The sequence below is a fragment of the Alosa sapidissima genome, chromosome 24 (genome assembly GCF_018492685.1).
Source record: "Alosa sapidissima isolate fAloSap1 chromosome 24, fAloSap1.pri, whole genome shotgun sequence".
Taxonomy (NCBI): domain Eukaryota; kingdom Metazoa; phylum Chordata; class Actinopteri; order Clupeiformes; family Clupeidae; genus Alosa; species Alosa sapidissima.
Window position 1 is genome coordinate 11,118,369 of NC_055980.1, and position 71,042 is coordinate 11,189,410.

At 41.6% G+C, this 71,042-nt stretch overlaps 5 protein-coding genes across 7 annotated transcripts; 2 read left to right on the top strand and 3 right to left on the bottom strand.

Moving 5' to 3' along the window:
* Positions 1-661: 661 nt before the first annotated feature.
* LOC121700715 (pleckstrin homology domain-containing family S member 1-like) lies at positions 662-8,112 on the bottom strand. Its single transcript, XM_042083918.1, has 16 exons — positions 8,026-8,112; positions 7,600-7,651; positions 7,014-7,102; positions 6,661-6,785; positions 6,273-6,407; positions 5,181-5,253; positions 4,793-4,861; positions 4,458-4,664; positions 4,133-4,204; positions 3,847-3,993; positions 3,672-3,727; positions 3,534-3,578; positions 2,622-2,690; positions 2,422-2,520; positions 2,199-2,310; positions 662-1,292 (listed from the first exon to the last, which is right to left on the bottom strand). The coding sequence occupies exons 2-16, from the start codon at positions 7,613-7,615 to the stop codon at positions 1,224-1,226; spliced, it is 1,383 nt and encodes a 460-aa protein (XP_041939852.1). The 5' UTR covers positions 7,616-7,651; positions 8,026-8,112; the 3' UTR covers positions 662-1,223.
* On the top strand, positions 8,050-17,686 carry si:ch211-28p3.4 (zinc-binding protein A33). 3 transcript variants are annotated; one of them, XM_042083819.1, is made up of 7 exons: positions 8,050-8,168; positions 12,998-13,435; positions 13,552-13,647; positions 14,030-14,257; positions 14,837-14,859; positions 15,386-15,528; positions 16,161-17,686. In XM_042083819.1, exons 2-7 carry the CDS (start codon positions 13,418-13,420, stop codon positions 16,736-16,738), a joined length of 1,086 nt encoding a protein of 361 aa, XP_041939753.1. In that variant the 5' UTR covers positions 8,050-8,168; positions 12,998-13,417; the 3' UTR covers positions 16,739-17,686. The 3 variants fall into 3 exon arrangements, with proteins under 3 accessions (XP_041939753.1, XP_041939754.1, XP_041939756.1); XM_042083820.1 differs by lacking the exon at positions 8,050-8,168 and adding an exon at positions 11,540-11,566 and having other exon boundaries at positions 13,063-13,435; XM_042083822.1 differs by lacking the exon at positions 8,050-8,168 and having other exon boundaries at positions 12,312-13,435; positions 13,556-13,647.
* Positions 17,687-19,495: 1,809 nt separating this feature from the next.
* Positions 19,496-30,601, bottom strand: casp7 (caspase 7, apoptosis-related cysteine peptidase). Its single transcript, XM_042083823.1, has 7 exons — positions 30,453-30,601; positions 29,608-29,760; positions 24,421-24,572; positions 23,791-23,919; positions 22,536-22,711; positions 21,464-21,602; positions 19,496-20,522 (listed from the first exon to the last, which is right to left on the bottom strand). Exons 2-7 carry the CDS (start codon positions 29,721-29,723, stop codon positions 20,296-20,298), a joined length of 939 nt encoding a protein of 312 aa, XP_041939757.1. The 5' UTR covers positions 29,724-29,760; positions 30,453-30,601; the 3' UTR covers positions 19,496-20,295.
* A 764-nt stretch (positions 30,602-31,365) lies between these two features.
* Positions 31,366-56,578, top strand: LOC121700679 (nebulin-related anchoring protein). The gene is made up of 43 exons (XM_042083812.1): positions 31,366-31,688; positions 32,071-32,165; positions 32,406-32,493; positions 34,176-34,280; positions 34,408-34,512; positions 34,824-34,928; positions 35,235-35,342; positions 35,458-35,562; positions 35,833-35,940; positions 36,787-36,894; positions 37,854-37,961; positions 38,725-38,838; positions 39,522-39,626; positions 39,797-39,904; positions 40,283-40,396; positions 40,533-40,631; positions 40,783-40,887; positions 41,271-41,378; positions 41,770-41,877; positions 42,113-42,310; positions 42,552-42,656; positions 42,802-42,900; positions 43,141-43,245; positions 43,499-43,606; positions 43,901-44,212; positions 44,617-44,721; positions 46,274-46,372; positions 46,900-47,004; positions 47,178-47,285; positions 47,376-47,489; positions 47,707-47,904; positions 50,401-50,505; positions 50,842-50,940; positions 51,109-51,213; positions 51,351-51,458; positions 51,798-52,109; positions 52,863-52,967; positions 53,350-53,448; positions 53,659-53,763; positions 53,883-53,990; positions 54,355-54,666; positions 55,043-55,195; positions 55,493-56,578. Exons 1-43 carry the CDS (start codon positions 31,617-31,619, stop codon positions 55,814-55,816), a joined length of 5,559 nt encoding a protein of 1,852 aa, XP_041939746.1. The 5' UTR covers positions 31,366-31,616; the 3' UTR covers positions 55,817-56,578.
* Positions 56,579-61,278: 4,700 nt separating this feature from the next.
* LOC121700684 (tryptophan 2,3-dioxygenase A-like) lies at positions 61,279-66,584 on the bottom strand. Its single transcript, XM_042083818.1, has 12 exons — positions 66,504-66,584; positions 66,312-66,399; positions 66,031-66,121; positions 65,772-65,842; positions 65,358-65,485; positions 64,985-65,171; positions 64,565-64,672; positions 64,066-64,177; positions 63,836-63,893; positions 63,597-63,676; positions 63,283-63,373; positions 61,279-61,673 (listed from the first exon to the last, which is right to left on the bottom strand). Exons 1-12 carry the CDS (start codon positions 66,536-66,538, stop codon positions 61,571-61,573), a joined length of 1,152 nt encoding a protein of 383 aa, XP_041939752.1. The 5' UTR covers positions 66,539-66,584; the 3' UTR covers positions 61,279-61,570.
* Positions 66,585-71,042: the final 4,458 nt, after the last annotated feature.

The following is a 71,042-nucleotide window of genomic DNA, read 5'->3' on the forward strand; positions in this document are numbered from 1 at the left end:
ACACGTTCAAAAAAAAAAACATGGATAAGCTGAAAGAAACTTTAATTGTGTTTTACAGTTTTGCAAAAATAATAAATGCATAGCTAGTGAAATCATTCACTATCCTAGTCGCTAAGATAGAAATTATTAGGACACATACTTGCTGTGGAGACGACACACTTTAGGCTATTCAGAAATTATTTGCAAGATCATTGCAGCCTGATTATTAGCCTATATTTAAAGCCTAACATCTCTGGTGTAGTTTTGACGATCAGAAAAGTAATTTTCCTTAGCTATACTGAAATAGGCTAACAATGTCAAGTGCGCTTCTATGGGGTTAGAATCTCGGGGCAGGTACTTCAGTGCGGCCCCGAAGAACTCGAGATGTAAATGAGGTGGAAGACGACAAGCAATTAGTGTCAAGATCGTGCAGCAAAAGCAAACAACAAACAAACTTCCAGAGGCTGGCGAGTTCGACCAGGGTCCTTCAATTCTAATGAAACAAACCGAGTGAGGGCAGGTTCCTGGATGAGTTCCCGCCTCCTAGGTTTTACCCTGAATGCCCATAATGGAACCTTGATTTTTATTTGTGCTATTTCTATTTATTTTATATATGTACAATACAATACAATACAATACAATACAATACAATATTTCTTTCTGTGGAATGCTTTTTTTTTATTTTTCCTCCTTGTTTCCATTGTGAAACAGATAAAATGCCTACAGATGATTTTTTACACCTCTTTACACTCATCTTTACCATGGTGCCAATAACTGTGGAGACCCCTGTATACTCTACATAGTATGTGTACACTGTATTCAGTGTGTGTACACGGTTGCAGGTCAGACTTACTGCACAGTCTACTATACTATACAGAAATACTGTATTGACAAGGCAGACCATCGGCCTACTTTAGAAACCCACACACTTCTTCATGGATGGCAGACCAATCCTTGGTCACAACCATATGTTGCTTCAACACACTGGGCGATGAGAGGTAAGAATGTCATCTTAGTCGGCTACATAAAATGATTCTTGGTCTCTTTTTTGCCATAGTCTTTTTTTTGAGCACACAAAACCCACTTGCTTCCTTCTTCTCCACAGGAGACCTGTGCTGCCATCATGAGGAGACACGGGTTTGTGTTCACAGCTCCAAGTCATTAAGAGACAGGCTGACACATGGGGGGAAACTTGTCTTTGAGAGACACAGAACAACACACTCAGAAAGGGGCCACACAATGATTCACATGGAGGAAAGTTCTGCTTTCATGGCCTGGAACTCACTGGACAGCCTCCGAATGGTGAGCGTCACCTGTAGGGGGAAATGGGGGAGTTGTGCTTCATTTTCTTAATTTTGCAACTTACTATTTATACTTCTGTAATGCAACTAAGCATTTATAATACTTTCCCAATTATTATTAACCAAAGGACAGTGTTTTAGGCTAATTAAAAAAAACGTGATTTATTATACAATAATGCCTACTTTATTGTGTAAGTGTACTTTGTTAAAAATAGAAATTATAAAGATTTATAATTTTTTGTATAGTCATTCCATATCAGAACCCCGAGAGTATAATCCAGATACAAGCATGAAACTTCAATGTGTTACCTTTCATTTGAGACCAAGATTATGCTTCTACACAAAGGGGTTCATATGCAGTAAGCATTTGATTGTCAGTATGCATTTTGGATAAGTCCTATGGGGAGTTTCCATAGGGCATTTTACAAAACGCATGAGCATACCTTGGCAAATAATGGTCTAAAGTAAGTAGTTTTCATTCTATATTGATCTACTTTTGCACATAGCTTCACAAGACCTGATGCTAGGGCTCAGTTGTGTTTCTAAGTCATCTCAAGTGACCTAAAGGGCTGTAATGTGGTCAGTTCAGAGGTACTTGTTATCCGGCAGAAATATAAAACAGTATTCTAGCCTCTGCACCTCTGTGCCAGTACTTCCCACAGCTATTCTGATTGTTCCCGAAGAAACTACAAGGTCTCAGCTTTATAAAGAGACTTTGAAGAATTTGATGGTAGGCCAAACTAGGTGGGAACAGTGGCCTCTGAAGTAGGCACAGTGCAATTTCGAGGGGGAAAAGTCTAAAAATGCCCATCCCATATGAAGTTAATAGTGGGGAAATTATGGTATGAATTCTCTCTCTCACTCTCACACATACAGTTAGAGAAAATAAGCTGTTGTTGTTATGTAACATCATTTTACCTCGTTCACCCTAAGTTTCGTCAGATAGAACTCCACTTCCTCCTCACTGTCAATGTGCAGATTATTGATGGCCAGGATTTCGTCTCCCTTGAGCAACAAGCTGTCTCTCTTACTGCAAATCAGAGATTGGAACATTTGTTGGAGGAAGCCATAACAGAGTACAGGTACATAAATAGACTCTAAGACATAAGTAGATAATTGCCATTCAGAATTGGTCAAATACCCTGGTGTCTCTACATCCAGTGTCGGGTCCAGGTGCTTTTTCAGATCCTCTCGACTCACACAAACCTCCAGCTCAATGAGTGTGGAGAGTCTGTGGCCACTGTACAATAGTAAGAGATTAGATTCAGTACAGTTGTGTTCTTGCTAATGAAATCTGGTAGTTATTATCACCATAGTCTAGAATGGAGCTGTTGCGCTTGCCTGGCCCTTTCTTCATCAGCCATTGCATCCTTAACGGAGGGACTGCTCTTCGTTCTTGCATCACCAATGCTGCAGTCACAACAATCACTGTCTTCAGAGTCCACACTGATCAAAAGAATGGAGATTTTTAAGCTTTGATTTTTTTGTTTTTTATCCAAGGTGTAAACTAACAAGACCTGTTTTGGTAAATAAATCCCTTGTTTTTGTTTAAACTCAAATTTAAAATGTTTGGTCTCATCTCCATACATGATGACATGCACAGCAAGTAACTCATTGACATCTCAACAGTATAAAGGGCTTTCTGCCAAAAAAGATTCTATTGTACTTCATTCTCTGACATTCTTGTATGTAAACAATACTGACGCAGATTCTACAGTACAGTCAGTGACTTGGCAAAGCCACAGAATGTGAGTAAAAGGAATATCTACAACTGTAATTTGATCTGTAGGACAGAACCAGTTAGACTAGCACAATAATATCACCTTTGTTCTTGTCTATGAAACAATGAGGCCTTGACTGTAACTCTGTTGTTTTGTATTTGAAGTATGCCCACATTGTTATTTTGAGTAAGTAGGGCAACTATGGCTTTCTGAGGTAAATTGCCTGGTGGAGGGAGATGGACCAGATTATTTCTCCCTGTAAACACAAAAATTCTCTCTCTTTTCTCAACGCCATAAGTACTTTGTATTATTTGGATGATTAAATAGTACCCCAGTCCTCTGTATACCGACTAAAACACTATTCAATATGAGGTGAATTGTGGGTAGTGTATAGAAATGCACTGGTTTATACACTCAAAGTCATGTCAGTTGTTCCACCATACGTTTCACCAATGATAATCAACAGCCAAGGGGGCAATTCATTTCAGTAGGAGCTCATATAGAGAGAATATAAACAATTCAAAGCACTCACTCCTCTGAAGGCTCCTTGTCCTCTGCCATCATTTCTGTATTGAGCCTGTTTTGATGATTAAGATTCAGTCTTATTACAAATGCATATACATTAAGAACACAGTAGATCAGAGCTTTGTAATGATGAAGAGTTACTTACAATGTAGCCATATCCTCATACACACCACAGTCAGCACCCTCTTCATTCTCATCAATCTAAACATATCAACATGTTTTCAGGTTAATCTCTCTCCCTCTGTCTCTCACTAACTCTGTGTTTGTCCGTGTGTGTGTGTGTGTGTGTGCGCGCATGTGCATGTGTGTAGAATGCCTACCTTTGGTACCTGTGGTGGTGCCAAAGGCCAATCCTCTGGAACAGCAAAAAGATGCAAAGATGCTGGATTTGTGTCTCTTGGCAGACTTGGTAGCAGACTTGGTGGTGACAATGGCATTGACATTGGCCTGGCTTTTCCATCAGAGGCCTACATTGAAGCACAACAGAGTTATAGTAGTTTTAATAACACACACAAACATAGATATAAACACATGCGCGCATGCACACACACACACACACAAAACCCCTTCTGGATTGCATGTTGGATACTGAAGCTTGACACACACCAGATCAGTTTTTTTATTAGTCCAAGATGCTGGAGGCTCAGACTGGGTTTTCTTGGGTACCACATCCACATCCTGTGAAAGAGGCATTTGGTTAGCTTAACATTAATTAATACTGGTAAATTAATACTGGTAAGAATTGGAAAAAGCTAGACAGCATCCTCTACTGAATAATATTATTATATGAATGTATTTTATTTATGAGTAGAATAATAGTAATCTCTCTGTCTCTGTCTTGCTCTCTGTTCTCTCACATGTGTGTGTGTGTGTGTGTGTGTGTGTGGGCATGTGTATGCATGTGCAATGTGCATATGTGTAGAATGACTACCTGAAGTGCTTTTTTTGTTGCTTTGATAGGCAGACTTGTTGGAACAGCATAAATGGGCTCCTCAGTTGCAGATGTTCCTGTGTCCTCAAACAGGGAGGCTTGAGCGGTGGGTGGATACGGAGGCAGGAGACAGACTGGGTTTGTGATGACTGGCTGACTTAGTGGCGGCCATTCCATTGACTTTGACTTTGCTTCTCTATCAGAGGCCTACATTAAAGCACAACACAGTTAGAGTATTCCACACACACACACACACACACACACACACACACTGTATTAAGAAAAAAACATTAAAACTCTGTATTGCACGTTGGGTACGGAAGTTTGACACACACCTGATGGGTGTGATCAATCTGAGGAGCTGGAGGGGCAGACCGGGTTCTGGGTTTTCCCACATCCATATCCTGTGAAAGAGGCATTTGGTAAACATGAATTAATACTTAAGCAATTGAAAAAACCAAACAGCTTCCTCTACTGTGTAATATTATTCCATGAATATTGTTGATTTCTGAACAGAATGAACAGAGCTGTGCAATGTTAATCATCTTACAGTATTAAATGTGTGTTTACACGCCACAGTTATATTGTGTGAAAAGGTCTGCAGATATTTTCATAATAAAAACATTCTGTCCCTTTGTTCCTCCTCTATAGATAAATACTATAAATATGATCCATATTCCAAGAAGTTGTAGTCTTTGAGATAGAATTTCCTATTTGCCTTACCTGATCATACCGCATATCTTCATGACCTTTGAGAATGTTGTAAAGGGCATCGAACCAGCCATTGGTTTCCCAGCTGAAATATAAGGAAAACATAAATGGATTGCACCAATATTTCCACACGAAAACATCTGTGTATTTGGCCAAGGGTTAGTGTGTGTGTATGTGTGTGTGTGTGTGTTTGTGAGCATGTGTCTGCGTGCATGTTTCTGTGTGTGTGTGTGTGTGTGTGCGCGCGCACATCTATGTCTAAGTTAATATGCTGTCTGAAAGATTAATGTCGCAACGGACTGGTATCATAATTTAATTTTCAGTGGTAACACCACCCCCAAAAATAGCTGGTGCTGGTGTGAGGCCCTGTCTTCCACATCAGCGCTGTGTGGCTCCCTGTGAATGTGCCACCTGTCTCCTTTACAATGGACCCTTTCAACAATAAAAACAAAAACAATGCTTGAACATTCTATTTGGGCCCCAATCTACTTCCTCTGCATTAAGATAACATATGGAATGTTAAAACGGAAGCCTTGTGGGGCCAACTATGATGCTGATAATGGAACTCTCTTGAAAGGGTCTATAGACAGACAGAGGGAGGGATGGGCCAACCCAGCTGCAGCTCTCATAAACCCCCGAGAGAGACAGGACCCGCTGGAGCAGCCCTGACCTGACCTGACCTCAAAATGACACTGACCCAACATGCAACACTCGCCTTGAAATACATAACATTGGTCTTGGTAAACAAAAAAAATGAACAGAAAAACAGCAACAAACAAACAAGGTATTAAAGATAATCCAGTGTAGTAAACACTTAGATGCCTTCAGTGCCAAAGTGAGTGTTTTGTACAGCTTTATAGTTAGATTATTAGAATTTGTGGAATTATTTGTGAGGTTACTTGCACCTGGACAATCAATTGCACATTATGATAGTAATAATAATAAAAAATTCTAGTTTAACAAATGTAGCTTGCTTCTCAACATCAGCTTCATGATGAGTAAATGTATTATGTCGGAGAGATAACAAGATGAAGCTATGATGTAAACATTTGATGGGGAATGAATGTAATTCATCATGAAACAATTATTTGTGGGCTGTCTGACCTGTTTTCTCCGACGAGGAAGTAGTCTCGGTTGGTGGCACGCAGTAGGAGTACACAAGAGGCCGGGCACCTGAAGCTTTTGTGAATCCATCCCCACATACTGTGGCTTTCAGGGCAGAAGAGCAGCAAAGAGATTCTGAAGTGACACAGAGAGGAGCATACAGTAGTTTAATTTCAGTGACACAGCTCCAGTAGATTCCAATTGAAAAAATAGAGGCGTCATTTTGTTGGCTGAAGTAGCCATTCACTGGTTTGCACTGGTTACAGAAACGGACAGAAAAAGCAAATGGCAAAAAAGGTGACCATCAACAATAACTTATTCCTATATTTCCAGCACTATGGTAAATGAATGGCTTTGAGCCTATTTTGGCCTGTGTGTGTGGGCTTACTCTGACATGTCTATCTCTCCCAGGACTTTCTCCGTCTCCTCACTTCTGAAGTACTTGAGGGTGTAAACACCCTCACTCATCTTTAAGAGCCGGAAAAAACGACGCTTCCATGATTTCTGTGATTTCTGTGAAGACATGACTGGATTGGGACGTTGATGATCACAGGACAGTATCCTTTATATCAATCTGTTTATATATTATATTTCACAAAGCACATTATACAGTTCATCTCAACTCAAATGCCCATCCTTATCGGTCACCCAATGCTGATTTAGCTAAATAAGTATAACAGAATAATGATGCATCAGTATTGAGATTAGATCTGTGTATGTGTGTCCAGTCTGTGTACACACCATTGAAATCAGAGGACCAGGCGGAGGGGACTTGTACAGGTAGCCACTCCTCACTTCCTCTTCCTTTGTGTAAAATGTGGCGGTTGGCACTGAAGTAGAAGTAGAAAACAGTCATGCAGAATGCTGACTTAAAACACAAATCCTAAAAGTTACGCTGACTGATCAGTAAAAAATTAATTCATGGAAAAAGTAAGAGAAAAGCAATGCTGAAAAACTATTAAAAGTCCTGGTGGCACTATGTCTACACATTGATGACTTCAGTGACTCAGTGAACAGTGATGACTTCATCAGAAATGAGAGAGAGAGAGACAGAGAGAGAGAGAGGGAGAGAGAGAATTACAATACCACTTGGACAATTACCAGGCCCCATTATCACTATTATTAGTACTGGCAATAAGTAATACATATTATTTTGATCATATTTTCTTTTACTATTAATAATAATAATTTACCTCCACGAAATGTCAAAGTGGTTCTATACTTTCAAAAGCAAATTGAAAATAATATGCTACTGCCCTGGTTGAAATTAAACTTCATTTCTGGATATGCCTTATTGATGCACTTGTTAAATCCCCAGGCCACATACCTCTTAATTTAGACATTTTCAAGATAGTGTTGGATGTTGCTGCTGTTGATGCCTGTGGTGCCAAAATAAGTGTAGTGAAGACAAGCTTAAGAACATATGTAAGTCTTCTGCCAAATGTCATACATGGCTCTAAATATTTGTCTGCATCATATTGGCTTAATGCTGATTGCATTAAGTCAGTGCCCTCGGTGGAAACACGCATGAGTAGGCTACACAAGCCATGAAAAGATCAAATAAAGATGGTCCAAAAGCAAGGTCCAAAAACTATTTTAAAGATTAAAAGCATTTTAAGAGAAAGAAATAACTCCAAATTGGAAACAGTAGCAGTATCAAGTGCAACATTTAGATTTCCATATATTTTTGTGTCCTTCTATCTGTTAGACCCAATATCCCTGAAAATGGGATCAAATTAGATGGTCTCTTTACCTGAATAAAGATTTCTTCTCTTCTCCCTGAGTGAAAATGAGATGGTATCTTTACCTGAGTGGTTTTCTTCTACACTCGTTACCTGAGTGCAAGGGAGTTTTATTGCTGCTCTGAAGGAGAGCCCCAGGAGGGAGTGTTTACAGGTGAGTGCTTCCTTTTGGTCAGAGTCCAGGTACTTTTTGGATTCTTGATCTCTGATAACTGTTCTACTGCAATATATAAATATTAAAGCCTAAGTATGTCCATTATTAGTGTGTTTCATTGTCTGCAAACATGCATTTAGAAATTGCAGTCTTAATGAGAACTAAACAAAATAAGACAAACAAGCATCTTGAGAAAGTGTCATGTTAAATAATAATAATGTCTTACATCAGGAAAAAATCTCCACGGCTAATTTTAAACCAAACTTACAACCGTGTTTTAGACAATAGCCAAAGTCACTCCCACATAGAGGGGATTTCTGATGATGAATTAAAGGTTTTACCGCCCTTCACCCCCCAGTTCAATAATTGGGGGCCAAGCAGCGAAGCTGCGAGGACCTCATTGTGTTTCTACGTTTTTGGGGGCCAAGCAGCGAAGCTGCGAGGACCTCATTGTGTTTCTACGTTTTCCTATTATTATTATATGCAATGGAAGTCAATGGCAGCCCATAGAACCGTCTGGTAAAAAGTTGGGAAATTTGGCACACTAATTGGGGACGATCCCATGATTCATGTCACCAAGTTTCATGTCGGCAACTCGAACCCTCTAGCGCCACCAACAGGCCAAAGTTGGAAGTGTGTTCACTCACGTAACTTTTGACCCGTAGGTCCGATTTTCAAAAGTCAGGTATCGTTGGAATCCTTGGACCAAGCCGAGTTCAACGCACCCTATGACGTCGTTTTCCGCCATGATGGATTTTCCGCCATTTTGGATTTCATCAAAAACACTTAAAATGTATCAGGGGTCACATACTTTCTCTGGTTCCCACCAAATTTTACACAGATCATCTTCAGACCAAGCCTCACAAAAGTTATCACTTTTCGTCTTCGGAAGTATTACCGTTCGCCCGTAACAGCCAATCAAAATTTGCGGCGAAGCTGCCAAACAGGAAGTGAGCTCATATCTCAGCAACCCTTGCTGTCATCAAATCCAAACTTGGTATATGGACTCATGACCCCATCAGGAGGACGCTCTAGAAATTTGGTGACCTTTGACCTCTAGGGGGCGCTGTAAATCGGTAACATGCCTTTTGGACTGTAGCTGCTGTTGTGCCTAGAATTACAATGTACTAGTGGTGTCTGGTAATACTGTGGAAGATCCTTATGTCGACAGATGGCAATTCATGACATCAACATAATTGATTTGGCCGCCATATTGGATTTAATCAAAACCACTATCAAATTTCCCTAGGTCACAAATTTCATCGGATCCTCACCAAAATTGGCACAGACCATCTTCAGACCATGCCTTATCAATGCTTTGATTTCCATAACAATTGACGGAAGCGTTTGCCCGTAGCAGCCAATCGAAATTGGTGGCGAAGCCGCCAAACAGGAAGTGAGCTCATATATCAGCATCCGTAGCATCTATCAAAACCAATTGGTGAGCAAACTAAGTACATTGACTCCTGACCTAATTGGGAGAACACACAACCAATCTGGTAACTTTTGACCGCTAGGGGGCGCTGTAATTAGCAAAACCTTTTTTTGCCCGTAGCTGCTGAAGTGTATTATTCTGCCATGGAAGTCTATGGCAGCCCATAGAACCGTCTGGTAAAAAGTTGTGAAGTTTGGCACACTGATTAGAGACAGTCCTGTGATAAATTTCATCAAGTTTTAAGTCGGCACCTCATACACTCTAGCACCACCAACAGGTCAAAGTTGGATGTGCGTTCACGCACCTTTTACCTGTCGCTCTGAGTTTTCAAAAACCAGGTGTTGTTGGTGTCCTTGGACTAAGCTGAGTTCAATGCACCCTATGATGTCAATTTCCGCCATGATGGATTTTCCGCTATATTGAATTTTATCAAAAACACTTAATAGTTTTCATAGGTCACAAATTTTGTCCGATTGACTCCAAACTTGATGCACATCATCTTCAGAGCATGTCTCACAAATGCATTGCTTTTTGTCTTTCGAACTAAAACCATTTGGCCATAATAGCCAATCGAAATTTGAGGCGAAGCCGCCAAACAGGAAGTGAGCTCATATCTCAGCAACCCATTCATCTATCATAACCAAACTTGGTCTATGGTCTCAGGACCCAATCAGGGGGACGCTCAAGAAATCTGGTGACCTTTGACCTCTAGGGGGCGCTGTAATTAAGAAACATGTCTTTTGGCCTGTAGCAGCAGTTGTGCTTAGAATTAAAATGTACTAGTGGTGTCTGGTAATACTGTTGGAGGTCCTTAGGCTGACCCAAGCCAACTTGTGATGTCATCGTAATTGATTCGGCCGCCATATTGGATTTAATCAAAAACACGTACAAGTTTTCACAGGTCACAAATTTCAGTGGATCCTCACCAAAATTGGCATAGACCATCTTCAGACAATGCCTTATCATTGCTTTGCTTTCTGGAACAATTAACAGAAGCATTCGGCTGTAATCGCCAATCGAAATTTGCGGCAAAGCCGCCAAACAGGAAGTGAGCTCATATCTCAGCAACCCTGCCATGTATCATAACCAAACTTACTACATAGATTCATGCCCCCATTAGGAGGACGCTCAAAAAATGTGTTGACCTTTGACCTGTAGTGGGTGCTGCGATTAGCAATATTGCATTTTGATCTGTAGTTGCTGATGTGCTGATGTGATCTTTTATTTTTGGATGTGAAACTGATGACATCATGTTCCATCCAGTTCATTCTAATGCGTGCGTGGAAGGGCGGGGCGGGACGGGGTGGGACGGGCAGGGGTGATTAGGTTTTTTCGGGGGGGGGGGGGGGGGCCTACTTCCAAAACTCCAAAGGTGCTTGCTGTCAGATTTGGTTCCGAGGGCACAAGTTCAGTGTATCAACAACACTCAATAAAAGTTTATGTGATGTGTTAATCAATTAAATTCCCAACAATTTCACAACAGCTAGTTCTGGAGTAGGCCATTCAACTAGCCCGCTTGCTTACGACAAGACTCAGGCTGCGCAGTCAAGGAGTTGGGAGGGCAGTCGGCACCCGCTTCCTTATTTGGTTTTTGGGTTGCCAGGTTTTAGCCTATGACAAAACGGTTGAAATTGAAACGAAGTGATCGTGTATGTGTAGGGTGTATTTTTAAAAAAAATCATAGTCCAGTATTTCTTTCGAAATTGAAATGAAGTTGTATGGACTGGACTATGTTTAAAAAAAAAAATAAAAAAAACGGCGACGAAATTGTGAATTTCCAGAGCGTGTTACTCCACACTCAGCAATCGACTCCTACGGACTTTCCCCTAAAGATGGCAGCAAAGATGGCAACATTTCCGGAAAGGTACTGGCTTGATGAAATTCATTCTGGACTCTCTATCCGACCACATAAAGACCTCGGGATACTTCGGTTTGGCTTTAAGGACCCTCTACTCACTACCACGTAAGTGTAATGTTGTTTGGAACTGTAGAAGAGGTGTAAAAATAGCGTTTTGTAGCGGCGAAATGACATGCCCACGTCACTTCCAGGCTAATGAGTTTTGACTAAAAAACGGTAACATCGAACTTTCTCAAAACACATCCGAATGACATGATTTGGATGTCAACTCAACTTATGTACTCCCAATCATCCGTAAATTGATCTAAAGTGCATTTTACTCCGGATAATTCCTTTAAGAAGAACGTTTTCTGTTGTATATGTTTTGTTAGGCAACATGTATTAACACATTCATTTGTGACAGAAGAAACGGTTCCCCATTACCTGTGAAACATGCCCATCTGCATTCATGTAATGACAACAGTCAGTAGCCCACTAAAACTAATTCTCGTACTGTTTGGTCTCTTTTTTGCCTACAGATCAAGTAAAATCGTACAGTTTGCTCTCTAAGCCCAACGTGTAATCATTTTGTTGTGCAGTAAAATGTCTCATACAGCATCAAACAACTAAGCATTTTTAGCCGACTGGTCACCTGATAAAGTTTTACGCTGTAGCCCAAGTCAATGACAGTGTGATTTAGAGGGGGACAGACACAGCGACAAACCCCTGCCCTAATTTCCAAGCACGCGGACAACGTTCCTCCATCAGTCCAAACCGATGGCACAGTCACTCTTCCATACCACCTAACCATCACACCTACCATACCTACCTACTCCACCCCCCCCTCCCCAACCCCCACTTATGCTGTCTCAAAACCCTGCAGTGTGGTTTGTGGTGTAGTAATAGTGTTTTAGGTTTACATAATTGTCATAGATAGATAGATAGATAGATAGATAGATACTTTATTGATCCCCAAGGAGAAATTCAAGATCCTATGCTTACATAAGCAGGCAAAAAGAATGTGCAGCTCTGATGTGCAAAAGAAGGAAGAAAACAAGACATGTGTGCGTTTCTGTTCCTACATTTGTGTATAGTCTTAGCATTGCTGTAACTGGCTATATACAGCAGCACATGCCTAAATATATAATAGCCACGTTTCACTCACAACATCCGTCACTGACCCATCTTTTTTTTTAGCTTTGTCACATCACCATATGTGTGAGTAGGTATGCATTTTCACAGCTTTGGAGTAAATAAACACAAAGGGCCGTCGCATTTACGTGACAAAGTGATTTGTCATGTGTGTACACCGCCTGCCTTACACACACACTCACACAGGCAAGCATGTTAAACCCATAAACTCATTTTTAGACCACTTGTTCACTGACATAGCAATGCAGCCACCTGTGCCACCCTGGCACCCTCGCTGTGCCCCCCATTGTCCATAGGTTGATATAAATAGGGATAGTCCTGGCTGCAGCTCCTGTACAGAGTCTCTGAGCCTCTGGGCGACTGTAGCTTTCGCTGCGCTAGTCACGCTCCTTCTTCATCCCGAAGGAGTTGCGCTTGTGGTTGACATCCTACCGACGACGCCAACGATCCCTTTGCCCCCTGCCACCCAGATTTACAGACCTTCATGGAGGTATGGACGTGCCTTCCAGGGCAATGTGGGGGAAAGAATGGCTGTGTGACTACCAATCACTCACCCACCACCAACACCCTCCCCTGCCGTGTGGCCTTGGCATTGGAGTATAAATTCAGAAGGCTGGGTGGTTGTGTCTGAGAGACTGTGGCCTTCTCTGACACAAAGTGAGACGACAGGGAGTGATCCTGACACAAAGTGAGACGACAGGGAGTGATCTGACACAAAGTGAGACGACAGGGAGTGATCCTGACACAAAGTGAGACGACAGGGAGTGATCCTGACGAACTAAGACGGGAAATCTTACAAGCACAGTAGGAGTGGAGGAGTCCAGAATGAAGACGCAAACTCAAGTAAACACTTGTCCTATCTTTAGATGATATGACTGGCAACAATCTTTGGCATGTTGGTTTTGGTATTTTCTTTTTTTCTCTTGAGAACGTTGTGATCTCTTTGTCTTTCTATCAAGGAAGCACTCGCAAAGCAGCAGGAGTACCTGAAACGGCAGAGAGATGCTATCGCATACAGAATGAAAAAATTGTCAGCCAAACAGACAGATATAAATGTGAGTTCTACCAGCAGGATATCCACAAGTTTCCAGGAAGATTATGGATCTAATGGATGTGAAAGGGGCAAGACAAACCTTTCACCACCCAAAATATAACTCATAGTACACTTGACTTGCTTTTGCAGATGCTCAATTTCTCCCAAAAGCCGATTTTAGTCATTTTAGTCAGTTCCACTTAGATTCTAGCTACAATATTGAGCATGTTTATTCTATATGCTTTAGAAAGTAGAAACACAATGAAATAAAACTTGTCTTGTAACACACCAATAATCTATTGCTACTTCAACTTTGGCCTTGTGGAAACGGCTTCTGTGAGAGCATGTGTGATGTGTGAGACTGGGATTAGGGTCATTGAATTTGACTGTGGCCTCTCTAACAGAAAAAGACAGACAAACTGAAGGAGAAGATCAAGAAGAAATATGAGGACATGAAGCGTGTGTTAGACGAGGACCTGCGCATTACGCTGACTCAGTTGGAGATGGAGGCCGAGGCCACAGAGAGGGTGATCGAGGACCACATGGAGCATTGCTACGCACTGACACAGGACATTGACCGCGAACTGTCAGAACTTAGTGTCCGGCTGGAGAAGCAGCTAAGCTACGACAAGGTGAGTGACCCACCGCTGAATGACCTAACCCTATACCAGGGGGTAAATCTAGGCCCACATGTGAATCCATTTATGAAGGTGACCTAAGGAGCCTGCACACCGCCCACACAATGCCCAACATTCCAAACAACATTCCAAACATCCCAACATTCCAAAGTTGCCAGTTGTTGGTTGCAGTCTTTAGAATGCTCAGAAAACCAACTTCCGGTTCCACACTAGGGTTAGGGTTAGGGTTAGATTCACACTGCCCAGACAGCAGTTGAGTGATTGATGCCCCAGCGTAGCCAATACTGAACTTTTATTGGCTCGTCTGTGTTCTGGGGCGGGGCTTAGCGATAGGTCAATTGTGAAGAATGACATGTAGATATGTCAAACTTGCCTATATGTTTGAGAATGGATGGGTGGAGTGACCATTCTTTCTCCTCATTGCATACGGTCAGAGGTGGAGTGACCATTCTTTCTTCTCATTGCATATGGTCAGAGGTGGGATCACTGAGGGCAGCCACAGGGAGTGAGGCCAGTGTGAAGCACAGTATGAGGTCATGACTAAGATTTTGCTTTTTTATCTCTTTTTCTCAGGACACGGGGGAGACAGAGGGAAGGTATGCGCATGTTATGCACTCACACCACTGTGATGTCGTAGTATAGTTTTCCATTTTCCACTAAACATTTTTAGGTGTTTTCAACTTGTTCCAAGTGGATTGCTAAAATAGAATTAACATCTTATACTGATCAAAAATGTGCAATATTTTATTTTTGCATGCAATTAGAATTAGGTGTTTACTTATTGTCTGTTGCAAAATGTAACATGTCATGAGATACCCGATAACTGGGTGCTGGCATCTTTTATGAGGTCAGAGATCACGCCATTCTATTTTTGTCATTTATGATCGGCAATGAACCAACAAGGGTGGATACTATTTTCTATTCTGTAATACAATATTATTGTGGGAGAGGATTATTTGTATATATGCATTTTTGCACAAATGTTTGTACTGTGCAGGCTTTGTATGTTTGTTCCCTTCTGTGAATGCATGTGTGCATGCTTGTGTGTGTCTGGTTTTGTGCTGGCATACCATGCATCCTCGGTGCAGTCATACTCTTGCCTCTGTGTATGTGTGCCATCAGGATTGCGGCCATGCTAAAGCAGACGGACCCCGAGCTTATTCAGATGGACGAGTTCAAGAATGAGCAGCTCATCAGCCTGACCATCAACCTGCTGTTATTCATTCGCTCACAAGTGCCTGTCACAAAGAAACTCTTCCAAAGTTGTGAGTTTCTGGGTGTGGCTTTCCGCAACACCTTACCACGTCCCACAACATTACTGTAATAAAGACTTATCCGGACCACATTTTCCCTCTGCATGTTTGTGTTCTTGGAAGCTTAGGTACTTTCAGAGTGCTCTTACCGGTAATTGGCAATAATGAAGAACAGCAGTGGATTCTGTCATCATTTGAGGATTAGTTTTAAGCAGAAAACTCCCATAAGAAAACTATATTTGAATATGAGACAAGAGGGAGGCCCCTTAAGAGAAACCGGTGTGATCTCTTGTGAGACAAAGAGAAGACATTGTCTAGACAAGAAAATTTCCTTTGGGTGCAGTATATAATATTGATACAAATTCTCCCTTAGGCTATTCATCTGGCAGATGACAGAAGATACAGGCTCAGTTGAGACTTTTGGCCACAGTCCAATAAGGTCCAATAAAGGGCAAATTCAGAGCAATGCTTTAAGAAGGGCTCACTTTTTAGAAGGCTGCACTGAAAATTATTTCAGTTTTGGGCAAAAAAAAACAGTTTTATTTGAATACATGCAAGCTTCTTTCTTTCATGGTGCCTAAGACAAGCTCTCAGGGCATGAGTGGTTTCGTATATGACAGTATCACACTTCTGTTTCGACACAGATGCCTCAGAGGTTGTCCTTGACCCAAACTCAGCCCATCCCAAACTGATCATCTCCCCTGAGGGCAACTCGGTCACCTACACCGACACCTGGCAGGAGGTCCCGGAGAACAATTCCCGCTTCGACACCACCCTCAATGCCTTGAGCCGGCATGGCTTCCATGAGGGCCGCAACTACTGGGAGGTGCAGGTGGTTGGCAAGACCTACTGGGAGCTGGGCATCACCTACCCGAACATCCCCAGGAAGGGCAAGGAGGAGCACTGCTGGCTGGGCCGGGGCTCCGACTCCTGGTGCGTGGAGTTCTTCAACGGCAGCTACAACGCATGGCACCGGGGCGTGGCACACACGCTGACCCACGTGGAAGGTCGGAGCTTCACGCGTATCGGGGTGTTCTCCAGCTTTCCGGGGGGGCTGGTGTGTTTCCTCGGCGCGGACACCATGACGCCGCTGTACTGCTTCTGTGCGGGGACGTTCACCGACAAATTGTTCCAGGCTGTCTGCCCCGGAGACGACAACCAGGGGACCAATTGGAAGCCTTTGCAAATATGCGACGCTTCTAGGTCTGGTCCCACTCTGTGATGGACAGTCTGGCCACCGAACCACAGAGTTTCTGGCATCGAGTGATTTGAGTGAGTGAGTGATCTGTGACCAGTTAACAAGGTGATACTGCCCACCATGACAGAGAGACTTAGGGGGTATACTGTACATTGGTATGAATGTTTCTACCCATGTTCTAATGACCAGTATTAAAGGAGTCTCTATGTCAGTAATGTTGAAGGAGATCTGATGGATTTAAAATGTGTTGGGTCTACAATGGAAAAGGCTGTCATATTACACCATATACAGCAATTAAGTGCAAAATGATGTATTAGTTAAGGTAACTTAATGCAAGGTATGTGTTGAGTATCACAGAGAGTAGTAATTTCTATGGGTTATGGAATCAGTGTAGTCACTTAACAAACAGGTATTGCACTGAAAAGGAGCATCTCCTGCCAATGTCACATAAAGCCCCTTACAAATGAAGCATGTCACCATAAGTAATAGATTAAATCTGTAGGCTTCAAGTGTTCATCATCTAACATACAGACAGTTGAGTAATAGTCCACATATAGGGCCCTAATTTACATGAAGTATAAAGTCCGTCAACAAGCTACAAGTGTCTATATGCATGAACTATAGCTATTGTATGGCATGTGGGAGCACTGAACTGGCTCACCAATGTTTGCATTTAAGGGAAATTGATTTTGCCTTGCTAATAAATAAGCTTCGGTTAGACATAAGACTTTGGTTGTCATTCAAATTAGGGTCCATAGACATTAACGGAATAATATTGAACAAAAGGGAAACGGATTGCATGGTTGATTCATTTTGATTTAATACAATAAAATAGGGTTTTACACAGGCATTCATTCGATGTCTTTTTAACAAATGTACTACCCCAGATTCAAAAAGAGGCATTAAGGTTATGGCAATATTCAGTATATATTCACAAAATTTCTTTCTTTTTTAAAGGGGATTTCATACCCCAAATATAATATATTCATTGTTCCAAATCATTAAAATATATTCCTGAGGACAATTGCATTAAACACTGTAAAGCATTAAAAAAGTTTTTAACTTTTTTAAAAAATAAGATTTTTTTCCCTTCAATTCCATTCCAAAACAAGGGGAGTTACAACTCCCTTTGGTACGATTTGGGCACTACATCATTGATAAAAGAGGATCCATGTGTGAAGACAGAGCTAGGTGTGTATTTGTGTTTGTGAGTGTGTGTCTGTGTGTGGTGGACAGGGTTCATGACAGGAGAAGCATCCCATACACGTGGATTGCCATTTCAATGTCACATCATCATCTGACTTGGGAAAACACCGACTTAAAAAGATTGTCTGCACCATGTCAAACTTCTAAAAGGAATTACTCTGTAATTGTTTAAGGCGACTGAGAAAGATGAAACTACACTTCTGACTAGAAAAAGGAAAAGATAAATGATGGTACTCGACTAAAGCACTGAAGGCACAGTAGCCTTGTAGCATTGTAAGCTTTTCAGCTTTTGCCAGGGCATAGCAGCAAAACTGGAAAAGTGCATTCATCTGCACGGACTGGTGTGTTGTAAATAGACTCGTCATCAGTAATATACTAGCTGCCTCGGTAGACTGAAATCTTTTGGACAGCGCAACAAAACATGCAATGGGTATGCCAATAACACTCTGACCCAGGGAGTAATATGCTACAAAAAAGCTAACTTCTTTAACTTAAAAGCTTAAACTACTTCCAAGACCTACTTGGTTATTAAAAGCACTGATGTGAAGACTCCAAATTCCATTCAGTTCCGCTGCCTAATGTAATACTGTTGTGATCTTTCAGACTCTAATTCAAGTTATGACAGAATAGTACATAGTGCTCTTTCACCCGCATGTCAGCTGGGACCCTGAGATAGGTCAGCATGCTATAACAGGACTGACAGAAGACAAAAGTAGCCTGTTGTGCTTTGAGTCAACAGCTTAGATCCCATCCATCGCCATGTTAGGTGTTCTTAAGTGTCATGAGTTAAATTTACAAATCTTGTCTGGAAGAGGGCGAATATCACTGAAGAGGACTACTGGTACAAATCAAGGGGGACTGAATGAAATGCCCTCCGAGTTCAATGACCTTTGATTCTAATTGCCCAATTACAATCACTTAAATGAGAAGCACAAGTAATGTATCCTTCTTGATTTTAACTTGAATGAGAAGTGCGAGTAATGTATCTTCCTTGAATTTAACCCTTATTTAATCCTTGTTCTAAAATTCTATGTTGAATTCAATGAACCCAGATATTCTTTAGAATGTTAATTTCCCAACATTCCCGTCACACCGGTGTGATGGTACTCCTTTAAGGGTTAACCTAACTTGAATTTAATTATTCTGCATTGTCAATGAATATAAGATTTTTTTTCTTTTTCCTTAATGTGATGCAACAGACAGAGTTATGTGGTCCATTAGTTAACAATTTACTAACAACTAATGTGTGGTCCACTAGTTAACAATCTGGATCTGAGCAGGAAGATGACATAAATGACAAACAGATAGACGGAGAGGATGGGAAAAAATGGGCTCCAATGGTTAAAGTTTTAAAGACGAGCAATAAAACAAATATTTTTTTACTGCCCTTTTCTTTAATCTCCAACTTAAGGAAGTCCACTCGGTGTATTTCCAAGTCCCCTCGCGTCTCTGTGCGGATGTAACCCGGTACGGTCTGTTCGGCAGAGGAGAGCAGACACAGCTCAGAAACTTTTGCTGTGAGTCTCATTCCTTTGCTAAACTGAGGTACGGCCTTCACTGGTGAGATCCAGTCTCTCTCTGGGACACAGCCAGTGAGCAGGAGGAACAGTATGAAACGACAATAAACGGCTAAATAAAAAAAAACATGAAAATGCACAGATCCCTTTCCTGCTTGTGATCACTTCCCGGCATGTGCACCTGATTTAAATGATTTCAGGTAAACTCGTCGCTTAACTCACAAGGTCTGAGCACTAGTCCGTTAATATGAAGAACAGCAGTAAGACACTGGGTTTTACTCAAGGTTGTACAAGCGGTTGACTTAAAAGGGAACGTGTGCATTTCCCCCACCCCTCTCAAAATGATTTCAGTTCTCCAACCCTCACCTATTCCCCACCAAAACAGCAAACTTTACATGCGGTTGGTTGAATGCTAATTTAAAAAAAAAAAAAAAAGAGAAATTTAAAACATGTATATTTCACACCGCCTGTTTCAACAAATATCAGATGTGACGTCATTATTCCCGAGGGGAACAACCTGAAAGAGGCAAGGGTCACCACCAACACATGAACGCGGAGTACCACTGAGGATTTACTTCTTCTTTGTCTTAGTTTGATTTATTTGCGGAGCTTATCTTTTTTGCGCCCAGTGTCACGTGAGGAAAAAAAAATGGCTTTCACGCACAAAAAGATTTTTTTGTTTTGTTTTAAAAAAAAGAAACAAACGGCAGCATCCAGCCACGTCTGGATCATCCCTGAATGTTGAGACTGCTCCCAGTGTTCCGATCCTGTACCATCCTGGTGAGTTTCCCCTCCAGTCCAGTTGGTCGGCCAGTAGCCGTCACAGTGGTCATTTTGGAAGAGCCCTACCCCAAACCATCAGTTGAAGTAGAGCTCTTTGGTCAACATGGAGACCACGCATGGTATCTGTTTCTTCTCGCTGAAGCGCGGGTCCTCCGACCAGGACTCGAAGCTGGTGGCCACCATGTAGTTGACCCGTGTGAGGATCTGCATTATCTCCAACTGTTTCCCGAACTCGTTGAGGACGTTGCACAGGGCCTGGACAAACCAGGAGCCGCGGCCAGGGTTCCTCCAGGAGTAGTAGCCTGCAACAGAGCAGCCTCGTCCTCAGTTCTACTCCCAAATCTTTTAAGGCTCACATCTTGCCACTTCTATGCTGCAAAACTAATCTGACATTGTGATTAGTGGTGGTGGAGAGGGGTCTGTGTGTGTGTGTTGGGGGGCTGTCTGTCACTTTAGCAAGTTTTAAATGTTTAACATTATTTTAAAATTATCACATCATACTTTGGGTTCTTGATTATTGTTATATTTTTAGATACCATTAAGATTAGATAGTCTATTGAGCGCACCACACATCTTTTAATGTATTTTAAATGACAATTCATGAGACAATTCATGAGATTTTATGGATTTATGAGGATATTCATAAAATGCCTGAGTCAAACATAGCATGTCATTCACGCCCCCACTGGCTAATGTATATCCCTCTTCCTTGTGTGAAATAGAAATGGACTTGCTGGGGATATAATACGGTCATCTATCTAAATTGTGTGAATTTCCCATCAAAACGCCCTTTTAAGGTCAGGATTTTGTGCATCTGCATATGTCTCCCTGCATACAGCTACTCTGTCTACTGTTAATTGTATGGGCTAAAAGTGAGGAAAATATGGACATGGAGACCACTCAGTTTTATTTTTGGTATAGTATGTGTTGAGTGTCAGAACTTCCATAAGAATCACTCACCTTTTCTGTTTGAATTAGCTACTTCTTTTCATCTTTTGGATTGGATTCAAATGTGTAGATCTCACTAAAAATACTAATTGTTGCCACTAATAAATGGAAAACTCCCCTGTCGACAATTAAACCCCCCCCCCCCGACCTTCCCCTATATTTTAAAAGGTGTCTGATTCTGTGAGACTGAAACTGATGGATAAATGCACCTAGTGTACAACACAGTTTCATTGCAGCCATAGGGTATCGCCAAACAATACAGGCTAGGACCCCTTACTAAACTGCGATGCGCTACCTGGCACGGTGGAGTAGGCAAACAGGAAGTCTGCCTCCACGGGGATCTTGTGTCGGGGGTTGGCGTCCGTCTCCAGGGTGTCGTTGGGGGGTCCCGAGTCTGTCTGAATGCCGTCGTCAAACTCTGAACCCCGACAAGCCTGGGAGAGATAATAAATGGAGTCATATAAGCCTTCCTCACCTTTCACCTGAATGAGAGACAGGTTGGTCTGGTAAGCCAAGGGGATAGACGGCAAATGACATCATGCCATGCAAGAAACAACAAGACCAGAGGGTTATGTTCAGCTTAGCAGACATTGGAATGGCAGTCATAAACAGCTAGCAAAATATCACGGTTATGAAGTGATGGGAAATGTTTCTTTGTTGTGTTTTATTCCCGATCACTGCGCCTACATGACGTACTAACAGGATGTCTGTCGCTATATGATTGTTTTGATTTGAGTGATTAAAATGTGCCGGTTTGTTTTATTTATGGCACAAACCTGAAAGTCTGCATTCTAACCTCTGCAGTCTTTTCATCCTCTCAGTTCCCGCTCTTGTTTAATTTTTCCACCCCCCCCTCCACCCTCCCATCTTACCTCTCTCTTAAAGGAGAACTCCAGCGATTTTTCACACAGATATCTGTTTCTCGAGGTCACCAAGTACTGGCAGTTTGAAAAAAGAATCCATTTTTGCTCTTCAGCTAGAGAGCAACCAGGCAGCTACAGTGCTACACTCTGTGGGCATCTTTAAAATCATGCCCCCACAATGTACCAACAGAGTGTAGATTTGTTTTCCCTTCCGACAGTACTCATGACCTCAAGAAACAGATTTGGAAAATCACCGGAGTTTTCCTTTAAGCGCTCCTTCTCTTTCTCATCCTTCTCCCATTCTATCGTTCGCTCTGCAAGGCAGGCTTGTTCAAAATTCCAGAATTGAATTGAAACTGGCTCTTAAATTCCAATTCAATTCTTGCATTTCTCTTGCATTTCAATTGAGGTAGCAAACAGGAAGCAGAATTGCAATTCGAATTGTGCACAACCCTGCTGCAAGGTCCCCACCTCTCAGCCCCTTGTGCACTCCGTCCGTCTCACCTGGATGAAGAAGAGTTTGGGCTTGCCCACCAGGCTCTTGCACATGTCCCCTCGGAAGAGTGAGGTCATGCTCTTGATGGGCATGGCCCCGTCCGTGCCGTAGATCATACCCTCCTCACCGTGACTCAGCAGTATGCAGGCGAAACAGGAGCTCTCACTGTGGTCCTCCTCTGAGGCTAGGAGACACACACACACACGCGCACACACGCAGTTAAGAGGAAAATATGTTGTTGTAAACTATATGAGATTACATTAGACATCAAACTTAACATAAATAGTGTTATTATGTCTGTAGAGGAATAACAATATGGTATAGTTCTAATGTTGTATTTATATTTTACAAACATTAGGGATGATCATTTCCTAGGGTTACGCATCCAAACATAAAACCACAAATTGTGTCAGAGTTAACAGGAAGTTAGTCTCTCATGCATTTTTGTCCAAGCAAGCATACTGTAGAGGAAATCAGTCACCCCACCCAAGACCCAAAGTCCCCAAAACCAAACACCACCCAGGCCTAACCTGACCTCACACACCCTCATTTTGAGATAATCCAGTGGAATGCATACCAACAACACACTTGAATGTAACTAGCTATCAGTCCTACACATAAAGGGGAATGACATGTATTTAGATAACTGAACAAACAATCAAACAACCCCAGTCTGCAGTGTATCCACCTACTGCACTGAAATAACAGTTCTACAGTCCTATACTGAACACTAAAGCCCCAAGTACAATTCAACAGGATTGGATAAAGATAAATCTGGGGTGAATCATAGACAATTGGACTTCTGTATTGGGGGCAACAGCGTGTCCAAAGTGCAGCAAAAACAGACCAGAAGGAGGCAACAAAGGTCTATCTGGTTGCCCCCTACCCTACAGAAATAGACAACTCAACAGTGAAAAGCACTGACAGCGCGGACAAGCTATACTGGCATTAGCCCAGGAGGGGGTGACACAGATGCAATGAAGAAAAGATCAGCTGCCCTCAAACTAGCCTACATCACAAATCGCGCACTGCAGTGTATGACGTTACATAGCTACTGCTATCATTTCTGCCAGTCCACATAGGAGACACTTTAAATGCAGCAGAGATGTACTGTTCGGTTTCACGCTCACACTCTCAGATATCCCGTTTTCGACGATTTGTTGTGCTGCTATCAACTTCATTATAAATACTAATACATGGTTACCAAGCTAGACAGAAGGAGACAGAACAGTACAGAACACATGAAAAAGTGTTGCGGCTCACCCTCTTTCATCAGGCGCTCCATCTTCTCACAGGTCTGGTCGTTGTAGACACACACGTCGAAGCCAAGGCTTTTGAAGCACTTGTACAGCTCCCCGGCGTCCCGGTCAGTTCCATTGCGTACATTCATCCCTGCATGTGCACACAATGTATAGCGTATCATTACCTATGGCGCCAATTGCAAACACCACAACTGCACTACACTACAAAACTCTCTAAGGGGTGACGTCTTATGACGGCTCCTAACAAAACCGCAACCAGATGCTGTAAAAATACCTCATAAACTTGGGAAGCAGAATACAGTTATTTCATTATATTAGCCGCATCGTGTATACACCGCAGGACAGTGTTTTACGGTAATTTATCAAAATCAATGTATAAACCTTGGTTTATAGTTGGGAAATTACAGTATTATCTTAATGAATGATGAAATAGCATTGCTGACCAATAACACGCTTCCCTGAAGACTAGCTGAAATATCACACATCTGCACAAAACAAAAACTATGTTATGGCAACTGCTTCATCCAGCAAGTTCTTATACACAAAAATATGGATTTATGATTCTATGTTGTGTGAGAAACGCAATACTCACTGATTGGTTAAAATAGCAAGCTGAAATGGATAGGCCTACCTGTCTTTTCGTCAAAGTTCTTGTTGTTGATGATGATGCACTTGCCCACCCGCTTGTGGCTCATCTTATACTGGAATGTAGGTGAAACGATCCTGTAATGGCTTTCTGAGGAATTCTCCTGCTCTCGCGCCTGGCCATCCTTATTCTTCTTACTGGGGGGACAAGACACACAAACACACACGCACACAGGCACGCACACGCGCACACACATTCTCATTTCAGAGAGATAAGGTACCTCTGTTGCACAAGGCGAAGGCTGTGCCATTGTCACTCATTTGTCCCATTGAAAAACCAAAGAACTTTCCCAATTGTTTGGTTGACAGTACATTCTCTCATTTAGACTGGCGTTAATTCATGAATTGACAAATGAGTGAAAGATATATTGGGTTTGACAATGAAATTGATTGAATACCTAATAACAGTATTGCTTTAATTCTTTTTGAACAGTTGCTGAGAAGGTGAAGAATCCAGCACAATTACACTGAACATGGGGTTAGAAGCATTCAGTGGATCAAAACAAAGTCTTCAAAATACGTAGGAACCAAAGATGGTAATTCAAAACCAACACCACTTCCTGCTTAGACACAATTTATCTGGCAATTTCAACATCCCTTACAGGAACACCAGCTGAGAAAAAACCTGACTGCCTTGTTATAAACAAGGCTGTTTTCGTGCCCACCATCCATTCCACACATATCATAGATCTTCTTTTCAAAAACAAAACTACACTTCAACACACACAGATGCACCAACTAAAAGCATCAAACAGATTTAAAAACGCAATGTGGCGCTTCCAACAATCATTCAATGTAATATATGGCAGCATTACATAAACACATAAATAGCCAACATATTCAACATCAAGTCCTTTTCGACGTGAAAGACCTGATCTTTGGTTTACAATGAAAACATCTGTCATGTATTAGCCTGAAGGGAATGAACACTGACCACATCTTTAATGTATCTCAATATCATTTGGAACAACATAATAACAAGAAACTCACTATCCCAAAACCAATGAGGGCCACAAACATACATCTTTAGCTTAAGAAACAAGATCATGGCCAAACCATCCACCCTCAAGTCCTTCAAAAAAGTAACAAAAATAAAGAAATCATCCAAACGCAGTCGAACCAAAACACGACACACATCAGCAACAACTGTATACAAACTCGAACACAGTATATTCCCTTAAAAATCAAACACGAGTATACTTTAAAATGAAAAATATATACACATGCCTAAATGGCAATTCTTACACACTTCTCATATTTCCATTTTTTCAAAGGATCCATCCAGATGGGTAGGCCAGAGCAGAGAGGCCATTGCACTCACAATATCTGTATGTGTTCCAGAACAGCCTAGTCATCAGCTTGGCCCAGCACTGCAACAATGGGAGCCAATGTGCACTTGTTCTTACACACAAACACACACATTGCGCGCGCACACACACACACGCACGTTATGTCCCCTGTATGGGGTGAGCATTTCAGGGACGTGGGAGTGGGGGGGGGCGGGCTTCACTGCTCCATAGGATTGCCATGTGATCACTCTGATCTCAGCACCCCCCCCCCCCCCCCCCACCCTTCCAAAAACATCCCAACCAACAATTAGACCCCCCTTGGCCCCAAGCAGCATGTAGGTCTCACCAACCACTCCCCCCCCCCCCCCCCCCCCCAATGTGCCCCCCCCAAAAAACTCCCCTCCCCTGTAGCAGGAGCCGAGTCAACCTTACCTGGGTTCGTCATTAAGTGCTACACCACTCTGCATCTGAAAACGCGTTGCTCCTCTCTCTGTCTCAACCTGGACCTGGATGGTGAAGCGGTGTGCGTGCCTCCAAAAACTCTTTTTCAGGGGGGGGGGGAGGGGGGGGTCTTTGCCGTGGGTTGCGTGTAAGGGAGGAGGGTGTGAGCTAGCATCCAGACATGCTCTATACTCTATAAAGAGGTGAGTGGGCTCTGCAGCTGTGGGCAGGGCGGTGCGGTGCGGTGCAGGGGCGGAGGAGGGGGGGTGGGGGGGTGGATTGGGGGAGGCCTGAGTCAGCAAGCCTGGCCACACCAGAGCTTTCTAAAAAGGCCCCTGGTCAGCCCCCTCCCACTGCCCACCAGCCAATGCCCACGGACGAGGTCACGCAGGGCAAACTGGCGGGCCCACTGCTGACGAGCACACAATCAAGCCCAGGCTCACGGCTGCCTACCTGACACCTGCACCTGCACTGGGGACTAGGCCTACCTCACCTGAACCTGCGGCGCACACAGACACCGGACAGGTGATGCAGCTTGCAGTGGGGACAATTTGCCTGTTTTATTACAGCCTGCATCGCAACAAACAAAACCAATATAAATTTCAATGCAACAGCAACAAGGAGATACAGTATTGGGCTAACATGCATTTAACGATTACCCTAGTCTGCAAGCTCTAACCTACTGCCGTTCTCAAAATTCTAACACCTGGAGGCAAGCTACACTTTTCCAAGTAAACTAAATGGTGTAAAACAAATCAAACATTGCAATTATGACAGTTAATAAATGTTCCACCTCTGTTTTCAAAAGATCAAACTCCTGACAAGCGGCCAAGTTTCAGTTAATTTAAAAAAAAAATCCTGTGGTCTTGGCTAATATGTGACTAGGGTTGCAAAATTCCGGGAATTTTCAAAGTTGGAAACTTTCCATGGGAATTAACGGGCATATATGGGAATTAACAGGAAGAAACGTGAATTAATGGGAATAAACTGGGAATTTTTAATATGGCAAGTTAGTCTATAACAAGGAACTTAAATGTAGTGGACAAAACCCCATCTTGCAGTCTAATATTAGTTACAACCTGATTTAATGCATTTTCAGTCGAATTTCTACCCTGCACATATGTCAATCACATGCACACAGCAATCGGCATAGGCTGCTAGACATAAAGGAAACCTATGGTGCGTTTATATGCATGGGGGAAAAATGTTCCAACCAATCAGATTTTGTTGTTGAGTGGTGTTGTGTATCTTGGACAGTTCAGTGTTGCTAGTTTAGCACGCTAGTAAACCATAGGCAGAGAATGGGATTTCCGCTAGCATGCTAGCTAGCTTTGTATGCTAAGCTTAAGCGAAAATACGAACATAAAAAATCATATTGCTTATTACGAAACAAAATGTTAATGTTTGTATATGAAACAGTTTGTATGAATTACTCAAAATTCCAGTTAATTCCAGTAAATTCCCATTAATTCCCATAATTTCCTTTAATTCCATGAAAGTTTCCAATTTGGAATATTTCCAAAATTCCCCAGCTTAACTTCCCATGGTAAGTTTCCGCCCCTTTGCAACCCCATATGTGACTGTTGGGACAGTCATTTAAAAAAAAAAAGTGTAACCGATGCCAGTAATACAAGCAATGGCTACATTCCAGTTTGACATATTGGCGGTAAGAGGAAATAACTCTGTGAAAAACAGTTCTGAGAAATCACGCATTCTTTACCAAGTGTGGTCAGGGTCAGAGTTCAAAATGGCCTCTGTTCTCCAGGTCATGGATGACACCTAGGCCTTTGTTTCTCACAGATATATTAAACCATTTCATCACATTTTGGTGCTTGTTTAAATATGATAATGCATCTGCTATTGTACATATAGGGCGAAGTCTGACAAACTCCTATTGCTCTATACTTTTGTAAACCTTGATCATTGTTTTCTTTTCAGTTTATTTTGTATACTCTGTATTGAACTAATTACATTCATAATCGTGATGACTGTTTTGTCAATATGTGCCATGTTCAGTCTATAACTAAAATAATAAAAACATTTATAAAAAAATATATATATATGATAATGCATTATGGAGAAGTTCTGGGTTGACCCTTGGGAGTGGTTAAGCAAAAGTTAAACTTTTGAAAATAAATACATACAATACTGGGGGTTACAGAAGACAGGGGGTTAGAAGTGTTGACCAGACATCTCACTCCTGGAGAAGCGTTGCAGCTTTGCTTTTACATTTCTTGCTAGTCTGCCTGTCCCACAAACTGCCCAGCACCATACTGTTGCATGCTACAAATGCTCCTTCTAATTCTATTTGTACAAGCAAATTATGTAACCTAGTGTGATGCATGTTACATGCATTTGAAAGTAAAAAAGGGTCATCACAGTGTTATAATATCCTTTGAAAATATATTTAGTAGCCTACTACAGAGATAACTTCATCCATGTTTTGGTGAAAGAAGATGCTGCCCTCTAGAGAAACAGCAGTGAAAATGTAACCAAAATCTCTTCAACAACCTGACCATGCAAACGTTAACGATCATTTTGAACCAATGAACCATGTTGAACCATTTTGATCCTTTGAACCAAACATTTATGTTATCGGGTCTGGTTTATTTTCAGAAAACCTCCATTTGGTAAACCAAATAAATTCAAAGGCTGAGAAGGAAAGCAATCCAGGCACTCCAGGAAAGGTGACTGAGGAAAGTATATTTAAGAAAGCCTTTATTTGTTACTGGCTAATCCATAGCATAAAACGGCAACATGTTTCGACCACACTTGGTCTTCATCAGGGCATGTACAAGTGAATGAGGACTTAGGCCTCACCTATATAGGGTCAAGAGGTCATATGACCAGAAAAGATGTAGATACTCTACAACAGGAGATCCTTTGCACATTAACACAGCAGGAAAAAAAAAAGAGAAAAGAAATGTAAAATAAAAAAATACATCGATTTCACTTGTTTTTTATAGTGATGTAGGCCTACTGATGTGAATGTCACTGTATGTTTAATATACCTTTTTTTTTATTTTACATTTCTTTTCTCTTTTTTTTCCCTTTTTGCTGTGTTAATGTGCAAAACCTGTTGTAGAGTATCTACGTCTTTTCTGGTCATATGACCTCTTGACCCTATGCCCTGATGAAGTGTGGTCGAAACATGTTGGCGTTTTATGCTATGGATAACAAGCCAGTAACAAATAAAGGCTTTCTTAAATATACTTTCATCAGTCACCTTTCCTGGAGTGCCTGGATTGCTTTCCTTCTCATGAACTGATCCCATTTTCCAAGAGCACCCGATACGAGGATAAAATCTACGCTTTACAACCAAGAGCTACCAGCTTCTTTCGCTGAAGTAAATTCAAAGGCCGTCTTCAATTCAAGGATGATGCTGCCCCCTAGCGAAACCAATCGGCACCATAGAATGTATATTTAGACCGTTCATCACTCACCTTCCAAACAGCAGGAACCTGCCTTTCCTATCTGGTTTGGCATCCGTGGTATCTCCCATCATGTCCTCCTGGCATGTCTCGGCATCGACCACCTCAGCTTCAGCTTCCTTATCCATCGTTACCTAAGTTTCTCAGGACGACTCGAGGGCTAAGCTTTGGGAACATAAGGAAACAGATTATACTGTTCACAGAGTTGTCATCCAGCAGTAACTGTTTTTTTTTTTTTTTTGCATTAAACATGTTAGGTAATAAGCGCGAATATAGTGCGTGGTTCTTCGACGATGTCTATAGATCTAGCTTAGAATTCAAATGAAAGAACGGGAAACGAAAGTGAAAAAAGGCTGGCCATAGCCGATAAAGAAAGTGAAAGACTAACTTGTCTTTAGCTCATTGCTTTGTATTAGATAACAGCATATATGATATGTAAGTTAGATAATAACGTCAACCAGGGCGAAAACATAACCATCCGTTAATAAAACAGTAAGGAGGAGTAAAGGTATTTAACGCATGGAAAATTAGGATATCGGCTCAACCTCCAGTCAGCTAACGTAACATTAGGCTTAGAGGCTACTGTGCAAATGCTGGTTGGATTAAATATATTTCATTTATTGTCACCCTAGTACGTTAGTCCACGTATTGCTAAAAGTAGTTAAAGTTTACTAGTTAAACAGTTAACGTTACAGACAGTTACTATTTTGAAGGAAGAGCTACCTGGCTAGTAACTAGCGCTAGATTAGAAAACTGGCAAGATGCATTTCAGAATGCTAAAGGATGACGTTATGCAAAATAGTTAGCGATAGCCAGGATAACATTAGGCCTACTTTGAATTCATATTATCTACTTACGTATTGTTTGGAGTAAGTAACGGTATATCCGTATAACGACAGGTAAATACAGATTCGTATGTGAAATAGAGTTCCACACAGTGCAGGTCAGATTCCTGTTTAAAAAGTGTTTTCTAAACTGAAAGTTAAGATGCCTGAAAGGGGTGTGTGTGACCAAGATACGATTTAAAGGAACAGTGCGCCAAATTACGGCTGTCTGCTCAGATGCCAAGGCTTAGTAGACAGTGATGATAACGTTGATAGGCCTATCTATGTTAAGTAATAGGCTACTCATAAATGTCTCCTGGAATAAATTATTCATTACAATATTGTAAGCATACAAAATACTTATTTTGGTCTTTTACTTCATGGTAAAAAGAACAAGGCTCTATTTTCATTATTATTTTAGATGACCAGGATTTTGAATAAGATCTAGAAGACAACAAAGTAGGCTTATTCATAGGTCTACCATTACATTTCTCACATTCATAGGCTATTCATTTTTATCTTGCAAATGAACCATAATGCCAAGACTAGACTTCTAGTCATTACTGTGAAGAATGTAGGGTCTCTGATTCAACTTGACAAGTCATAGGCTATAGGCTCCTAGTTATTTATGTGAGAAACATTTGAATAATGACATTATCTAGCTGCCTACAGTGTTACACATGTACCTTGCAATGGATGGGTGAGTTCATCATCCTATTTTTGTGTGGGGGACTGAAGGCCATGGTGTGACGAAGCGACCCAAAGTTAACCACCTAGGCGAGGGATTCTATTACATAAACACAGTAGCATCTCCCATCCCCATCGCTTCTCCCCCCTCTCTGCACATTGACAGACAGCTGGGCAGCCAGTCAGCTGAGACAGGAAGGAGGGTGGAAACCATGTGCCCCGGTGATATGTAATAGCCTGGGTCTGTCTGTCAAAGTGGATATCTAAGTTTAACACGGTAGAGAGAGGGAAAGACCAAGAGGTCGACACTAGTGGGAACAGGGGACTGTCTGGGAGGACTTGCATTCGTCTGCTCTTTGGCCTGTTCTAGCCTTCTGCCTGGGAGATATTATATAGAAGGCATTATATAGCAATTTATTTATTCTGCTTTATTTTATTTTTCCACTTTTTGTTACTTGAGTCTTGATTTTTATTTTTCTCATTGAGAGTGTTTTTTGAAAACAAGCAATCATGAATATCCAGTCGTGTGCCAGGTGTGGGTTCACGGTTTACCCTGCCGAGAAGATTAACTGCATGAATCAGGTAGAGTATTCCAAAATCTATTACTGTAGGTCTCCTCTTCCCGTGTATGACTGGAGTTTAATACAGTGGAAATGTCTATTCTCCATCTGTAATAAGATATATATATGACTGAATACTTAAAAGTACTTAATCAATAGTATTTTATTGAGGAGTAAGGGAAATAGAGACCTGTATGCAGGAGCATAATGTGTATTTCTGTGTGAGAAAGCTGCGTAGCGGCTCATGGAGTGAGCCAGGTCAGTCCTGAAGACTCCTCACATTGTTTGTTAAGTGATGAATTAGATTTGAGGCATATTTCTCCCAAATAAGTCACAGCATCACATCTCATAAGGTGTGTGTGTGTATGTGTGTGTTTTTTCTTCTTCTATGCTTTGAAAAACAGAACTGGCACAAAACGTGCTTTCATTGCGAGGTCTGTAAGACGGTCCTAACTGCCAAGAACTTTGTCAGCCATCAGAAGAGGCCGTACTGCCAAGTGTGAGTATGACAGGATAAATGGGCTCTTTTGGTGGATCAACTTCACTTTATCTGTCTTTTAAGGTCTAATTTTCATGAAGTACCTTGCCTGAGTGTAGATAATAATTCTCACAGTGTAAGAAAATGAAAACAACTACCAGCAACACTAAAATGATCAAGGCCAATTAAACCAAACCCAAGATTTGTTGTATTTTTTATTGAAAAAGTGCTTTAACATTTGTGTGTAAATGATCTCTGTAGGCACAATCCCAAGAATAACACTTTTACCAGCGTTTATGAGACGCCCATCAATATCAACGCTAAGAAACAAGCCGAGGCTGTCAGTGAGGTGAGTGGGCAATGATGTCATGCATAGCCAAAGCACATAGCTCACCTCTCTCTCTGTGGCCAGAAATGTGCCGCTATGGTCAGATGCCAAGGTCCCACGGACGATTTACATGAGTCAGATATACAACAGATATATACAACCTTTGTCATGAAGATGACAAAGGTTGATGTGTCATATTTTTGGATTAATGCTCTTAGTATGAGTCTTTATTTGTCAAGTGGCAATGTTATCATTCAGCATCAAAGTCATACTGACTTCATCTTGAGTCAGTGTTCTTGGATATGGTGCAAATATATTGCTGACGATAGAGATACAACATGTTTGTCTGTAAAACTATGTTTTTTTGTTTTTAAATGCAGGAATAGTCATAGGAAGATTTGTTTCGGTACTGCACAAGGGATTTCACATCTTCTCCTGTATATAACTGAAATCGGTTTTACCAATAAATGTATAAATAACAGATAATAGACATCATCCTCATTAAGACATTCTTGCTTTTGAAGAACAGGACTTTACACATTATTAGTTAGAACATGACATGACATGGCAAAATGACACTGAATGACACCACTTTTTTCCTGTAACCTTTAATAGAAAGAAAAGGGGTTTGTTTAAATGGCAAGTGCCATTCGAATTACTGTTAGGAGTTAATTAATGAATAAGAGGTTTGTACTCTGTTATTTAAACTTTTGTTAATGAGTCTATGTCATGGCCTTCTGTTGACTGGTGCATGGTGGTCTAAACCAAACCTCGAAAACAGGTCAATCAGCACTTTCGATAGTTTTGAGCCCCAAACCTGTAACAGCCATTTCTATTTTATTAGAGGCTTGTAGAGGCTGTTTTTGGAGGCATTCAGAAGCCTGAGTGACTCCAAAGGCTTGGAATGGGGACTATGGCTCTGGCTGATGCTATTTCTGTGTTGTGACAGCGACACGACACCCCTCCATGGCCCTGCTTTATGCATTGCCAGTTAAATTTATACCCTAGGAAGCAGCTTCACCTCTCTCTCTCTCGCTCCTTTCCCCTTTCTCTCTTTCTCTCTCTCTCTCTCTCTCTCTCTCTCTCTCTCTCTCCGTCCACTCATAAGTAGTACACCAGCTGCTGCTGTCTGTCTGAGGGATGTTCCTCTACAGGTCCTGGGGCACTTAAACCTTTTGAATTCTACAGCTTTACTTTAGATCAGATAAGCAGCAGCATCATACAGTGAAACTCTAGCTACTTGTACATTTAATATGTCCTATTGGTACAGATGGCATTCTTTAACCTAGTTAATTACCTTTACCAATTTTTGCCTGAGTCACCTAAACTGACACTTAAAATCTCCTAAAAGCTTCGTCCACAAACATGTAAGCAGTTTCTTATTAAATGTAACCATGAATGTGCAATCACTATAGTATAGTATACACAATGTTCCACCATGAGGCAAAATGACCATGGTTGCCAATGGCCGTGCCCTCTACGTACAGTTCCAGACAGTTGCTATTCTACAGACATGAAGTCTAAGACAAGGTCTCTGTGGATTCATCTGCACAATTGAAAAATGAAATATTCTATGAATTATGCCCATGGCTGCTCTCATACACATAGTATAGGGCTTTTTTGATTAAGTGTAAATGCCATGATTCCTGTGTCCTGTGTACGACTACATTGGGGTTTTTAAAAGCACATCTCTCTTCCTCCAGCTCAAGTATCGAGAAGAAGGAGAGCGGTTTAAGTCAACGTTCCACTATGACATGAGGTCACAGGAGATGGAACTGGCTCGTAGAGCCAGCCAGATGAGCAGCCAGGTGGGCCCTTTCGTACATGCTTCACTCGGCCTCATATAGTACTTGTTTACTTTCACTAAATAAAGTGCTGTGTTTGTCATGCATAGGCTACTTGTTCAGCCTGACGGTTTCTTCCCGAACTCTCCAGGTTGCCTACTCAGCAGAGTTTGCGGAGCAGCAGAGTTGGTACTCACAGTCGTCCAGCCACCAGGAGATGGTCAGAGTCGCCCAGGCGCAAAAGAACATCAGCAGCGTGAGTAAGAGTTTCCTGAGGAGTCGGTGTCTTTACTTCTATTATGTGGCCCATGAATTTCATTTGTCAGTGGCCCATGTTTGCAGAGCTTAACACCTATTTGAATTGCCAAAATAGTCTATATTCAGTTGTCAGGGTATTACTTGTAGAGACACAAGCGATTTATTCATTCATCCATCCCTCCATCCATCTCTCCATCCATTCAGACAGACAGACAGACAGTCAGTCAGTCAGTCAGTCAGACAGACAGACAGACATCAAACTTAGTTTATCATTTAAACGTGGTGCTTGTGCCTGTGTATGCGCTCTAGGTTGAGTATAAAAAGGGACATGAGGAGCGGGTGACCCAGTTCACCTCTATCACAGACTCACCTGAGATCATGCATGCAAAGACTGGAGCTGCCCTGGCCAGTGACGTGAGTACCAGCACCAGTCATTACAGTACCTTATCACCTTTTAGATTTATAACTGAATATTATCAGCTATTTCTTTTAAATGTTTATAAATTAGTTAGATCAATAAAAAGGCTAAGTATTAAACTAAATCCTTCAGTTTAAGAAGCAACATGATCTGAAGGTTTATGAGCATAAATCTTCAATGATTACCTTAAAGATGCTTTTATGTGTATCTTTAGAGGCTCATTCATTTAAAAAAATAAATAGACAGAACTAGGTTATTTGTTGGTGGCTTTGTCTCTACATTCCCTGTTGTTTATTTGACAGGTGAAATACACAGAGGAATATGAGCAGTCCAAGGGTAAAGGGAGCTTCCCAGCCATGATCACACCAGGCTATGAGCACGCCAAGAAAGCAGCAGCTCTGGCAAGCAGCGTGAGTCGGCATGCAGAACCTCACGAGACTTTTCAACCCGAATTCTAACCTGAAACCTAGTTCATGTGTCACTCGCTGAGTTCTTGTTGTTCATGAGTCATATGATTGCATTCAGGTGGAGTACAAGAAGGGCCATGATGAGAGGGTGTCGAAGTACACCGCGGTCAGCGACACCCCGGAGGTGCTGCTGGCCAAAGCCCAGAGCCAGATCACCAGTGATGTGAGCTCCACCAGCACATGCCACATTTCTGACTTCTGTGACTCTTGTATTCAAGTTTCCTTGCCATGTCAGATAATGACAATTATTTTACAGTATGCTTTGAAACAATGGGTCTCTCAGATCCTAACAATCAGTTTTATGCAATGATTTATGCAATCATCACTATCCTGCATGTCGTTATCTTACACAGTCAGTCATTCTTCTGACATTCATTAGACATAAAAAAAAAAAGGATGTTATGAATGATCTTTAAATGACTTCCATCCCCAGTATGCCTACACTGAGGGCTATGAGCAGCAGAGGGGGAAAGGCAGCTTCCCTGCCCACTTCACACCCGGGTACCAGGTGGCCAAGAAGGCCACAGAGATGGCCAGTAAAGTAAGTGACTCACACACATATACAGTAGGTACATGCTGCAGTGTCTTTATACGTAGCACATACCCCAACACTCACAGGCTCAAGCATGAAAGAAGCCCTATGCAGGTCTGGTTATTCCTTCACTGTTTCTGGGTTTTCGCCTGATTTGGGCTCGCATTTTCACGACATAGCTCCCCCTGCAGCTTCGGTAGCAAGTGACTGCTACGCTAAACCCCCACTAGCTAGCGAGCTAGCCATCAGTAAACCAAGCTAAACACATAGGGCTCACAATAAAACGGTCGAGCAAACACATTGTTCAAGAGACTATCAAATCACATTACAAAAACGAAGTTCACCCAAGGGTAGGCTACTTACAATTTCAACAGCAACAAAGCCAAGTCGGAGTCCGTTTTGCAGTCTTTTTAGAAACTACAATCTAACTACATTTACGAGTATTTCCGCTGAGTTACATCCGGATGTGTTCGGACCGCGACCAGAAAGTTGCATATTGGTTTTTTTTTCCGCGGAGAAGCACTAGGGGGAGACGAAGCACCCACCAAACGACCAAAAAGTGCTGTAGAACCATCAGAACGACTCTCAACCTGCATAATTAAGGTCATTTTTGCTAAAATTGTTGCATAGGGCCTCTTTAATAAAGTGTGGAACACACATGCAATCATGCACACATGCATGCAACCCCCCCCACACACACACACACACAAAGTACACAGAGCCAGCAAGGACAAACAACGGCCGTCACAACACACCCACCCACACACTAACACACACACACACACACACACACACACACACACTCTCTCTCTCTCTCTCTCCCTCTCTAATGTGGTGTGGCTGTGTGTGCTGCAGGTGAAGTACCAGCAGAGGTATGAGCAGGAAATGAAAGGCAAAGCCAGCACTGAGGTGGGCATGGCTGAGATGACCCAGGCCAAAGAGAACGGCAGCAATTTCAGCCAGGTGAGATCTGAGAGAATGCTATGAAGTCATTTCACCAGTATGGATTTAGCAGTCATTTGGCTACAGTGCAAATGGTATTTGTTAAATTGTAGTATTAAAGTATATCCAGTTGCTTGCAGTATGTTTTCAGTTTTGATCATTTCCCTTTATATCTGTGGAATATTATGCAAATGTTGTGCATATAAATATTAATTTACCGGTACTGTTAATGAAAAAATGTGCTATAGCCATTCTGTACAATATTATATAATTCTATGTTTACTAGATGCAGTTAGTTTCACTCATTCTGAGTGGGTTTATAAACAGTTTTCTAGAAGCAGTGAGTACACAAGCTGCCTCTGGGCTGAGCCACATGATAGGAACCATTTAGAGCCTCTGCCCCACACGTCAACCATGTTTTTCACAGGAATAGGGGATATACCAGTTTAATTCACTAAGTGATTATAGGAACTTGATTAGGCTATAATATCACTTACTCTACAGAAATGTATTATCTAACTCTTAAGCTGAACAACAACAGCTTAGAATGCTTATTGATATTCTGATGAGGGCTTACAATGTAATATTTAATTAGAAAGTCATTTGCTTAGGGATGTTTCTTCTTTACTCAATAATCTTCATCGTAGACAAAAGATGGTTGTGGAGTATGATTTTTGTGACCATGACATGATATTTAAGCAGATTTGTTAGGTTGTTGTTGTGTTCGTTTTGGCTTTAAATGAAATATTATCCCCATCTCTCAGTATCTCAGTTTGACACTAGCCACATCTGTTCCATGAGTGTTATACAGTAGAACTGCACTGCAGTATATGTATATTGCATTAGAGTGTTTTAGACAAATGGGACTGAAGTTAGAATGAAAACGAATGAATGAATGAATTAAACCTGAGAGTGAGAGAGCTTCCCTGGTGTGTGAGATGTGTGATGTGTTGTGACTTCTTGTCCTGTTCTCACCACAGCTGGCCTACACAGAGGAGTACGAGCAGCAGAGAGGCAAGGGCAGCTTCCCCGCCATGATCACACCAGCCTACATGCAGGCCAAGAAGGCCAACGAACTGGCCAGCAATGTAAGTATCACTTTATAGCACAATGTAGTTTTGAGCTTTTGTGGTTTATGGTGTGCTGGCTTTGTTTTTGCTTCTTCTGCTTCTACCAAAGATCAAATGAAGGAAGCCGTTTGGGTCAAAATAATGTTTGATCTTGTAGAGACATGTTTGGGAACTTGTTGATGAATTCAGGCTCATTGAGAGGTGTGTGTGAGGGAGAGACATGCAGTACCTGGTGCACTGTACGAATAAGGGCCCTCCTGGATTATTCATAGACACATACATGCATGTGTGCACACACACAACACACACATGCTCACACACACACACTCACCTTCACACACACACACACACACACTCACCTTCACACACACACACACACACACACACACACACACACACACACACACACACACACACACACACACACACACCTTCATCCGTCACACTCATCACCTGTCAGCACTGCGTGGAATGTGGGTGGTGGGTCATGGAATGGAAGCCTCTCTCATGACTTCCACCAGGAATCTGATGTTGTCACTGCCGCAGCTCTCAATGGCCTGATTTAGGCACACTGTCTCTGCGCTCACAGGAGTGTGTGTGTGTGTGCTTGTGTGTGTGTGTGTGTCTGTGTGTGTTATGTGTGTGTGTGTGTGTGTGTGTGTGTGTGTCAGTGTGCATGTGTGAGTAGATGTGCTCATGCTATGGGAATGCAATCTGATAGGTGGGCTTGAAGACTTGCAGGGGTCCTTCTTCACTTCACTTCATACATTCATTCTTTCAGCTCAAATACAAGAAGGATCTTTCCAAGATGGGGTCCTCGCAATATCATACCTTGAACCCTGACGACAACCTGGCCATGAAAAATGCCCGTAAAATAAATAAGCTCGTCAGTGAGGTGAGACAATAACAGAGATCACCAAAAAAACAACTGTTCCTCTTAAAACTCAAGCACACACCACTGACACACCTACTGTATGTTCCCTTTCTGTCTGATTTACCCCTCCTTTAGTCTGTGTTTGTTTATGGTACATCACACCTAGTGTAAGACAACGTGTGGAAAGCCCTGGATGTTTACATTGCAGCCAAACATAGCAAACTCTGTCATGGGGGATTGCTGTGTGACTCACGCCCAGGATTAGAGCAGTCATCAGTCACAGGTTTCACGGTCAGACCCAAATCCTCCTCACCTGGTGTGGCCGGCATCTCCGGCATGGCGGCTCTCCTGCCCGAAGCCGTGCCAGCCCGGCGACACATCACAGTGTTGGCACACAGGCGACTGGCGCTTTGCACGACAGCAGCGTGCGGTAGCAGAGCAGCAGGTCTGCTCGCATTCTCAGACTGATACCTGATGATCCTAGAGACACTGTTTCTATCATCGCCGCACTCGCCCTTCTTTATTTATCCGCAAAGGTCAAGGGTCAATGGTGCTGTTGTGTGCAAGTGTTGAGGTCATGGTTGAAGATTTTTGAGTGGGGGGATGCCATGCAGATGACTGTGTGTGTGTGTATAGCTGAGGTTTGGTATTGAAATGCCAAGCGGGGCATTGGGGTGATATGGTCGGTGTTTGTATGTCCACAGGTAAAGTACAAGAAGGACCTTGAGACCACCAAAGGACACAGCATCAACTATTGTGAGACTCCACAGTTCAAGACTTCCAGCAAGGTCGCCAAGTTCACCAGCGATGTGAGTGTCACGTTTGCAGCAGTGTGATACAACACTATCTGAAATCTATCTATATCTCTGCTATTACTGGGCAAAGTGGAGTTGCTTGGCAACAGCTGACTTATTTACTGTTTATTAGATGCAGCTTCTCCAACATGTTAAAACAATTTTTTTTTATTTTATGACTGCAGAACAAGTATAAAGAAAAATATACCAACCATATGAAGGGCCACTATGAAGGATCTGGCATGGACAAGAAGACCATGCATGCCATGAAAGTTGGGAACCTGGCGAGCAATGTGAGTCCTCTCAGATTTCAACATCCTGGACTGCCTTAGAGACCACTAGAGGCCATTCATGCTGGATCTCATCATCCCATAACTAGCATCATCTGATTGAGTGATAATGGGCCATGAATGCCATAGCCACATGGAATAAATTTGTTTAGCCTCTTCCACAAAATTCAATTGACCTGTTTCCAGTGAATTTGAAAATACACACTACACAGAATTCCTCATTTTGCATTTACTCAAGGACAAAACAGGAATTTCTTCTTCTATTACTTTTATATTTGTATGGGTTTGTGCCATTTCTGCTAAACATTGTGGCAAACTATGCACCTCATAGTAGAATAGTAGCTGTTGGCATTCATCATGTTTTTGCCTGAACTGTTTCAGATCGCATACAAGTCTGAATATGACAAGGAGAAGACAGAGCAAGGGGAATACAACTACCCAGCAACTATCACTCCAGGTTACCAGGCCCAGAGGAAACTGGATCCGCTGAAGGATGTGAGTGTTTTGAATCCTAATACATACTGTAATGTGACTTTTCCCACATAATTTATGTCAACATTTGAACTGCATAATCCCTGCGTATGCCCTCTATCTAGGTTACGTGTTTATTATTCTTTTATATATTCTGTAGGTGAACTATAGGCAGCACATTGACAAGTTGAAGTACCACACAGTGACCGAAACCCCTGACATTGTGCAGGCCAAAATCAACGCTCAGCAACTCAGCAACGTAAGTGCAGAGCAGCTCAACAGAGTCTATATATGGCTCAGAGGGAGTCCTGCAGCATGTCCATTCACCATTTCATCCTCTGAGCATGGTTTAAACTTATGAGCACCTTTATGCCTATGGATATGTGTACAGCTGCTGTTTCTGTGCACAGTTGAACTACAGAGCTGACTATGAAAAGACCAAGAACCAGTATACCCTAGGTCAAGACCTGCCCGAGCTCAAGAAGGCCAAAGCTAATGCTGAATTGATTAGTGATGTAAGCACACACATAACTGTACCCATGGACACACACACACACACACACACACATTCACAGATATACAGGCACACACACACTCCAAAAAAAGAGAGAGAGAGAAATTAGGGCTGCTCAATTTATGACACAAATCATCACCATTTTTTTTTTGGTGATTCACGCTCAACACCATCCATTTACCATTTCACCACCATCCATCTAAACTTTAAAAAAAAAAAGTTTTTTTAACAGTGGATTTAATTTAATTTTACATATAATTCAAAAATATATTCAAAAATATTATTGATATAATTTGGAGAAATTAAGAGTTTGCAAGCTCTCCTTATGAATGGAAATACGGTGAGAATGAATAACTCTGGTCTATCCTTTCCCTCACATACCAGATCAAATACAAGGAGGACTGGGAGAAGACCAAGTCCAAAGCATGTGACATTGGCCTGGACACCCTCACTGTGAAGGCTGCCAAGGCATCCCGAGACCTCGCCAGTGATGTGAGTCCACAGACGTCCTTAGGGCACCTCACAGACCTTAACGATACAGGGAGCTTTTAGGGAGGTTCTCAGCTAGCATTGAAAAATATGAAAAGCAAATGTAACAGAGAAATACAAACTATATATAGGAAACCGTTGGCCTATAGTGTTTAGAGTTTGAGTTCTGGTGCTGGTCAAGGCAGCAGGTTAACCACCATTACAGGATTGATGTAAATATTTAACAATGTGGGCAGATTAACTGTTAAAACTATTTTTTCACTCTTCTTTCAGTCTTAAACTGCTTAAATATGATTTAGTTATATGGAATATGTAGAATATCTGTATTTAGTTTCAGGAAATATATGAGTAGTATAGTCCTACTGGATCAGTGCTATGATCCCATCATTCACAGATCAAGTACAAAGAGAACTTCATGAAGAACAAGGACAAGTCAGTGTGCTACAACGTGAGCGACTCCAAGACTCTGCATTCCCTTCAAGTGGCCAAGCTCAACAGTGCGGTAAGACATCAAAACATGCAGAATCATCCACCACAGAACACGTACACGGTATGTTTAGAAACATTAGAAATAAGCTACAAGCTGAACAAGCGAACAATAAATCTACTATGTAAGCCAAGACACATGGTAACAGCCCACAGCAACCCTCGATGGAACAGTGTTCAGTTATGTTCTGGCGTGACAGTCAGCTTCCCCTCCTCAAGTTATCTCTCTCTTCCTCCGTCTCCCTCATCAGATTGCATACAAGAAGGACTCCAAGGAGATCCAGGCACAGTGCCACCTGCCTCTGGACATGGTGAACCTTAACCAGGCCAAGAAGGCCCAGGCCCTGGCCAGCGACCTGGACTACAGAAAGAAGCTCCACGAGTACACTGTGCTGCCTGACGACATGAAGGTCCAGCAGGCCAAGAAAGCCTACAGTCTACAGAGTGAGGTGAGACAGGAAACATTGGAGGGGGACATTTATATGTATTAATAATTATAAAATAAATAATTATATTGTTGGTGATAGTGCTTGTTATTATTTGACCTTTATGCATTGTAAATATGTAGTTTGTAATCAACACAGCTTAATAATTCTTAATGGACTTGAATTGGACTGTGGAATCATTTTTTATTTTCAAATCAAATGCATATAGAAGCAATTATGTTTCTATGATGTATTTTCCCTGTAGAATGTGTACCGGTCAGACCTGAACTGGATGAAGGGTGTGGGCTGGGAAGCAGACGGCAGCTTGGACAACATCCAGGCCAAGAAGGCAGGAGATGTTCTTAGCGAGGTGAGCTTTGAGAGACAGGGAACAAGATAGAGGATATGTCTGTCTGTCTGTCTGTCTGTCTGTGTGTCTGTCTGTGTGCTTGTGTTTGTGATGTTTGTCTTTTGGGTCTGAGTCTGATTGTTCTTGTATGGCTCTCCTGTGACAGACAAAATACCGTCAGAAGGTGGACAAAGTGAAATTCACGCAGGTAGCTGACACCCCCCAGATCAAACACGCCAAGAAGAGCCAGGAGCTTCAAAGTGGGGTAAGACTTTAAGACTCATCAATCCTCATCAATCCATCATTCCCAGTTCTAATAATGTTTTAGAAACAACACAATATTTCATCCATAATATTAGACACTTTTTACATCCTAAACTAGGTATTTTACTCACAATTTTATTTAAACCAAACATAATGTACTGTATATGTAATATTAAACACAATCAATTATTGGCAGTGGTGCTTAGGATGTTGATGATTATATTACCCCTTTTTTCCCCAGGTGACATACAAAGCAGACTCAGAGCAGATTATTCACCAGTACACCATGACCAACGACGAGCCAGTCTTCAAACAGGCCAAGGCCAACGCAGAACTCCTCAGCGGGGTATGACCTCTCACAGACCGTATGACCTCTGCAACAGACCATCACATCATCAACATATATCAAATATGACATACACTGAGAGTGTCGTACATTTGTACCAGTATATGTGTGCCCTGGCAACTGATCCCATCATCTTGTTATTGTTAGTACAGTATTTTTTTGTCCACATGAGACATTTGAGACAGATGCTGTTTGAATGGAGACTTTATTTTCCCTTCCCTTACATGTTTTATGACGTTTCATTTTGTTGTAGAAAACGTACAAGAGCAGTTATGAGCAGCAGAGAGAGAAGGGCTTTGAGCTCCGCATGGACGCCCTGTCCATCCTCACAGCCAAAGCCAAAAGGGACCTGGCTAGTAACGTGAGTTGGTCTTTGAATTCTTAAGATCACCATTTAAATCCTTAGTGGGTTCATTCTCATTTCAAAGTCTGAGGATGCATGAAGTGGTTTGCTTTGTATATTCCACTGATTGAATATTAAATTTCATATTTCCTCAAAGAACACCAGAAGAACCAAGTCCATGATACTGAATAATTGAACCCATGATAACACAGAAATATACCGGTCTTGCGGAGTTGTGATTACACTTATCCACATTGGGACTCCTGTCTAAATGACATTAAACCAAACTTTTCCTCACTCAAATACTTGCAGATTAAGTACAAACAGAATTACGAGCTGTCGAAAGGGAAGATGATTGGCGTGAAGACTGTGGCCGACGACTCTCAGATGTCCCACTCTTTCAAGGCCTCAAAACTCCAGAGTGACCTCAACTACAAGAAGCAGTATGAGGACAGCAAAGCGAAATATAGAGACTGTCTGGATATGCTGACCCTTACACACGCTAAAAAGGCCCAGGACATGGCCACCGATCTCAACTACAGGACCTACCTGCATGATTACACCACCATGCCCACTGACAAGAAGGTGCAGTGGGCCAAGACAGCTTACAATCTGCTGAGTGACGTGAGTGTCAATTCATTCAAACTACGTTTCCCATCATGCCTCTCTCTAACCATGCCACCATCATTCATGTCCTTAAGTCATGAATTACTTAACTTAAGTTTTTTTTTAAAACATCTGGATAGAGCATGTTAAACTGTCACATATTTTACAGTTACATAATGCACATCAGTGTCATGTGATCTTAATATTAAGCTGTAAAGCTAAGTTGTTAACAAATACTCACTCTACAGCACTGTCATAGTAATACCAGTTCTAGCTGTTGAAGGTGCTATGTGGTATTGCATAGTAGTAGTAGTAGTAGTAGTAGTAGTAGTAGTAGTAGTAGTAGGCCATAGGATCTCTTTAAGGTCTAATTATTTGGCTAATCATTGCAGTGTGAGATGACATGACATTTCTATCCTCAGAAATCCTACCGGTCGGATCTGAACTGGATGAAAGGAGCTGGCTGGTTGGCAGCCGGATCCCTTGATGTGCAGCAGGCCAAGAAGGCCGGAGATCTCATCAGTGAGGTAAAGCACCGCACCCCCGTGGCACCTAGCCAGCACTTAGACATTTAGCTGTTATGCTAGGCCATTAGAAGACTCTCTGTTACAAGAGGTTCACTTCTGGAAAGAAGCATACAGTAGCATATGACTAGCCAAGCAATATCTCAGTGATTTCATATTTGTCACTACAACTCAGACTTTAATACCTCACTCTTTCTGTTCATGTTAATTTGGCTAAGCACAAAAAACTCAATTTAAATCTAAACTCACTGTTACCACCAAAAAAAAAACCCCTCTAACACTTATGGGAGACATGCTTTTCTACAGTCAGTGAACATTACTGATACTATTTGTAGGTCAGTAAACTATCTAGACGGTTAAGGCAATTGAGTGTATGTCTGGCATTCAGAATTACATAACCACTGAAACAAGGTCAAGGTTAAATCGTTATTTTATGGCTGTGGTTATATTTAGAGGAGAAACTAGCACACTGATGAAGAACCATTTCAGAGTTAGTTAAGGACTGGGTGATGTTAAAAGCACTCCTTACTCAGCCAAAATGTATTATCTGACAAGCTAACCAGTTCTTTTCCTACCCTTTTAGATTGGCATTACATTATACATATGCATATATGCTTCTGGCAAAATGTTGATAATTTAAAAAGTTTTGAAGCTAAGTACATTTTCTCAGTAATTATAAACTGCAGTGAGCTGTTAAATGTCCTTTGGTTAACTGCCTCTGAGTCTCAATTCTGAATTTGGAAAAAAGGCCCAATTCTGAAATAGCCATCCCGTAATTTATCCTGTGTAGTCTAGGAGGACATGTTATTAGAAGTGCTGATCTTTCACAGAAAAGCATGTTTATATATTTATAATTAATCTTCATACAGTGCAGCGGCCAACTGATAGTGCCCATTATTAGCCCCTTAGCGTGCAAGTTAAGTAGAGTGGCCCAAAATAGATTGTGGCCGGACCCTGACTGGAGTCTCTGAGAGGGCAAGCTTTCATCACTTTGGAATCTTAGGACCTTACAATAAAATAACGCTATCCAAGTAATGCAAGATCCAGGGTGCTAAGATGAGTCAACACAAATGATACAGAAGCGGAGCATCTACTCTACTGAATATCTTAGAGAATGATTGATGAAGAGTAATACTATCTCTTAACCTTTTGATCTGGAAAATTCCGGATGTTACATACTGTATGTGCAGTACCTGCTGGCTGATGTGATCATACTAATTATGTAAATAAATGATCAGTGGAGGCAGTTATAAATACTGTTTTGATATAATATTGATGGTGAAAAGAAATAATGATACTCAAAAAGAGGAGTGATACTCCATATTCTTGCCAATGTCTCTTAACTCATTCAGTAGTGTATGCTCTCCCACTCAATCCTTCCTTCTGTTATTAATGTGACGGTGCCTTTCATGCAATAGTTTCATTTAACGTTACAGTCAGTGTGTTGGATGTCACAGCATGCCTTATCTGGTGTGTATGTGTGTGTGTGTGTGTGTGTGTGTGTGTGTGTGTGTGTGTGTGTGTGTGTGTGTGTGTGTGTGTGTGTGTGTTACAGAAAAAGTACCGGCAACATGTGTCCGATCTGAAGTTCACCAGCGTGGAGGACACACCGGAGATGGTGCAGGCCAAACTCAGCAATAAGCTCACCCTGGACGTAAGCCACTTGAACCCTTTCACCCGACTAGCCCACACACACACACACAGGCTTGCCAGACATGGGCATTTTACAGCTCTCATAATTAGAATCGCCTTAAGTAGTTGTCCAAGTCTAAACTTAATCAGTAATGTCCCGGGATATCATGACATCCTAAAATGTAAGAAATGAAGGCCATTAAATTCTTGGAGACACAGTCTGTTTATATATGGAAATTTGTCCGGATTCATTTTGTATAGTTTGTGTATATGTTCATGATATGTGATATATGAGCTTTAAAATATGCTGCAATATTTGGCATTATCATGGTTCATGAATAACTCATAAACTACTCATTTTCTATACTAAATTTTGTTAACAGCTATTAGCTGTGAAGGTTAACATTGCGAACATGTGAGCCATATTTAAAATGTACATTGGGATATGTTTATAATGTCTCTATTGATGATAAATGGGTGACACATTAGTTCTGTCTGGTAGTGGAATGGGTGGGGCTGTTCCTCAGTTGGTGTGATTTACTGTTGCAGCGTCTGTACAGAGAGAAGGGAGAGAGCTTGAAGCACAACTACACTCTCACCGGTGACCTCCCAGAGCACGTACAGGCCAAACAGAACGCCTTGAACCTCAGCGACGTAAGGGCCCGCTCGCTCCCACACCTCATACACTTCACACAGTTAATATGCCATTTCTTGTGTGGTTGTGGCACTGCATTTGTTCATTTACATCACTGTAGTCTTTCATCATCAAAACAGTCGATATATATATTTTTTAATTCAATTATATATTTTGTGTTTGTCATTCACAGACACGTTACAAAGAGTCTTGGACCAAGATCAGAGATGCTGGCTACCAGTTACGCCTGGATGCCATTCCTTTCCAGGCTGCTAAAGCTTCAAATGAAATTCTCAGCGATGTAAGTCTGACAATTACATTTCTCCATGGAAGCAGAGTTCTTCAGCAGAAATAAAGGATGTAATGGACATTGTGCATTTGATATTTGCAGCAAAAGTACAGAGAGCAGTTTGAGAGGACAAAGGGTAAGATGATTGGACTGAGAGGTCTGCAGGATGACATCAACATCGCCCACTCTGTCCACGCCAGCAAACTGCAGAGTGATGTGAGTACTAAGCCCGTGATAACAAGCCTTCAGAATAAGAGTACTTTTGCATTGCCTGTGTCACATCAAAAATTGTACGTCAAGTATTTTTTTTTTAAATACAAAAATTGTATGTTCCCACTTTGAAATGTATGATCCATAGTGATTTATTTTGTGTGTGTTTTACATTGTTTGTTTGTTTGTTTGTTTATCCCCTCATGTCTTATCTCCCTCCTAGATCACATATAAGAAAGATTCAGCCAAAGGGCACTCCCAGTACCACCTCTCCATGGACATGCTGGAGGTGGCCCACGCCAAGAAGGCCCAGGCCCTCGCCAGTGACCAGGACTACAGGCTCATGCTGCACCAGTACACCACCCTGCCGGACGACATGAAGGTGCAGGCCGCTAAGAGAGCCTACGAGCTGCAGAGTGACGTAAGTACCCCCCGCCCCCGTTGGAGAGGTCATCACATTGTCCATGTCACACAGTAGAGGTGTGGAGAAAGGATTAGGGTAAAAACGAGGAGGATGAGGAACAGAGGGAATGAAACAGTGTATACAGTAGTGACACTGTGGACCGTATTACATGTTGCTGATACTACAGCAGTGTATTTCTAACTCAAGAAGCTAGTGTCCACCTCTCTACACATTATAACTCAAGAAGCTAGTGTCCACCTCTCTAGATAGTGTATTTCTAACTCAAGAAGCTAGTGTCCACCTCTCTACACATTATAACTCAAGAAGCTAGTGTCCACCTCTCTAGATAGTGTATTTCTAACTCAAGAAGCTAGTGTCCACCTCTCTACACATTATAACTCAAGAAGCTAGTGTCCACCTCTCTATACACATTATAACTCAAGAAGCTAGTGTCCACCTCTCTACACATTGTAACTCAAGAAGCTAGTGTCCACCTCTCTACACATTGTAACTCAAGAAGCTAGTGTCCACCTCTCTACACATTATAACTCAAGAAGCTAGTGTCCACCTCTCTACACATTATAACTCAAGAAGCTAGTGTCCACCTCTCTAGATAGTGTATTTATAACTCAAGAAGCGAGTGTCCACCTCTCTACACATTATAACTCAAAAAGCTAGTGTCCACCTCTCTAGATAGTGTATTTCTAACTCAAGAAGCTAGTGTCCACCTCTCTACACATTATAACTCAAGAAGCTAGTGTCCACCTCTCTAGATAGTGTATTTCTAACTCAAGAAGCTAGTGTCCACCTCTCTACACATTATAACTCAAGAAGCTAGTGTCCACCTCTCTACACATTGTAACTCAAGAAGCTAGTGTCCACCTCTCTACACATTATAACTCAAGAAGCTAGTGTCCACCTCTCTAGATAGTGTATTTATAACTCAAGAAGCTAGTGTCCACCTCTCTACACATTATAACTCAAAAAGCTAGTGTCCACCTCTCTAGATAGTGTATTTCTAACTCAAGAAGCTAGTGTCCACCTCTCTACACATTATAACTCAAGAAGCTAGTGTCCACCTCTCTAGATAGTGTATTTCTAACTCAAGAAGCTAGTGTCCACCTCTCTACACATTATAACTCAAGAAGCTAGTGTCCACCTCTCTACACATTGTAACTCAAGAAGCTAGTGTCCACCTCTCTACACATTGTAACTCAAGAAGCTAGTGTCCACCTCTCTACACATTATAACTCAAGAAGCTAGTGTCCACCTCTCTACACATTATAACTCAAGAAGCTAGTGTCCACCTCTCTAGATAGTGTATTTATAACTCAAGAAGCGAGTGTCCACCTCTCTACACATTATAACTCAAGAAGCTAGTGTCCACCTCTCTAGATAGTGTATTTATAACTCAAGAAGCTAGTGTCCACCTCTCTACACATTATAACTCAAAAAGCTAGTGTCCACCTCTCTAGATAGTGTATTTATAACTCAAGAAGCTAGTGTCCACCTCTCTACACATTATAACTCAAAAAGCTAGTGTCCACCTCTCTAGATAGTGTATTTCTAACTCAAGAAGCTAGTGTCCACCTCTCTACACATTATAACTCAAGAAGCTAGTGTCCACCTCTCTACACATTGTAACTCAAGAAGCTAGTGTCCACCTCTCTACACATTATAACTCAAGAAGCTAGTGTCCACCTCTCTAGATAGTGTATTTATAACTCAAGAAGCTAGTGTCCACCTCTCTACACATTGTAACTCAAGAAGCTAGTGTCCACCTCTCTACACATTATAACTCAAGAAGCTAGTGTCCACCTCTCTAGATAGTGTATTTATAACTCAAGAAGCTAGTGTCCACCTCTCTACACATTATAACTCAAGGTGTCCACCTCTCTCTACACATTATAACTCAAGAAGCTAGTGTCCACCTCTCTACACATTGTAACTCAAGAAGCTAGTGTCCACCTCTCTACACATTATAACTCAAGAAGCTAGTGTCCACCTCTCTAGATAGTGTATTTATAACTCAAGAAGCTAGTGTCCACCTCTCTACACATTGTAACTCAAGAAGCTAGTGTCCACCTCTCTACACATTATAACTCAAGAAGCTAGTGTCCACCTCTCTAGATAGTGTATTTATAACTCAAGAAGCTAGTGTCCACCTCTCTACACATTATAACTCAAGGTGTCCACCTCTCTATACACATTATAACTCAAGAAGCTAGTGTCCACCTCTCTACACATTATAACTCAAGAAGCTAGTGTCCACCTCTCTAGATAGTGTATTTATAACTCAAGAAGCTAGTGTCCACCTCTCTACACATTATAACTCAAGAAGCTAGTGTCCACCTCTCTACACATTATAACTCAAGATGCTAGTGTCCACCTCTCTACACATTGTATTGCAGAACTGCACATGTCCTGTCTGTACGCACAGCATGTGTTGGTCTGTTTGTTTGTGTTTGTACAGCATACCTGTGCTTACTGTGAGTGTGCTTGTCTTTTCTGTAGAAATCATACCGCTCAGACCTGAACTACTTGCGAGGTGCCAGCTGGATTGCCACTGGGGCTTTGCAGATCGAGGGCTCAAGGCGGGCCACGGACCTCATCAGCGATGTGAGACTTATGAAACACTTATTCTTACAACATTCAGCTCCTCACACTTAAAACATTGGGTTTTTTTTTCAGATTTAATGGCCTGTTTGATACGTTTTTTGAAGATTCAGAATAGTATATTATGAACTATGTATGAACTATGAAAATTGGATTTGTTCTGTGTGTTTCATCACAACAAATCTAAACATTTTTATGTCAATGTGGTTCAAGTGAGAACTTTTCAAATCTTTTTGATGACATAGTTGACCACTAGATGTCGATAGAATCCATAAATGACCATCTCAGTATCATCAAACTCTTGCCCTCATCATTGCTGCCTGTTTTCCTCTTTTCCAGAAAAAGTACCGCCAGCAGCCATACCACTTCAAACACACCTCTGTGGTGGACTCCCCAGACATTGTCCACGCCAAGCTTAGCAACAAGATAACCAATGAGGTAAGAGCCCCCAGTCTAATAACCAGTACATTTCCTCCTGACTGGGCACAGTTTTTGTTTTTGAACAACCGTGCATTGGTTTTAGTTAGAGAAGTGGTGTGTATTGTAAATGTTGCATGGGCTGTTGGACAGTGGATTTACCTTAAGTCTTGTTGACATTTTATTTAGCGTTTGTACAAAGAGGCTGGAGAAAATGTGCGACACAACTACACCATCACAGCAGAGAGACCAGAAATCACCCAGGCAAAGATCAACGCTGCCAACTACAGCGATGTAAGTGTACCTGACTCACATTCTCTCTCTCTCTCTCTCTCTCTCTCTCTCTCTCTCTCTCTGCATTCATAATAAGAGAATAAATGTTTGATCATTGTTAAAGACTGTTGATTTATTGTGTTGTTGTGTTGTTGTAGGTCAAGTATAAAGAGTCGTGGCATACACTGAGAGCTCAGGGCTATAAACTGACCATGCAGGACATACCTTTCCAGTCAGCAAAGGCATCCACAGGCCTCGCCAGTGAGGTAAGTTCACACATTTAACTCATGTAAACATCCTCTTACAATACATATGGCCTGTTCTATTTATGCCTGTCTATAAATCTGCCTTTGACAGAAACTAGAGATTTGATTATGTCAGCAGGTGTCAGGTAATTGCTATTTTGGAGTGTTTGAGAAAATCACTTAGTTTACTGGAGAGGACTACAGAATAAGGTAAACATACAGTAGATCAGTATAGAGGAAAAGATCTTAGCAGAGGAAAACAGTGCACCTCTCGTCTCTCCAAACCAAAGTTCTGAGCCTTTATCTTGCCTCTCGCCTCTCTCTCTCTCTCTCTCTCTCTCTCCCTCTCTCTCTCTGTAGGTCCAGTACAAACACAACCATGTGCTGGATAAAGGTAAGCACATTGGGGTGCGCAGCGCACAAGAAGACCCCCTGCTGGCCCACTGCATGCAGATGGGCCGTCTCCACAGCGACCAGCAGTACCGCAAGGACGCGCTGACCACCAGCGGCCAGTACCACCTGCCTCTGGACCTGGTCAACCTGGTCCACGCCAAGAAGGCCCAGGCCCTGGCCAGTGACCAGGACTACAAGACCCGACTCCACGAGTACACGGTGCTGCCGGACGACATGAAGGTCCAGTGGGCCAAGAAGGCTTATGACCTGCAGAGCGAGGTGAGATAGAGAGAGAGAGGGAGAGAGAGAGAGGGACAGAGGGAGTGAGAGATAAAAAAGATAGGAAAAAAAGAACAATATAAAAGGAGACATTGTCTGTGTTATCTGTGACTCTGTGATAGCCCTCCTTTCTCTCGCTGTTTACTAGTTTATTTGTATCCATTTGTATGAGGGTTAATGACGTGACATTGTGCATCATCAGGTGGTGCAACCAGTATGGGTAAAATACTCATTTAAACCAAGACATAGATTAAAGAGAAACAAATGGTTGAAAAATGTAATTATTCTATTAAACAATATACTTTTTTAATGTGAATAAATACAGTACACAATAAAATATTCATAAGTTACTTTTAATACCAAGGTCAACTACAAAATAATGTGTTAAGCACTGTAGACACTCTCAGATATACTCACTACCAAAAAAAAAGAAGTGTGTTATTTTTTAGAAACCTTTGTTTGTGCCACCTGATATTTTGTGGGTGGTGAAATTGCAAACACAGTCTAAAAATGTATTAAACCCCCCGTTAGTGTTGCACAGCCATTAAGACTTGTTTAAACACCGTTTTCCAACTTAAAAAAAAAACAAAAAACGTTATGTCCATTTTTAAAAGTTTTTAAAACATTTTTTTAAAGCCTTATTTGTCAATGACCCACGAACATGTGGTAGTCTAACACATGAAATGTTCCCTTCAGTATTTACCTCAGGGTTAGTTCCTCATCCTCTCATCCATGTCTTAATGTCTCCAACAGAAAGTGTACAAGTCCGACCTGTCCTTCATGAAGGGCGTGGCCTGGGACGGTGTGGGTGCACCTCAGATGGAGTATGCCAAGAAAGCCGGAGACCTGATCAGTGATGTGAGTGGACTACCAGGCCATCACATAATGTTATGACTAGTACAGTCATTTAAAGCATCAATACTATTTATCAATACTACTGCTATTACTGTTACAATTTTTTTTTTAAACAGAACTGTTTTAATGACTTTATGTTTGACTTTACATTTCTTACACGCCTTATTCACGCTGCGGTCATTGTGTAAACCAAAACGAGGCTACAGAGGTACACTGACTATGTCATTAATGCATTTTCACCACCTACTGGCGAATGCATAGAACACAACAATCCTATGGTTTGTGTACCCTGTAGCCCCGTTTTGGTTTACAATGGCCACCACGTGAATAATGCAAATAGACTGCTGAAAATGTAAGGGTTTTTTTTGATTATTGAAATCTGCAGAAGAAGTATCGTCAGAACCCCGACCGCATTAAATTCACCTCAGTGGCAGATTCCCCTGATATTCTCCATGCTAAAAACAGCTACATGCAGTGCAGTCAGGTAAGGGACTTTCATCATGAACCCATTTTGTTTCAGGAACAGCAATTGTCCTTAAGTATTATTTAAGATAAACAACAGTACATTCAAGTCTGTGAGTTTTGGTTGTGGATAATACATGTTGTTGTTGTTGTTATGTTGGTTATCTGATGGATATTGTTGGCCTCGTTGTTTTATATCTTGAACATTCATGAATATTTGTACATATTGCAGAGGCTCTATAAGTCCGGAGACTCTGATGCCATGCACAAGTACACTCTCCATGCTGACGACCCCGACTTTGTCAGGGCCAGGCTTAACGCACAGCAAATAAGTGATGTAGGACACCTATTCTCTGATGGATTCATTATTTATTTATTTATTCATTATTTATTTATTAACATTTTTCCAAAACGGGAAACGCAGGTTGACCTAAACGCCCACTGTTTCCCTTGCAGAAAGTTTATAAGACCTCAGGAGAGCAGGTGAAATCAGCTGGGTACGACTTGAGGCTAGACGCCATTCCCTTCCAAACGGCCAAGGCCTCCAGGGATATTGCCAGTGATGTGAGTTTACTATGAAATCTTTTTTTTGTTGCTGTTGATTCAACTTTTAGTTACTGTTATACAATACATCTTTGACCTACAGACATAAAAAGATGCAGGCCTACTTTCACCGTATTTCATTAAAGTTTTCTTAGAACATGACATATACATACTAGCAGAGCTAACACATCTTGTTAAGCATCTTTACCTGTAGCACATAGCATACCTTTTCCCAATTCATTGCAATTTGTTCGATATATTTATTTCAAAACAAGTTGGTTGACAAAATTCTATATATTATTCCATTATTCCATTATTATTATTACTAATATTGCTCAGTTCCGCAGAGATAATCCAACATGTGACATTCTTGAAACCTTTTCAGTTCCGCTACAAAGAGGCGTTCGTGAAGGGCAAGGGCCAGCAGGTGGGACTGCTGTGCGTGGAGGACGACCCCAAGATCATGCACTCGCTGGCTGTGGGCAAGCTCCAGAGCAACACCGAGTACAAGAAGCAGTCCCACGAGATGCACTCGCAGTTCAAGATGCATGCTGACCAGCCCGAGTTCCTGCAAGCCAAGAAAAGTCAGGCGCAGGCCAGTGACCTCTGCTACCGCCAGCGGCTGCACGACTACACCTGCGACGCCGAGCAGCTCAACGTCAAACATGCCAAGAAGGCCTACAAGCTGCAGAGTGACGTAAGTACTGGACTGAAGACTCTATGCAACCCTGTGCTGTGATTATTATGAGACCATTGATTCTGGTTAACTTTGCATAGCTTTCTCAGTTTACCGTTAGTGTTTTGTGTTTGTGTGTTACATTATACTGCATTTAATGGAAACAAGATACCTGCTTTTTGATTTTGATTTTTAATTCAATTAATTTCATTTGGTTCATAATGGAGCTTGGTAGTGAGTGAGTGTCTCTGTGTATTGTTATAGACTATTTATTAGATATGAGATGAATGCATAGCATGTAGGCTTAAACCTCTGAAGAGCTTAGCTGTGCTTTAATTGAGGCAGTGAGAAGTCACTGTAAAGTTCACTTTATTGACTCTGATGGCTCACCCCACAGGTGAACTACAAGTCAGACCTGAACTGGATCAAGGGAGTGGGCTGGACGCCCCCAGGCTCCCACAAGGCGGAGATGGCCCGGCGGGCCGCTGAGCTGGGCCTGGCAGAGGGAGTGGACACTGACGAGGCCATCGCCAAGTACCAGCAGCTACTGGTGAGCAACAGCAGATATGACACAGCTAATACATAGGCTGTTACAGCAACCTGAATTAGAGAGGTTACATAGCTCTAAATGCAAACAGCATAAAAGCTATTTTCAATTTAATAGAAGCTAAAAGAATAGCATTTTACAGAGCATTGTATATCATTATATCTATTCTACACTACAGTAATCACTTCTTGATGATTCATTTCTATTTAGCAAGTTGTTTAATCCATTTCTCCACCATTGTCCTCTTTGTCTGTGTCCGTGTGTGTCTGTGTGTTCATGGTCCTCTGTCCCACCTCTCAGATGTACCAGCGTCAGATGATGATGGAGCAGCAGATGCAGATGGAGATGCAGCAGCAGGAGTCCTCCTCCTCCTCCAACCAGGTGGAGACCATGGAAGAGTTCAAACAGCCCGACGTCAACCCCGACGCCATGGAAGTGCTCCACGTCAAGAGGAAGAAGGTCCAAACTATCCAGACCAACTTCCGGAAAGCCACCAGCAGCAGCACCACCACCAGCCACACCCAGTCCTTGTCCAGCACGCAGTCCGCCGTCACGTCCCAGACCGCCATCAGCTCCCAGAAGACCACAGCACTGGTCTCTGGCTCCTCTGACACAACGATGTAGACTGATGGTGTTGACCGCCTCCTGTTGTTTAAATCATCAATGTACTTTTTCATTTTTTTAATGATGTGGTGAACTACTGTAGAGCCTGGTGCTTTTATCAACAGTGTAATTGAACTGATGAGCAGTTGAGGGCTGTAGGTGGAGAAAAGCTATACTGAGAGAATTTGGCATGTGTAAAAAAAGTTACGTGGAAGGAAACAGAGAGGAATTATGTCAGCCAAGGATCATGATGTCGGCATATACGATGGAGAATGTAGAACGAGCTGTGGTTGAGAAGGTTAACAGGAAGTTGATTTTTGATTTGTGTGATGATGCATGTGTAAGCTGAGCTAGATTTACCACGGCTGTGAGCAAAATGAAGATACTCCTCATAGGGATTTGTTTTCTGTTTTTTTTTTTTGTGAGAGGCAGCAAACTGAATGTCATTTTGTATTATTATTTGGAATGATGATAGAAGGTGCTTTAAATGAGCCTCAACAATATGTAAATGTATTACTTTACTCGGAGTAGGCTTTGAGCAAGACAAGCATTATGGTCTCACATCGCCAGACTTGAGCACTGTCAAAGTGTCTAGTGCCACCTTGTGGTGGTTTGCAAATGGTTGGCCTTGTGTTAGACGACATACTGTATGTGATTTTTACTTGGATGACTGACCGGTTCAGCTTTATGACTATAAACTTAGCCTATAGGCCACAGTGTTTGACAAAAGTGAAAATGCTGGGTTATGAGTTTCAAAAGGAAAATAAATGTTTTTCAACAGCATCTGCTTGATGGTGTCAGCAACTCTGCAGCAATGCAGAGAGAGAGAGAGAGAGAGTTAGAGACCCTTGTGTAGATTCCAAATTCAATCAAAATGCATTGGCATGGGACATTTTATTATATTATGTTTAAATGAACCATGATTAACAGTTCCAGTTATCAATACTGCTGCAGTTTGTAGGTAGTACACGCACACACACACACACATTGCACATTTCCGGCACAAATCATGCTGTCATCCAGCCTGTCACTGTAGACAGGAGTTGTGCAATGAGGTTTGGAGATCAAGGTTGATAGCAACTGGGTGCTGCAATGATCTGTTCAATAAGTAAAACTAAAGAAAAGAAAGGGGGTGTTTTATGATATATTCAAGTAATGCGTTGGGATGCATCTTTATACAATACATTTGGCATCAGAACCAGAATCAGCTTTATTGGTCAGGTTTGTAACCTGACTCTCGCCAGATGAATTTTGTTCCGCTTAGCTCCGCCTAGCTTCACTCACATCCATCTGAGACCTCTTCCATTGAGAGTGATTTCTGCAACCGATTTTATGGTACAGCCCATCAGGATGCAGGGCGAGAGTTTCATAGATGTGACATAGCGTAGAAGCGACTGTGAGACTGTTATCAGCGTCACAGGTTGGCTTCGATGTGAGTGGTTGAAGTAGCACGTCAATAGATGACGGACAAGTGGCTTATTCAATCATATGCAAGCATTTTTTGATTAGGCCCAGCCTTCTGAAGCAACACTCCAATAGATTGGTCCCAGATGGATGAGTGGAGCTAGGCGGAACGAAATTCATCTGGCGAGAGTCAGGTTATCAGGTTTGCGCGAGCAAACAAGGAATTTGACGGTTAATCTTTGCTGTCAATGTACAACACTCACTTAACATATAAAGAATAAAACAAAAAGGTCAGTAAGAAATATAAAAAATACTGTAATAGAAATATATAAACATAAAAACAGAAACATTATAAGAGTAGTAAGAATAAGTGTATGTGCAATTGAAGAGATGGAAGAAATTGTGCAATATCAGTATAGTCTAAGATTTAGGATTTATATAGTGAAAGGCAGTTCAGTGCAATGATAATGTATTAATAACAATATTTTAATTGTAAGATTGAAGTATACATGAGGTAGATGAGCAGAACAGTGTTGATTGACTGTTCAGTGTAAGGGTGGGGGCTACTTCTGAGCGTTCAACAGAGTACTTTCCATTAGACTTGTAAATCGCCCACCCGAGTTGCTCTGATGCAAAATCGTGACGTAATTGCCTGGTTGTCAAGGTTGCCATGGTCGTGGACACCTCAACAGGCACAGGCAAGGAGGCATTGGACCGGGGGTGGGGGGGGGGGGGGGGCAGTGGTTGGTTGTCACTGGGCAGGAGAGCTAGAGTTCAGCTGCAGGAAAGAAGCTTCCTCTGCGCCTTATGCAAGCATCGCTTGTCCTGGATGGCCTCAATGGAGGGGAGTGAGGAAATGGTGATGCGTTGGGCAGTTTTCACCATCCTCTCCAGTGCTTTTCGGATGTAGGCAGAGCAGTTGCCATACCAAACTGGGACATAGTTGGTAAGGATACGCTTGATGGTGCAGGGGTAGAAGCTCACCAGGATCTGAGGAGGCCGGTGGACCTTCTTTAGCCTCCTCAGAAGAGACGCTGGTAAGCCTTCTTGATCAGGGTAGAGGTGTTGAGGGTCCAAGAGAGGTCCTGAGAGATGTGGACACCTAGAAATCTGAAGCTGGTGATACACCACTTTAATCCCATTGATGAGAATGGAGGTGTGCTAGCTTTAGACTTCCTGAAGTCCACAATGAGCTCTTTGGTCTTCAATAATTCTGTTAACAGGACTTGCTGGAAATTGTGGGAACATATGAATTTGTTGATTATATGCAAGCCTAATGCTGCCCACTACAGCTAAGTCTGCCTTCATCCATTAATTGTGACTGGTTTCAGAAACCGCATCCTCTGAACAATCTACAGAGAGTAGCTCAGTGCAATTAACACACACATTGGATAGCATCTTAATAGATGGCATGGCTGTTGTGCAGGAGATGGTTGTCAGGAAAAGTGACATAAACTGTTGCCAAGATCTGGCAGAATGCTTCTTTGAAAATGTTGAAAGTAAGGCACGAGGCTACAATGACATACAGTACTTATTATTTAACAACTATACCATCACAAACTCCATTAAAGACAGGACGAGACAGGTCCATACAATGGGAGAAGCACATGATAAGGGATAAAAATACAAGACTCCACACCAATCAAAGATTTTAAAGCTTTCCTGGGATCAAAGGAAACCAAAGCCAACCTCATCCTCTACCTTGCTCATAAAGTTGTTGAACTATGCAAACTGCCAGTCACAGTTCACACAAACAAGGTGGCAGTAGCAGTAAGTCATTTTGGGAAAACCCCACATATCTACACATGTCACACAGATGTCTTGGTGCTTGCCCTTCGCAGTGTACCAGACATCAACAAAGACAGTCTCATTATCATGGCCACTGGAGAACGTCGACAAAAGATACATCTCAGCCTAGAAATCCTGACGCACCCTAGCGGCAGCAAATGTAATTTGCAACCAGGGTAGTCTAGCAACTCTCCGTTACAATGTTCTATTCTCTGTATATAGACCTTACTGTCCTGTAACTGACCCCGGGCAGATGGGTCAGCCCCTTGAGTCGTGGATCTGCTTGAGGTTTCATCCTATACGTTTCTCCAATTATTGGGAGTTTTTCCTCGCCCCTGTTACTCATGGGCTCTGTCTGAATGTTTAACACTCTGTAAAGCGCCATGAGACATGTGTAATGTTTTGACACTCTATAAGTGAAATGAAATTGAAATTCTGCCTGCTCCAAAGATTCTTGACTCACTATCACTGGGATGGAGACAAATTGTTGATGGGCAATGGGCTCCTGTTCTGTCAAAACTTCCACCAGCACCAGAGGCTGTTGTGGAACTTGTGAAGTGTTGTTGTCTTGCCAGCCATGCAGTAGAAGGTGTTTTTGCAAGAGTAACAACTTACCATTCAAGCAACTGCAGGTGTGAAGGCTCTGAGGAGATGTACACCAATATTGAAAGTTGACCACTTTAAGCCTTTATATTATTTTTTCGCATATATTGTCCACCATCTTGAATTTTGGCAGTGAAAATGAAGAAAAAAAATGGGAAACATGCTGTTTTGTATTCAATGGGGTCCTAGCAAGTAAAAAATCACCAGTTGCAAAAATCTATATGAACCGTTCCTAAAATTACACGATACCCCTAACTAATGAGGGGGAAATGGAAAGGTTTGTGTCGCACAGTAATCCCATTGTAGAACCATATAAAGCCATTTCAATGAATGTGTATGAAAATGTCACATTCCAGACTCAAAATGGGCCATTTCAGCCATTTGCACCTGTTATTGTTTATAGGCACAAGCACTTAAGTCTGTGTGTGCGCATCAGAAAAGGTCACATTCCAGACTCAATGGGCAATATACAGTTCACACTATTTAATCAGTTTGTAAGGGGTCTGCAGAGATTTGTGCTGCCCTTTTCCTGACCCTGGGCCCATACAGGTCCTGGATGGAGGGAAGGTCAGCAAATCTATTGGTGTTGGTAAAGGGGTAATTTCTGTCTAATTTGGAAGTAAGCTTATCTAGGGAAGATTTGCTATGTTGAACATCCTATCACCATGCAATACATCATGTCTTACATTTCAGACAAAATCAAGGCAAAAGACAAAATAGAGTTTCATTGCTTTTTATTTTTCAGTGATAATTTCTCATAATAATTTCTACAAAAGGACAGTGTAAAAGTGAAAATCATAGTTAACATGAAATTAAATTTAAATTATACATGTCATTATGGTTATTTTTGTGACTTTACTCTTAACTCTTCATTATTGTCTCTTACAAAAGTGCAGTGTAAAAGTGCAAAACAGTTAACATTAAATAACATTTAAATGATATGTGTCATAATCACTGGCGCCTTAATGCAGGGGCTTACCTGGGCTGAAGCCCAGGGGCCTCGACCAATGAGGGGCCTCCTAATAATAATAATGATAATCAATAATAATAAACGGCCGTGTCCGTATTCGCGGCGTCAGTCATTAGCTTACTCTGGAGCTAGCCTACTACATAATTGAGCACATTGCACTGCTCTACAATGACATCGATGCAGAGGCCCCCTTTGTCTTCTCTTCTAAAGTGTAACAAAATGTAACAAAACTTAATAAATCCCAAAGTAGAGGATCTACAGGATTGGCTGAAACTGACTGACAAATTTACAAACTCTGGAGATGGGTTGGATTGAAGCAACGATAAACGAATGACGTGGATTCCTGTAACTGTCCATGAAAACAGAAGGCATAACAGGTATCGTAGCAAATAGACTGGCAATGAAACGGCTTTAAAAACATGTAGGCCTATTTCACTTGTCTCACTGGAGTGAACGGAGAACATGGGCTGTTGCGCAAAGAAATTAATTAGTCATCTGCATCAACGTTCACCAAAAGCTAAGTTTGTGCTAACCCATATTCGCACAAATAATATCCTATGTTATGTTTTCTGATTGTTAACGTGAGATATGTCTCCATGTTGGGAAGTGTAGTGATAATGCATAAGGTAGCCAATGTTAACTTCACATGAGCCAGCTGCTTGTTCTAGGCTAAAAGTATTTCTGTCCCTCCCAATCTGTGTTAGAATGGTGTGTTAAGTAGACAGAATTTCAAAAAACCTCCTGGGGAACCCGACACGACAAAGCACTTTTGAAAAGCTTGAAACGTCCATATGTGCAACCCATCTTTTAACTTAGCCTATGTTGTAAAAGTTCAACGCTGTTGTTTTCGTGCAGTAGGCTAACCTTTTTGATAAGCGATGTCATGGGTAGGCTGATGTGATTAAGGGCTTTCTGTTGCTGTTTATGTAATTTTTTTACATAGGCTCAATAATGATAGGCTACACTGCATGTTAGGCTATATCAACCAAAAGCGCACGTTATGTAAATAGTTATGGGGAGGAGTCCTCTGTGGGGTTGAGCTTGGGCACCCAGTCGCGCGGCACCAGGAAGGTGGCCAGGTTACACAAGTCCACAAACACCTTATAACGGTCACTGGCAAGAACAACACAACAACAAAGCTCTTTAAGCAAGACAGAAAGACAGAAATCCAAATGACCTGTCTGCAAGGGTTTGGGTCTAATCGTATAAGTGATTTTGTTGTTGTTGTTGTTGTTAAAATCAGAGAGCAAATTTCTCCCTGTTTCAGTCACAAACACACAGAGCATAAATATATGTGGGACAATATTAATATACACATAAAACATTTCTGCTACTCATGATATTTTACAAAATGTGCATATGTGTTGCAATATCATTAGTCAAATAGGATGACAGATCTATTGGTTTTTTTTATTTTCTGGGGGAATTGTGCCTGACACATGGCTGTGATCGATGTGGTGTAGTGTGGTGTATGCAGTAGTGTTAATTTCGTCAGACGAGACGAGAGGAAATATGTTCGTCAACTACCTTTTTTTTCATGACTAAACGAGACGATGACGAGACGGCAGTAATGTCCTGAAACACTGACTAAGACTATCTTAAGATGAATTATTGTTGACGAAAAAAGACGAGACTAAAATGTTTTGCATGAAATAAGAACTAAGATAAAATCTCTCTTCATTTTCGTCTACAAAATGAGAAGACAGAATATCTAGCTGTTATGTTTTCAAAATATTCCGAATGAGTTCATATGCAACAGCTTTCCTGTAGGCTAGTCTACGTGCTGTTGCTGCAACCCTGTGGCTGCAACACGAAACTACATGGAACAAGAACACTGGAGATTTCTGCCAGAGTTACCAACTAACTACCTAAGCTTTATGCCACAATGCTACATACCCAGAAGTTGAAGCTTCTCTCATACAAATTAACATCCACCAGAATGTCCATACGAAAATGTTCATCATGTAATGTCAACTATTTAACTAGTTAGACTGATGATGCAAAGTTTGCTAGCAAGTAAGCTAATATGGAAAGTTCGCTAGCAAGTTAGCTATGGCTAAGATGGAGAGTCTGTTTGGGGAATGTGTTGTATTTGGGCGCATATCGCCATCTAGCGAGGCGGAGTAAAACATTAATACTTTGGTCTACGACAGTGTTTCTCAAACTTTTTCAGTTTCAGGACCACTTAACTAACCCTAGCTAAAAAACCACACTTTGAGAAACACTGGTCTACGAATATGACAGTGGTCCAGTCAAATCTTTTACTGTCTATGGTCAAATCCCAGCCGAGCTATAACTGTAGCTCGACTTACCTGTGCATGTAAACATACTGACTGACAAAAAATCAGAATGAGTAATTATAACAGACGAGTAGCCCTGTGGACACACAATATTGTTGGAAAATTGAGATGTGTGAAACACTATTTGACTCAAATGGTAATCAGAAATAATTTGTTATAAAAAAAGACTAAAATGTGTTGACTAAAACTGACTAAGACTAAGATACCTTTAGTTTTCTTATGACTAAAACTAGACTAAAATGACGAGACTTTTAGTCGACTAAAACTTGACTAACAAAAATTATATTTGAATGACTAAATATGACAAAGACTAAAAAGGACATTTCGTCACAAGACTAAGACTAAGACTAAATTAAAAATAGGTGACAAAATTAACACTAGTATGCAGGACTGCCATTTTCACCAGGCTGGGCTTACTGTACCTCACTGTGGAACGCAAGTAATGGTACCCTGAGGATCCACCTGTTCCCATCTTACTGCCAATCATCCTGTGCACCATGCACACGTGGTGGACTGGAAAATGGAGGCATTCATAGTCACTTTCATAGTTACTAACAATAATGCATAATATTATGTCCATAACAATTATATAAACATAATGAGAAACTGATAGATCTGATAGACTGTATAGATCGGTTCTCTCACTATGAATACAACTTGCTGCTGTGCTGTCTGGTTTGATACTGAACATTTTGAATTAAATGTTGTTTAGTGCTGACTCATCTGAGACACCTACATCTCCATTTGGACATGAGGGAGTCGATGTCCATCAGTGAGGTCAGCAGCTGGAACGGCACCTGGAAGCGAGGTTCCTCTCTGTCAGAACAGACCACAGGTGAGTGTCCAGCAGGTGGACATTGAACAGGTGAACTGAGTCAACACATTAAGCGTGAGAAGATGAGGAGTGAGAGGACAGATGATCAAAACTGTGAGAGGTGAATGGACAGGTGGACAACGAGTGAGAGAACATCTCACCTGTAGAAGTAGATCATGAGAGCGCCCTGCAAAGCTTTATATGAGAGCCGCCGCTCACCTAAGGACAGCAAAGACTGTATAAAGCAAATGCATGGGATCTTGACTTGATCTTGATTTCATTTGGATCATCAGCTTGTTGGGATTTTTGTAAGGATGTGATGTTTAGACATTGGAGTAGCAAAACTTTGTGTCTGGTTGTTGTCATGTATGTATGCAATGATCAGCCTCACCTTTACTCATCAGGTCATCATGTCTTTGCTCATCAAACAAGGATGTAAACAGGTCTCTCTGCTTTATGAAATCCTTCATCTGTTCATCTTTGTCCTCTGACTCTGGTCTCATCTGTCCAATCAGAATAATACTTCAGCTGACTGCATGTTAACCTACCCACTTTTAGAGCAAGATTACATATGCCACTGTTTCCATGGCCCCAACGTCTGATTACACAGTCTCAATGAATGTAACTCAATTAAAGAATGGATGAATGAATGAATGAATGAATGAATGAATGAATGAATGAATGCCTAAGTCAAATGTTGCAGCACTGCAGATTATTGTTGACAGAATAATCATGACTTAAAATTATTTAAATACTACTGGGCTGTTGTGACAAGTAAATTTCCCAGCTGTGGGATCAATAAAGTCTTATCTTATCTTATCTTGAATCCATGATTACCACAGATGTCTGTGCAGAGTTGATATATAAGTTTCAGGAGATGATAAACAAACCTCTAGTTTCTCTCTCTCCCTCTTCAGTCCCTCAGTGATGTTGGCCTCCAGTTTTCCCCAGAAGTTGAATCCTTTCTCCTCAAGGCCTGGGGTACGTTCCAGCCATTGCTGCAGTACACAGAAAGCAGGATATACGTTTCATACAACATAGCCTCAGGCAATACCTGATACTGGAGAACATACATCATGATTCCATGTGTATCACTATATCCATATCATTACTACTGGGACATCCGTGCAAATTGTAGCATACTGTATGGGGTGTTGGCATGGAAGAGGTCCTATAGTGGCCTATAGTAGCTATAGGTCATGTGTTTGTTCTATGTTTACAATACCATGTATGTATATAATCGACACCCAAGAACACACAAATGTTCCTGTGTGATGTGATGTGTATGGTGGCGCTCCACAGGTCATCACCTCCACCACCCGGAGCAGCGTGGGCTCCTGCTCAGAGCGGAGCAGCAGCTCGCTGTCCTGGCCATAGAAGTTGTCCCGGTAGTGCTGCCGGTTGTAGGGAACCCGCCGGTCATTGGGAACGCCAAACTTGTTCTCCAGGAGACGGAACTGCAGGCTCTGGAATCCAGAGGCTGGAGACAGGTACTCCCTGGTTTAGGGCACACACATGTACACACACACACACCAATTTAAGTATATGTTACAGATGCATACACCTAAATTCATATTGGCATAAAGACACAAGTTACAGAATGAAAGTGGAATGTGCTCATAAACTAGGTTACATAACTTGGCAAACAAACAAATAAATAATGAAAAATTATCATCTGCTGACCTGAAGTCAAAGAAGTCCATAGCAGACATAGTCTCCAGAATAGCAAACTGGTCGACCAGGAGTTTAAAGATTGTGATGATCCTCTGGGTGCGTGTGGTCACCTTCAACATGTTACGTCCATTTTGCACCTGAAGTCAAGTGAAACATTTTGACACCCACTAAAACATGGTACTCCAATAACTTAAGTATCCACTGTTATCCATTATATCATTTATTATTATTATTTTTAAATCTCATAAGGGCCTTCATTTTCAAACACATAACATTTTGGGGGGAAAAAAAAATTGAAAAACTATTTCTCAATGATAAATGACTGGTGGTAATTAAGGCATTGTCTAGAAATATTTGTCCAACTTAGCCACTGCAATGCACACACACCCACAATGCAGAAAAATACTTTTTAAAAAGACTTACATCTCCGCTTATGAAGATATCCCTCACTGAGTCCAGCTCCCACAAGATCTGCTTAAACCACAACTCATACGCTTCACCCAAGAAAAGAAGAGTAAGCAGTTACACATGATGACCCTTAACCCTATACTGGCATAACAGGATTTTCTGTTGTTGATTGGACGTAATGCAAAGATGGCAGTGGTTATCAATACAAATACGGAGAATGTGCTTCAAAACTGATGGAGAAAAATGAGAACTGTGTTGGTTCAGATATATTTACCTTGGTGGGTAACTATGAATAGGTGCTCATCATGAATCTTATTGCCTTTCAGTTCACTCTGGAGAGATTGAGCAGCCACAATCTTATCCAGCTGGGAAAAAAATCAGCAATACACATTAGTTTTGTATTAGGCTAGTTTGGTTACTGGGTTAAAGGTCTTTGAAAGCAGAATACACTGGGAATACACTGTAACACTAGTGGACAGTCTTGACAGTACTGTGAGCATGTCTTGTGGTTTATTAGTCTTTGTGTGTGTGTGTTTGTGTGAGTGTGCGTGATACCTGCAGGTATTCTCCATAGATGATCCCTCCTTTACTGGCTTTGTTGGTTCCCTCCTGAGAGTCATCCCTCTCCTCCTCGTTCTTCTCTCTGAAGGGACAGCCAGTACACACACGCACACACACATATCAGTGTCACATGACAGACAGGTAGGAGAAGACCTGAGCAGGGGTCAGACCCCTCACAGTACTTACACGTCTCTGTTCTGGAAGCACGGGCATCCACTCATTGTTCTGCTGGACAGGGTTACACAGACTACGGTCTTTCTGTTTCTCTCTGTTTCTCTTGCTCTCGCTCTGTCTCTCCCTTACTCTGTATTCTTCTCACACAAATTAACTCTTCATTTATACCCTGGTCAAGTGTATATTTATACAGTAGCTTCCCTCCTCTGTCCATCAGCCAATGAGAGGGGACACTTCTCAGAAATAATGACCTGATCAGTACAATCAGCTTTTTTCAACTTGCTCCGCCAATTCTCTGAGTGTCTTACTTCTCCATTCCCTTTCTCATTGCTCAACTGCTAAATTGCTCACTGCACTGTGTCTGTATCAAATCCGCTAGGGTTATTATATCTGCATGACGTACCTAGCAGATATGATAACCATAGCAGTTCTAATTCCCACACACACACTGCACTGGTTAATACACATGATATAGAAGAGCATTCAAGAGGCTTCAGTCACTGACACGCAGTGCACACATGAGATGAGCGTGTGCATGTAGGCAAACTAAATTGACAGATTAGTAATCAATTATGGCACTAAAAATGAATTAATGGGCTTTTTACAGCCCTGTGGCTTCCACGGGTGATGTTATTTATTTGGATGTCATATGTCATAGTGCTTAAATTAACACATTGCTACCGGAATGTAAGATTTCAGGTAATAGCAAAAAATGCTTCAGAAATAATCTACCCTACCTTTCATCGAGCAGTCATACAGAGAGGAAGGAGCGAGACCTTTTTTGGCATCTTGTGATGATACTGAAATGCATTTTAATAAAAATTGTGCATTTTGTGCATTAGTTTTGGAGAAGAATGTATCTTTTGTCTTACTCATTTTCAAACTAAGGCAGGGCTGAAACACAGCTACTGTGGAGGGACACTTTCAGAAACTGAGAGCTCTGGAGTAGTTCAGTTGATTTGGGAAACTGAGAGCTCTGGAGCAGTAAATAGGGAGTTTTTGGATGCTTTTGGATGGGGACACAATGACGGGAAGAAAACACAAAGTAGCCCCTCAGTGTGATAACCCTGTTCACCTTTCAAATGAACTGAATGTGTTCTATTCTAGCTTTTATGAACACACTGATGAATGTGACTCCTCCAGCGAGTCAACCCCCACTAAGCTCCTGGGGAAGAGTGAGTCCCAAAAGAATGTCTACCACCACCCTACTGCCTTTCTTTACCCAGCTTTTCCAGATGCTCCAACGTCAGTTTTGTCCCCTAGGCCTGGAAATGGCAACCAATGCCTAAAATAACGAATGCAAAATCGCATAAAAAACATCTGATGAAATGCAATTTGTCTGTCTGGCCGGCCGTGGTGTGGAGGATGCCGCTACTCTTCTGGACAAAGTACTGTACAGTATATTATGGTCATCTACACCAGAGGTTCTCAAACTTTTCTGGGGCTAAAGAAGCCTGGAAAATCCAGACCCTGGTAATCTAGAAGGATTAAGGGTCTGGCCACGAACAATGTAATGGCCCAACCCGAGGGGCGGCACCAAGCATGCATTTCAAAATCTCACTCCACGCCATTGGATAACACTAGACCAATGTTTACTCTGAATGATTCCGGACTTCGACACAATTGGATAACACTACGATCAATGTTTACTGACCTCCAATGTTGCAGCGCTGTCGTTATCAGTTTAGCTTGCCTCTGGCCCGCCTATATCAGATACGCCGATTTGATTGGTTCCACGGGATGCAAGGGGTAAAAGTAACGTGCATCATTGCTCATTGCCAGAGTGTCTCGCAGAGACAATTCCATTGTGCTCTCGTGAGAACTTTGGATTTCAGGGTAGGGCTAAAGCACACCAAGGGTCAAACCATTATGCCAAGGAAGGCACACCAACTTATGGTTACTCACTAGGAATGTCACAAACATTAATATAGGCTAAAATGGGTCTTCATATGCCCTTTCAAGAGAGTTCCATTATCAGCATCATAGTTGGCCCCACAAGACTTCCTTTTTAACATTCCATATGTTATCTTAATGCAGAGGAAGTAGATTGGGGCCCAAATAGAACGTTCAAGCATTGTTTTTGTTTTTATTGTTGAAAGGGTCTATACTTTCCCATACATAAAAGTATTCATGAGCTGAGCACAAAATAAGTTATGACATTATTCACAGATTGAGAAAGGAGATGCTCTTTTAGTGCTAAACAACAGAAAGGGTGGTGTCTCACCTCTGCTGAATCTAGCAATTGCAACATATTCGAATGACTGTTAGTCAGCAAACGTCTAGATAAGTAGACAATTCGACTCATTCTTTGTACAACCCCAAATCAGAAAAAGTTGGGACATTGTGTATAATACAAATAAAAACAGAATGTGATAATATACAAGTCTTGTAAACCAATATTTAGCAGCAAAAAGGACATAGACAACATATCAAATGTTGAAAATGAAAATGTTGACTATTTCAAGTATGATCATTTTTAATTTCATGTCAGCAACATGTTTCAAAAAAGTTGGGACAGGGAATGTTTACCACTGTGCTGCTTCACCTCTTCATTTAACAAAATTCTGTAAATGTTTAGGAACTGAGAAGACCAGTTGCTAGAGTTTTGAGAATTAAATGTTGTCCCATTACTGCCCGATATAGGATTTCTGTTGCTCAACAGTATACCGGTAATCATGTTTTTCATTCCATGATGCACCTAATTTGACAGGCCATTTTTAGCACCTCATTCAGTTGACGTGAGGTGTTGTCCATAATGTTATGGAGTTTTTACAACTTCCTTCTCTCAACAACCCCCCCCCATTGGATACTGTCTGTCCACTAGACTTTATTTCTGCATTGTTGCACTGTTGGACTTACTCATTTGCACTATCACCATGACCACTATCACCATTGCACTATCACCATGACACTCACTCACACAGAGCACCTTACCGTACCTTACTATGCACAGAGAATCACAGGCTCAGTCCCTGCCTCAGTCATTACAAGTGCCTCTTGATTGATTAATCACCACTATGTGGATACTGTTTTTTAGAATTGATTTAGATTAAGTGTTAGTTAGTATAATTTGTATTTTAGTATATTCTTTATCTTCTACTATCCTTATTGCTTAGTTGTGTTTTTATATTATATACTTTAATTACTTTTTCTGCTGTTAGTGAATGTGTGTGTTGTCTGTATGCTACTGAGACCTTGAATTTCCCCTGGGGATCAATACAGTATCTATCTATCTATCTATCTAACTCTAGTGGCTGAAGTGTACTTTCAAGTACAGAGCCAGCTCTTTTAATCAACTTTGTATAAGTTCTGAACTTACACTTTAAGGTTTTTTGTTGTCATTTGCACTGATACTGGTGCCCCAACTGATGGCTGCAAAGAAAATGGCACTAGAAACAGCAGACTGGTAAAGTTAAACATCCGGCTGCACACATTGAAAGACCTACAGTAAGCTTTCTCAAGAAGTATAGTCTGTTCTTTCCCTTCCTGTACACAGCCTCAGTGTTGCACTTCCAGTCCAGTTTGTTATCCAGATATAGTTTTCCACTATCTCCACCTCTTTCCCCATGATGGAAGCAGTGTTCAACTTTGTATAGCACTAGTGTTAATTTCGTCAGACGAGACGAGAGGAAATATGTTCGTCAACTACCTTTTTTTTCATGACTAAACGAGACGATGACGAGACGGCAGTAATGTCCTGAAACACTGACTAAGACTATCTTAAGATGAATTATTGTTGACGAAAAAAGACGAGACTAAAATGTTTTGCATGAAATAAGAACTAAGATAAAATCTCTCTTCATTTTCGTCTACAAAATGAGAAGACAGAATATCTAGCTGTTATGTTTTCAAAATATTCCGAATGAGTTCATATGCAACAGCTTTCCTGTAGGCTAGTCTACGTGCTGTTGCTGCAACCCTGTGGCTGCAACACGAAACTACATGGAACAAGAACACTGGAGATTTCTGCCAGAGTTACCAACTAACTACCTAAGCTTTATGCCACAATGCTACATACCCAGAAGTTGAAGCTTCTCTCATACAAATTAACATCCACCAGAATGTCCATACGAAAATGTTCATCATGTAATGTCAACTATTTAACTAGTTAGACTGATGATGCAAAGTTTGCTAGCAAGTAAGCTAATATGGAAAGTTCGCTAGCAAGTTAGCTATGGCTAAGATGGAGAGTCTGTTTGGGGAATGTGTTGTATTTGGGCGCATATCGCCATCTAGCGAGGCGGAGTAAAACATTAATACTTTGGTCTACGACAGTGTTTCTCAAACTTTTTCAGTTTCAGGACCACTTAACTAACCCTAGCTAAAAAACCACACTTTGAGAAACACTGGTCTACGAATATGACAGTGGTCCAGTCAAATCTTTTACTGTCTATGGTCAAATCCCAGCCGAGCTATAACTGTAGCTCGACTTACCTGTGCATGTAAACATACTGACTGACAAAAAATCAGAATGAGTAATTATAACAGACGAGTAGCCCTGTGGACACACAATATTGTTGGAAAATTGAGATGTGTGAAACACTATTTGAC

Bases quoted from the DNA above. Each gene is read 5' to 3' on its own strand.
- LOC121700715 (XM_042083918.1), bottom strand. The intron at 2,691-3,533 runs GTGAGTGCTTTG...TTGTGACTGCAG, and splicing joins GACAAGGAGCCTTCAGAGGA to CATTGGTGATGCAAGAACGA. The intron at 2,521-2,621 runs GCAAGCGCAACA...ACTATTGTACAG, and splicing joins GCTGATGAAGAAAGGGCCAG to TGGCCACAGACTCTCCACAC.
- si:ch211-28p3.4 (XM_042083819.1), top strand. The intron at 14,258-14,836 runs GTGAGTGACCCA...TCTTTTTCTCAG, and splicing joins AGCAGCTAAGCTACGACAAG to GACACGGGGGAGACAGAGGG. The intron at 15,529-16,160 runs GTGAGTTTCTGG...GTTTCGACACAG, and splicing joins AAAGAAACTCTTCCAAAGTT to ATGCCTCAGAGGTTGTCCTT.
- casp7 (XM_042083823.1), bottom strand. From the start codon at position 29,723: ATGGATAAGGAAGCTGAAGCTGAGGTGGTCGATGCCGAGACATGCCAG. The intron at 24,573-29,607 runs GTGAGTGATGAA...TTGTCCCCCCAG, and splicing joins AGGTTCCTGCTGTTTGGAAG to TAAGAAGAATAAGGATGGCC. The intron at 22,712-23,790 runs GTGAGCCGCAAC...TGTGTCTCCTAG, and splicing joins GGAGCGCCTGATGAAAGAGG to CCTCAGAGGAGGACCACAGT.
- LOC121700679 (XM_042083812.1), top strand. From the start codon at position 31,617: ATGAATATCCAGTCGTGTGCCAGGTGTGGGTTCACGGTTTACCCTGCC. The intron at 39,905-40,282 runs GTGAGTCCTCTC...GAACTGTTTCAG, and splicing joins TTGGGAACCTGGCGAGCAAT to ATCGCATACAAGTCTGAATA. The intron at 53,764-53,882 runs GTAGGACACCTA...TTTCCCTTGCAG, and splicing joins ACGCACAGCAAATAAGTGAT to AAAGTTTATAAGACCTCAGG.
- LOC121700684 (XM_042083818.1), bottom strand. From the start codon at position 66,538: ATGAGTGGATGCCCGTGCTTCCAGAACAGAGACGT. The intron at 66,122-66,311 runs GTATCACGCACA...TTTTTTTCCCAG, and splicing joins TCTATGGAGAATACCTGCAG to CTGGATAAGATTGTGGCTGC. The intron at 65,486-65,771 runs GTAAGTCTTTTT...ACTTGACTTCAG, and splicing joins ATATCTTCATAAGCGGAGAT to GTGCAAAATGGACGTAACAT.